This window comes from Orbicella faveolata, unplaced genomic scaffold (assembly GCF_042242905.1).
Source record: "Orbicella faveolata isolate gen_17 unplaced genomic scaffold, um_ofav_v1 contig_47, whole genome shotgun sequence".
Taxonomy (NCBI): Eukaryota; Metazoa; Cnidaria; class Anthozoa; order Scleractinia; family Merulinidae; genus Orbicella; species Orbicella faveolata.
The window spans coordinates 3455335-3527079 of NW_028301577.1; the positions used below are offsets into that span (position 1 = coordinate 3455335).

At 38.7% G+C, this 71745-nt stretch overlaps 3 protein-coding genes and 1 long non-coding RNA gene across 6 annotated transcripts; 2 read left to right on the plus strand and 2 right to left on the minus strand.

The window, feature by feature from the left end:
* Positions 1–3047: 3047 nt before the first annotated feature.
* LOC110059924 (uncharacterized) lies at positions 3048–9463 on the plus strand. The gene is made up of 6 exons (XM_020766639.2): positions 3048–3117; positions 5504–5919; positions 6457–6673; positions 7504–7573; positions 8471–8605; positions 8924–9463. The coding sequence occupies exons 2-6, from the start codon at positions 5520–5522 to the stop codon at positions 8927–8929; spliced, it is 828 nt and encodes a 275-aa protein (XP_020622298.2). The 5' UTR covers positions 3048–3117; positions 5504–5519; the 3' UTR covers positions 8930–9463.
* Positions 9464–22981: 13518 nt separating this feature from the next.
* Positions 22982–23808, minus strand: LOC149096789 (uncharacterized). The gene is made up of 2 exons (XR_016204130.1): positions 23616–23808; positions 22982–23146 (listed from the first exon to the last, which is right to left on the minus strand). It is a non-coding gene; the product is annotated as an uncharacterized LOC149096789 (long non-coding RNA).
* A 9176-nt stretch (positions 23809–32984) lies between these two features.
* On the minus strand, positions 32985–56166 carry LOC110060051 (ectin-like). 3 transcript variants are annotated; one of them, XM_020766798.2, is made up of 8 exons: positions 56080–56166; positions 42409–42558; positions 41058–41186; positions 40088–40111; positions 35738–35972; positions 34906–34975; positions 33468–33618; positions 32985–33132 (listed from the first exon to the last, which is right to left on the minus strand). In XM_020766798.2, the coding sequence occupies exons 2-7, from the start codon at positions 42542–42544 to the stop codon at positions 33469–33471; spliced, it is 744 nt and encodes a 247-aa protein (XP_020622457.2). In that variant the 5' UTR covers positions 42545–42558; positions 56080–56166; the 3' UTR covers positions 32985–33132; position 33468. The 3 variants fall into 3 exon arrangements, with proteins under 3 accessions (XP_020622457.2, XP_020622456.2, XP_020622458.2); XM_020766797.2 differs by lacking the exon at positions 56080–56166 and adding an exon at positions 51617–51714; XM_020766799.2 differs by lacking the exon at positions 56080–56166 and adding an exon at positions 47934–47985.
* Positions 56167–64891: 8725 nt separating this feature from the next.
* On the plus strand, positions 64892–71715 carry LOC110059891 (uncharacterized). The gene is made up of 9 exons (XM_020766608.2): positions 64892–65103; positions 65611–65733; positions 66778–66924; positions 67654–67776; positions 68596–69369; positions 70303–70519; positions 70698–70770; positions 70951–71099; positions 71498–71715. The coding sequence occupies exons 1-8, from the start codon at positions 65004–65006 to the stop codon at positions 71095–71097; spliced, it is 1704 nt and encodes a 567-aa protein (XP_020622267.2). The 5' UTR covers positions 64892–65003; the 3' UTR covers positions 71098–71099; positions 71498–71715.
* Positions 71716–71745: the final 30 nt, after the last annotated feature.

The window sequence follows — 71745 nt, forward strand, 5'->3', positions numbered from 1 at the left end:
GTGGGCGGAAGATGACGAACAAGTCATGCCAACATAACGCACTTCGGAAGAGTGTGTTTTCAAGTATGGTGATTTTCGGCATTGCATCGCTTTAGTTTTCTTTTCCGGACTTGCCTTTCCCCATCTTCTGTTGAATTATTGTACCACTGGAGAACTATCTAGCTTATTTCTTAAACTTTTCGGGAGCAGCTCTGGACAGTATAATTCATTCTGAATTTCCCAGGAGCCCGAAGGAGAAAAAGCCAATTTCAGAAGTTGTTATGGTTAACGTCAGAATATCTCCCACCAAGAGACTATTTATAAATTTATCCCACGCTTTTTCTCGTTTCTTAAGTGACGGATTACCTTGCGATATAAAGAAACAAACGCAAAGAGTGAAAGTATCAACTAGTTAGAACAAATAATGACTAACAGATTCCAAAGTTTCTCCACCTTAGTGATTTTGATTTCTTGCTACTGCAATATAACACCGTGATCCCGGAGAATATAGGAGAAAGATCGGTGGCTGAAAATTCTAAAATTCGACTGAACATGACAGAATAACCCAAACCGTTCTTTAAGTTTAGTCACTGAAAAAAGAATGTGACAAAACAATTCCGAGGACCTCGCTACGCCCCCAATACACCACCTTCCTCAATATACAGTGAACTGATTCAACTCTATCGTATACGGGGGATAGAAAGCCAGGTCTAGTCTTCAGTAAACGACTTTGTAGGGCGAAATTATTTCAAACAAGAACTCTGAACGGCATATTGACTGTGATATCAGATTGGATATTATCCCTGTTTCTGCTGTCAGCAGGGTGGACAACTTTAAAGGTTGGATTCAATTAGAATTAAATTAAAAGCAATCATTAACATCTTCATAGCCCTTTGTCGACCATAGATTGTATATTTTGTCTTTTAGCGGCGGTTGTGAATCGAGTTGTATTATACAAGTATTCCTTTTGTAGTCTCGTAATCAAAACGATGTGATCCATTGTAACGGGGCTTAGCAAAACCTCTGATTTTACAGTCCGTTTTCCACGAAGGAGTTTACACCCTACTCCCACGTTACACTGAATTTACTTCGTCAACTATGACAAAATGAAGAAATACTCTGCAAGATGGCTCCTCCACCTGTTCTCTAGAGTTACGGAAGGAAAGTTCTCGAAAACGAATGTAATGCCTAATAGATCACATTGTGGACCTAAATTTGTCATGTATGGGAGCAAGAGGATATAATCTCTTGATGGGAGACATTCTTGGGTTAACCATAACAATTTCTGAAATTAGCATTTTGTCCTTCGGGCTACTGCGAAATCCAGAATGAATTATGCCGACAAGAACTGCTCATGAGAAGTTTGAATAATTAGCCGGAGGGCGCTCCAGCGGTACAATAAGTAAACAGAAGATGGGGAAAGGCAAGCTCGGAAAAGAAAACTAAAGCCATGCAATGCATAAAATCATCATACTTGAAAACACACTCCTCAGAAGTGTGTTATGTTAGCATGACTTGTTCGTCATCTTCCGCCCACAGCGTTAAATAAGAGAACTCGCTTTTGAGGGTCCCAGCTTGCTGCCGTCACGTTTGAATGATCATGCTATTGTCACTGTAGTTGAAAATATATGGGCTCAGGCGCTCCTGATATGGCTGACTGCTGACGGCCCGCGACAATGCAAAACGTCCGAACTGGAAGATTTTCTTTCTTCAGCACCTTACTGACATTAAAAATTTTGAATGAAGGGAATCAAACGAATAGAACCATATTTCATGATTTGTAAGGTTTGAAGAGAAGCTCAATTAAATAAGTCGCGGCTTTTTAAGTTTACTTTTTATTTCATATCTTTTCAGCCGTGACTTTCTTATAAGATTCTCGTTCGTTTCTCTAGATTTCTATGATTATCATTATTTTGAACAGCAATAAACTTGTCATTTACAACAGAAGGCGACTTATAGGGCTAGATTATTAAAAAAAAACCTTATTATCAACGACGCCCGACCATATCTTAACAGTCCGTTTGATTCTATGCGCCGTAAAAGATATTTCAGCATGGGAAATTGACCAAACTTTGCGCGCCAGAAATTGAACATCACTAGTAAAAAACACAGCCAACAAGAAGAAATTCAAAAGAAACAACACATTTCTTTCACTTAAGCGGGCAGTCATCATTGAGTTGTACTGTTCTCTTAGAGTTTTAGTTTGTTCTCAGAGCAATGGGGCAGTGGTGACCGCACCCTCTGTTTCGAATTGACAGCTAACACGCTTATTACATAAGAATTTCACTTTCGTCAAGCGCAGCAAAATAGGAAAACAGTCAGTAGTTTTAATTAAACCGTCACCCTACCAGTTTGAGCGAATTTCTATATTTGTGTTTACCCGAGTAACAAAAGGAATGTTGTCAATTTGAATTGGCGGCAAAAGTTTCTATTATATATCCAAGATACATTCTGGCGTTAACCAAAATAATTTCTGAAAATAGCGGTATTTGTTTTTTGGATCTTTACAAAACTAAGAATGAATCACGTCATCAATCGGGAACTGTTCACTCAAAGTCTTAGAAATTAGCTGGATGATTCTCCAATGTCCTAATATATTAGTACAACTTGGAGAATAGCAAGCCAAGAAGAGAAAATAAAAAGCGATGCCATGCCAAAAATAATCATACTCAGGAGCACACTCTTTAATTTGTACTAACGCTCGTCATCTTCCGCCCACACCCTCAGTAAGGGAGCTTGATCTTCGCACCATCGCGAAATCCAGAACGAACTATGCCATCACAACTGCTCACTACAAATTTGTGAAAATAGCTGGATTGTTCTCCACTGGCCCAATATTTTAGCAAAACGTGTGGAATAGCAAGCTAAGAAAAGAAAACCAAAAGCGATGGAAAGCCAAAAATCATTAGAGTTGGGAACAGAGACCCTTTTAAATCAATGCCTACGTTAACATAATAACACTAGTAGGGGGTATAGAAAATAGTCCATTATATGAACTGGTTCAGTGATTTTGTAAAAAATGCATAAATACCAGTGTAGAGTACAGCAATTAACCGAAACTACACAGGCCGATTGAAAGTGTGGTGAAGTTTACGAGCACTGACTGCGGACATAAATCTAGTTAACCGCTTTCAAAAGGTAAGTCACTTCTGTTGGGTCTTATTTAATAAGTGAGCCAAACAGAAAGCTTGCAGCCTCTAACTAATATTCCAATTAATATTCCAAATCTTAGTTACCGATTCACTTTCACTTGTTTGATTAGTCTTAGCTACATATGAATGGTGCGGACCTCTCAGAAATTTTTTTACTACATCAGCTGCTACGCGGCCAAACTTTTAATGAACAGCCTAGACGTTCATCTTACCCAGCCTATGTAATTTTTTTGCTTTTTTAAAAGCTTCAAAATCACCTCGAGTACTCGTTATTGCCGTACACTAATCTTGTTTCGCGGTTCCCTCATGTATGTATCCATCTACTGTCCACTGAATGGGAGTCTCAATTGTGAAACGATAAAATAAATTGACTTCCAAGCCGTAACAAAATAATTACGCGCTCGCGGGATATGCTTTTTTGCCATTTCAAGGTGCTTTTCTGAATTGAAGTACGTATGAGTATTAAGCGCGCGCCCTTTATCGTTTGAAAGCCTCACCTCACTGCAAACACTCTAGAGTAGCGTCATCATTCATAAAACGGCATAATGTTTATATGTTAGTAATATTAAGTCTGTACATCACATATATTCTTCACTAATAGTCTTGCTTAGAACGGCCGTTGACGATGTAGAACCTCGATGCTAGAGACTTGTATGTTCTTTTCTAGGATTTCGCGAGCGTAAAGGCTAAGCTTTGATTGAAATAAGTCGGACAATTCAGAACCAAAACTTTAATGATGTTTTTTAATTTATGTCTACAGTCGAGCGCAATCCTGAATACGTCATGCTATTTAAGTTTACTTATTCTTATTGTGTGTTTTTTATATAAATCTTTTTAGTCATGAAATTATTGATCTTTCCCATTAGTTTCGCTCTACCACTCAAAGCTAAACCTAAACCTTGCGAAACGATGTTTTTAACAGTGTCTTCCTTCTCAGTCGTGCGGAGTTCATTAAAATCTTCAAGTTAAGTGGATCATCCTCTGTTTCTCTTGGTTTACAAATATCACTTGAACAAGTCGCCATTTACAACAGATGATGACTTCGTAGACCGTCCGTCACAATTTCAAAGGGTCCCGCGCGCACACACTGTGATATGCATATTACATTGGATAAACCAACCATTTTCTATGCAGGCCGTTTCATTTATTTTCCTAACAAGGATGATTGATGTTGTCCGATCTTTCAAATAGAAATGGTGGTTCATTATAGTAGAGAATACAACCATTTTGGATCAGGTTGTAATCAGTTACTTTGTAGATTCACAATCGGAGCTGTAGGAAACAATTTGTGGGATTACGTAGCTCCACAGCTCGATTAGCACACTAGAATTTGCACCTTTAATGCACTTTATATCTAAATTTTAAGGCTTGGGAAGGGGACAAAAAGATTTCTTTGGAAAGGTTTCTTTTCTTGCACCCAGCTGGCTAGTGCGATCAAGACCCTACCATTCTTCTTTACCGGAAAAAGGAATGCCTCCTCGAGAGCCGGATTGTAATGCTCCAGTGATCACTTTGTAGGGGAAGCGTCCCTCAGTGTTCACTAACAGTACATGAAAATTTCAGTACTGCGTGGTTCATCAATGAACCAGCAAGCCAACAGAACAGGAGAAATATCACATCAAGAAAAGAACGCCGGACACGGATTTTCTCGTGTAGGCTTTTTGGATTTACTGTTGTTTGTGCAAACGGTCAGTGCGTCAAAAAATAAAATTAAAAAAAAAAACAGCAACAACAATATTTACTCACTCGCCGCACTCGTTCGTAATATCATTAGTATTGTTTTTACCTCTAAAATTAAAATTCATATCCTTGTGCTCCTGTGTAAATTTTCTCTCTATATATTCGATTTATTTTGCCTTCGGTTACTTCATTTCTCTTCGGTCTTTATTTGTCGTTGATCCGAAAAGATGTGAATGAATTACAATTCACAAATTTCTTTAGTGACTGTCTTTATATCAAGTTTTGATATGCAACGTTGCACGCAACTCACTGTTACAAACACAGCTTTGCAGCGAGGTCTTTTTATTCGCCTTCTCCAGCCAACATGTACTTTTGTTCTTTAAATGGAACTCGCTCTAAGGGATAATCTTTATTGTCCTGTCCTGATTATGTTTCGTGCATTTCTCTTATACGCATTTAACTGACGAGAATCTCCATCCGGGGGAAGCACAGTGCACGCTGAAACATTGAGCCACTTTTTGTCATTCTGGTACCGATTGATGTCAAAACAACTTCACATACAAGTGCGCCTAAAAAGGCCATAGGCACGATGCTTGCCTATTTCAGTGCTGTTGCTGTTATACCGAAGTGTTTATGCAAAACGTGGTCAGTCATGTATCACCTAAGTTCTAAGTTTTTTTCTCTCAAATTAGGGATATACCAAGAACGATGTACGCCTTCGCTATTGGTTTACTCCTGGCTGCATTTCAAGTCAGCTGTGATGGCGCCCCAGGACGCTTAATTCTAGAGCCAATACCTCATGCGGATGTCTCTGCGGAAGTCTCTCAAGAGATACCTGTGGATGTCTCTCAAGAGAAACCTCCGGAAGTCTCTCAACAGAAACCTGCGGATATCTCTCAAGAGAAACCTGCGGATGTCCCTCAAGAGAAATCTGTGGATGTCTCTCAAGAGAAACCTCCGGATGACTCTCAAGATATCACAGATACTACAGCTACTGCAGCTACTACAGCTACTACAGCTACTACAGATGCTACAGATATTACAATTACTACAGATACTACGGGTGCTTCAGATACTACAGATACTACAGATACTACAGATACTACAGGTACTATACAACTACAACAGCCACGATTTAGGGCAGAGTAGAGAAATCGGAGATGCTTAATCTACGGTAGGGTATTGAGAATTAACACTTGCAAATTAAACTGTGACAGAGTTTCCTGAAAGTAACAAGTCTGATCTGGAACTGATAAGGAAGGGATTCTTGGTTTCTAGTCTAAGTGTTGTAGTGTAAGGATTTCAGAGACCCAGCGGCAAACACCCACCCGAAATAAATTAATTCATGCAATCCCTCCCCCCGCTAAAAAAAACAAAAACAAAAACATATTCCGCACCCTGGATAGGCAGAAAGGCAGAGTGTCTTGTTTGATAAATGTATCATACTATTCGCTGATGTTGCGAAATTGCTTTGTTTTCCATTTCCTTCGTGACTATATCAACTAAACTCAAGTTTGACGATATTGAGCGCTAGAATTAATTTTTCATGCCATTCATCTACGACTGACTCCTGTGCCTTCCTATTGGCTGATCCTTAACATTTAGTTGCGAAATCTGATAATGATATGTATTTATTTCTAAACAGATGTGGAAAACGCCTGCTTAGAAGCCCACAATTACTGGCGTGCTCAGCATGGGGCGCCAGCGCTGGTCTGGGATGCCACATTGGCTCAACATGCTCAGTCCTGGGCTGATCATCTGGCAGCCACAAACACGTTTGAACATGCAAAGAACACTGGTGAAGGAGAAAACCTTTTCAAATCCGGTGGAGACGCGTCATACAAAGAAGCAGTGGACGCTTGGTAAGTACCTTGCATAATCTAACTAATCTTAGGCCGTTCACATTTAATTTAGTACCCCAGCACTGGTGCCTAGGCGCTTTTACAAAATAGTTTTGTGTTTAGACACTAGGTACTTCAAGTACCCAGGTACCATTTAGTGCCCGAGCACAAGGTCGAGACATTGCACCAGGCAACGGAATTTTCCCCATTCTCTGGTGTGAGTAGTTGGAAAAAAGTCTGTTCACATTTGTGCTCAGCAGAGAGAATCGTACTCAGGCACCATGCTCGGACATCAAGTGTGAACATAGCCCTATATGATTTGCTAACATAGAGCCGAACCATTCGTTTGGCTCGCCAAAAGTAACTATGCAGTTACTGTGCTTTTGCAACGTTCTTTGTTCCGTAATTGGTTACAAAAATTACTTATAAACTACTTATAACCCATTATAACGCGTCAGTTGGAAACACTTAGTACATTAACGGAGCTCAGTCATGGTATTATGAATTATTTTAGCCACGCACAAAATTACCTTTCAATTGAACGAAACCTGAAAATAGTACTTTACTAAGATAGAAGAACACCAGAGGTAATAATAAACCATAAAGGAACAAGGATGGTTAAGGATGGAGAAGATTGACGCAGATTAGAAAAAACGAACTTGAAAAACTTAGGCCAAACTTTTCAAGATGTACAAACCGTGACGTAGCTCCTTTAACATCTTAGATCAAAGTGAACAAACATGTTGAGCCTGAAAAGGGATCAGAGGGTCGCAGTTGAAATCTCAGGAATGTCGGGATATATACACCTGAAATAATACATAAACTGGTTTTCTGTTCTCCACTTAATTAAGGTACTCTGAAGAAAAACTGTACAATTACAACAATCCTGGATTTAGTATGGCCACTGGCCATTTTACGCAGGTAAGCTTGTGTATTTCTCGCTCATTTCAAAATTAATTATTGACCATATCGTATTGGAAACAGCTTGCAAAATAGCTACTGATAATTTATGCTAACACAAAAATGAATATAAATAAAGGATGTCTGGTTGGTGAAGTGCATTATAAATAACTGCGTGGATGAATGCGTAATTCGCTGCATGTATAGCCGAAAATGCGCTAAAATTATCAGTTCAATATGAAATGCGAGCAATATATATATTTTTTAAAAAGCAACACACATTCAGCAAATCCTCAACCCTCAAGCATTGAGTTATTTAATTTATGATACCAAATGTGAAGTCAAAAGCTGATCAATGTTACCGGCATAACTTTCAAAAAGCCTTGAGTTGTTTCAAGACTACACATACAGCTTTATATTAGCAAAGATATTAAACTGCGTAAATAAGGTGAAATTAACAACAATTACATCTAAACCACAGGCATGAAACAAAGCAGTCGATTATGGTCTCACGTAAACTGTACTTGTGCTAAAATATCAGAAACCGTATTATATTGTAAGTAATGTAAGTAGAATAAGAAATCGTATTGCATGGTAGAGTAGGTTATGCAAGTTGTAGTATTGTAAGTAGCATCTGTAATCGTATTGTATTGTAAGCTTTGTACGTAAAGGTATTGTATAATAAGTTTTGTTTTGTTTTGTTTTGTAATGTTAAGCCTGGTTTTCACTAGCGATGGAAGCACAAGCGCAACCACAAGTGCTTGCTTGCGCTTGTGCTTGCGTCGCTAGTGAAAACCAGGCTTAAGGGACCTTACACGTATCCGTTAAGTAGTTGTTAGTATTACTGTTGTAAATTGTTTAAGTAACCGTACCAGTGTTGTAAGAAATGCTAAATAAATTAAACGTTTTTATTGGCAGGTGGTTTGGAAAGGCACCACTAATTTGGGATGTGCTATTCAGAAAAGAGGACCGGAAACCTACATAGTGGCACGCTATTCCCCACCAGGAAACGTTGTAGGCACTGGCACGTTCGCAAAAAACGTGGGACGAAAGGTACATGTATGTTGTTATAACAGTGATTAACTCGCTCATCTCAGCTGAGGTTTAGTTAGGGCGATGATATCAAATCGGGAAGGCAAAAAACTACATTGAAATGAGCTACAGAGGAAACCTTTGGTAGTAGATTAAAGTCAAGCTTAAGAACTCTTAAATGAGCTGAAAGCTGAGAGCTAGAAAGAGTTGTTTTGCAGTATTTGCCTATCCAAAATAATTTAGCAATAATCATGGCTTGATACAGCCTAGATTTTTAACAATAAACTAAATACTAAACATGATGTTTATAGTAAAATTATGTTGTTCTTACTCTCAAAGTTTTAGACCCGAGGTTGACCTGAGAGGAGACGATAAAGGAGGTGCGCCAGATTTACTGTGATCATTGGACACAGAAGGGCGGAAGATTTTTACTTGTAACAAATTGTTCAGTGTAGTTCTAGACAGAAAGCGCAATAAAAGTAACCCGAGGGATAAAATTGACCAGCCATTTCTTCTTTAATATTCTTTAAAAAAACGTTATGACTGTAAAAGGCATATGAAAGGCATACGAAAAGAAATGCGAATAAGAAAATTGAGGCAAAACTGTTGATATAATAGGGGAGGGGGTGGGGAGGAAAAACTGTTGAGACTACCATCCCACTAGTATCAGAATCTGCTGATATCACCCTGATTGGCAAGATCATATCACTGAATGCTGACAAGTTTAATTTAATGATAATGATAAGAATCAGTTATTACTTGTTCGTCGTGTCAATAAAGCAAGTCTCCTCTAAATACCTTGTGAACACGCTAGGCGCAGGGAGACAAAAAGCTAATTCTGCATGAGCAAACCAAGGAAGTGAGGACGTGAAAAAAGAATTTTCAAATCATTAATTGAATTGAATGGTGCCTTTTTGCCGCCTTGGAAAGTTACAATGACGTCTCCGGCGGTACACTTAATATAATATCTTAATTAGTAAAATCACTGAATCACCCTTCTTGACATGTGGATTCTTTGAATAAGAACGTGTAAGGAAAGTTAATGGAAACAAATACCACGAGCAAAAATTAACTTGTCCAAGCCTGCACAGCACTCAAAATGAATCGGGCAAACGGTATGCACGTGAACTGTGATATTCTGTGAGGGGTTTTTCGTCTCCCTCTGCTACTTCCTCTTCCTCTTCCTCCATTTCCACCCCCAGTACGTCTTCGTCGTCTGCCAAGCCAACTCCCTTTTCTTCTTCGTCTGCACCTACCATTCCCCATACTGCTTCTTCGTCTTGCACTTTCACTGCCTGCTCGTCTTCGTCCGCACAGCTGGTCCCACTCTTGAATTTTTTATTTACTACTTCATACTGATCGTATTCCCTCACACCGTCATCTTCGTTCTCCATTGCGTTACTTTGCGTTTTCACCGAGAGGCCTTCAGCTTCGTTTTCTTGTTCTTCTTCGGAGCCTCGCACTTCCTCAATGCTTCCTCCCTTTCTCGCCCGAGGATCGTTATCCTCGGTTTCGGCGTTGTTCGTTTCTGCCACGACCACGAGCAGATAACAAAAAAGCAAAAATGATGACACTATTTTCGCGCCACATCTTGCTGGTACCAAGTTGAGCCAAACTTGTCTAAAAAAACGAGACATACAAAGTTTATCAAATATTTTTCCCAGTACAGTACAGCTGCAGCCAATTAGAAGTAATTTTTAAAATCATGAATGTCTTTTTATATAAACAGGGTGCTTTCCAAGAATGCGATCACTTATAGCAATAAGGTTTTAAATCTCAACCTGCATATAATCTCATTTTCTGCAATTAAATCAGTTAACTGGGCTCGATTTATTTCCCTTTTTTAGGATTTCGATTTCTCGAATGTGTAAAAACGCACGTTTACCATCTATAAAATTGAAGAACATTTTTCTGTCTAACATCGATATCTGTGACCAATCCAGTTCCACCTTGGCCGTGTTCTAACTTATTTTGCTACCCTAGCCTACTGCGAACCCAACGTTTTTCTTGCTATAAAAGAATTTTAACCAAACTCAAAAGCACAATCTACTAATGATTATATAGCTCTAAATAACATTTGATTACGTATTAAATACCTTTGTCTGATTATTAAGATAAGTTCGATGCTTATCTGTAGTAACACTGCAGGCTAAGATGTCTTTTCACTGCATGCCCGTCAGATTCGAAGAAATGCAGTTTTCATATCCGATTTCAATTCCCTGCCCATATTTCACTTAAATGGAAAAAGCTAATGAATAAGTGCCAAATGGCTTTTAGCTGTTTGGCCAATTAAGGTCTCTATGCAAAGATTTCAGGAAAGGACAGACAGGAATACAAAAGAAAGAACTGGTCTTCAAACAATAAGAGCTAAAAGGTGCTAATTAAACTGAGTGGAGTATCTTTCGGTTATTTAAGGATCATTTGATTAGATTCAAGTAAGATACATGCATGCCCAAGCTAGATTCGGTTCACAGGGGCTGTATACGTGGTCCATGGTCCTATATTGCAGTTTCCTTAATTACCATCACCGTGATATAATTGTAAGGCTTAGACCAAACAGATTTGTTGTGCAAGAGAGAGTTGTTTAGTAACACAAAACCTTAAGAAAGAATCTTCACAGGAAATTCAATAGTTCTTTTATCCCTTGTTGAAGGTTCTTTGAGTGAATGCATTTTCATTTTATCCTACTAGTTCCTTTGTTCAGGTAAAGGTTAACTTTATGCACATGAAGGGACGCACGGGGCTTCTACCGTAAGTACCGCAGAGAAATGGTTGGAAATTTTCCTAGCATTTCTTACATACTCTCACTAGGGTTCTTCGTTTTGCGGCCAGGGAAGACGTCATAATCTGTTTCAGTGACATGTGGATGATATTGAATAAAAAATAAACCAGAAAAGGCCGATGGAGTATGAGACAAGCTTTAAAATGAAGTCACGATACTAATAGTGCTTTAAAAGTAAATAGTGCGTTCGAGTCATTCCCGTTGTTTTCAAATGATGGCGGACTCCACCGACGCCAATAATCTGGAACAAAACAGGGTCATTATATATAGGATCACATCTAAACACACGTGAAGAAAGACTTGGGCAGGAAAAAATCGTGAGTGGACAAAACCGGGGAATGCCGATAAATCAAGTAATCCCGCAATGATGAACGAATTACACAACGTGAACCTTCCTCTGCTTCTCCCCCTGAACCAAGTTCAGATATACGAACTGAACTTAAAGATTCTAAAGTGCATACGAATGGATGTTTGAGCGCGGCGAGCAGACGTAAATGTCTTGTTTACCCAATGAAAGCCATCACAATAATTTCTGAGCTTGCATCGAGATGCTTGTCCGGGCGTAAAGGAGCGTTTGATTAATCCATCTAGAACAGATCTTAAGGAATAAAAACCCAGATGATCTGGAATACTTGTATGAGTATGTCGTTGGCAGTGGGAGCCAGGTGCAGTATTACCATGCTCGGCAATTGACGTTATTGCGTAGAAAATATCGCACAATTACACGGCCGAGGGCAAAAAAAAAAAGCGCGAGGAGAAAGTTAGTACATGGAGCTAAGATGGATTGTCAGTGCTTTAGGTGACCACGCATTGCTACCAATGGCTTGGCCAATCGCTTGGCCACTGGTTCGTACACGCAACGAATCGTAAAAGTCCGTAAGTAACGACCTCCGAAAGAAGTGAACGCACCCTCCATCCCCTGAAAATAGAGCAACTAAGGTTTTAAAGTGTAATTACTTTTCCAATCAACAACCAAAATAACATACGATAAACTGACGACGATTCAACTAGGGAAGGTATAGCTTATTCCAGGAGGCGTCATGAAGCGCCCTGGTAAAACAAACCCCGCAAAATTTTCATCAAGTAACAAGAAGGTACTAACAGGACCTTTTCTTCAAATTGAAATTTCTAAAATTGACAACTTTGCATCATTTTTAACAGGAACGCATAAAAAGGACGTTTAATCATATTGAAATTAAAAACTCGATCAGAGCAGTATTTATAAAGCAGACTAACGTAGCAGTGCATCATGAACGGTAAAAATAGTTTAAGGTATCTTACATCACGGTCTACATATAAAGTGCCCACCCATGTGCCAGCAACATAAATTTGAACTGGAACGAAGAATATCTAAAACGATTTATAAGAACTCAATGTTTTTACGAATTACACCCACAGCCTTAGAGGAATACAGCCCTGTTCTCATAGAATTAAAAAAAAACACCGCGACGAGATACTTACAGAAGTCATTTGCGTCCCCTCATGGGGTGAGAGATTCTCGCCCCTATCAACTTTCTTTTCTCTCGTAAGTACGCGCGCGTTTAGAGATGCGCCACAGTCGCGTTTTAAGTGCAAGAATCCCACCCAATGCTCGCCTAACTTTTTAAAGATACTACTTTTAACCCTCCCCCAAATCTACACACGTGTATTTCACTTGTGGAAGTCTATCGATTTGCACAGTACTTGGATAAGAGATTCTCGCCCATATCAGCTTTCTTTTCCCTAGTAAGTCCTCGCGCGTTTAGAGATGCACCACACTCGCGGTTTTGGTGTCGGGATCTCAAACTATAATTACTGGACTTTTTTAAGATGCTAGATTTCGCCCTTTCTTAAATCTACACACGTGTATTTCACTTGTGAAAGTCTGTCGCTTTAGACAATGCTTGGGTTGGAGATTCTCGCCTATTTATATCTTTTTCCTTCTCGCGAGTTTTCGCGCGTTTAGAGATGCGCCACACTCGCGATTTCGGTGTCGGCATCTCAAACTATGCTTACTGGACTTTTTGAAGATGCTAGATTTGGTCCTTTCTCAAATCTTCTCACGTGTATTTCACTTATGGAAGTCTATCGATTTGGACAGTGTTTCGGTTGGAGATTCTCGGCCATTTCAACTTTCTCTTCTCTCGTAAGCCCTCGCGCGTTTAGAAATGCGCCACACTCGCGTTTAGGTTCCGGGATCCCAACCAATGCTTACCTAAATTTTCAAAACTGCTACTTTTAGCCTTCCCTTAAATCTACACGCCTGAATTTCCCTTGTAAAAGTCTATCGATTTGGACAGTACTAGGGTGAGAGATTCTCGCCCATTTATATTTTTTCTTGCTCGCGAGTTTTGGCGCGTTGAAGATTCTCGCCCATTTTAATTTTTTTCTCTCACGTGTTCTCGCGCGTTTAGAGATGCGCCACACTCGCGATTTCCGTGTCGGCATCCCAAACTATGCTTACTGGACTTTTTGAGGATGCTAGGTTTGGCCCTTTCTCAAATCTACACACGTGTATTTCACTTGTGGAAGTCTATCGATTTGAACAGTGTTTGGGTTGAACATTCTCGCCCATTTTTTTTTCTCACGTGTTTTCGCGCGTTTAGAGATGCGCCACACTCGCGTTATAGGTTCAGGGATCCCAACCAATGCTTACCTAACTTTTTAAAGATGCCACTTTTAGCCCTCCCCTAGATCTACACACGTGTATTTCACTTGTGGAAGTCTATCGATTTGGAAAGTGCTTGAGTAAGAGATTCTCGCCCATATCAACTTTTTTTCTCTGGTAAGTTCTTTCGTGTTTAGAGATATGCCACACTAACCTTTTTAGGTGCAAGAATCCCAGCCAATGCTTACTTAACTTCTTAAAGACGCTACTTTTAGCCCTCCCCAAAATCTACACACGTGTATTTCACTTGTGGACGTCTATAGATTTGGACAGCACTTGGGTAAGAGATTCTCGCTCATATCAACTTTCTTTTCTCTCGTAAGTTTTCGCGCGTGTAGAGATGCGCCACACTCGCGTTTAAGTGCAGGGATACCCAACCAATGCTTGCCTAACTTTTTAAAGATGCTACTTTTAGCTCTGCCTTAAATCTACACACATGTATTTCCCTTGTAAATGTATATCGATTTGGACAGTACTTGTGTGAGAGATTCTCGCCCATATCAACTTTCTTTTCTCTAGTAAGTTCTCGCGCGTTTAGAGATGCGCCACTCCCGCGGTTTTGGTGTCGGGATCTCAAAAAATGCTAGACTTTTTGAAGATGCTAGATTTGGCTCTTTCTCAAATCTACACAGGTGTATTTTACTTGTGGAAGTCTATCGATTTAAACAGTGTTTGGGTTGAAGATTCTCGCCCATTTTAATTTTTTTCTCTCACGTGTTTTCGCGCGTTTAGAGATGCGCCACACTCGCGATTTCGATGTCGGCATCCCAAACTATGCTTACTGGACTTTTTCAGGATGCTAGGTTTGGCCCTTTGTTAAATCTACACATGTGTATTTCACTTGTGGAAGTGTATCGATTTGAACAGTGTTTGGGTTGGAGATTCTCGCCGATATAAACTTTCTTCTCTCTCGTAAGTTCGCGCGCGTTTAGAGATGCGCCACAATCCCCTTTCAGGTGCAGGGAACCCAACCAATGCTTATATAACTTTTTAAAGATGCTACTCTTAGCCCTCCCCTTGATCTACACACGTGTATTTCACTTGTGGAAGTCTATCGATTTAGAAAGTGCTTGGGTCAGAGATTCTCGCCCATATCAACTTTCTTTTCTCTAGTAAGTTTACGCGTGTTTAGAGATGTGCCACACTAACGTTTTAGGCGCGAGAATCCCAGCCAATGCTAACTTAACTTCTTAAAGACGCTACTTTTAGCCCTGCCCCAAATCTAGACACGTGTATTTCACTTGAGGAAGTCTATCGATTTGGACAGTACTTGGGTAAGAGATTCTCGGCCATATTAACTTTCTTTTCTCTAGTAAGTTCTCGCGCGTTTAGAGATGCGCCACACTAACGATTTCGGTGTCGGTATCCCAAACTATGCTGACTGGACTTTTTGAGGATTCTAGGTTTGGCCCTTTCTCAAATCTACACACGTGTATTTCACTTATTAAAGTCTATCGATTTGGACAGCGTTTGGGTTGAAGATTTTCCAACATATCAACTTTTTTTTTCTCTACTGAGTTTTTGCGCGTTTAGAGATGCGCCACACTCTCGTTTTAGGTGCAGGGACCCCAACAAATGCTTACCTAACATATCGAAGATGGCACTTTTAGCGCTACCTCAAATCTACACACTTGTATTTCACTTGTGGAAGTCTATGAATTTGGACAGTGTTTAGGTTGAAGATACTGGCCCATTTCAACTTTTTTTTCTCTTGTAAGTTTTCGCGCGTTTAGAGATGCTCCACAATCGCGTTTTAGGTTCAGGGATCCCAACCAATTCTTACCTAACGTTTTAAAGATGCTACTTTTTGCCATGCACTAGATCTACACACGTGTATTTCACTTGCGGAAGTCTATCGATTTGGACAGTACTTGGGTAAGAGATTCTCGCCCATATCAACGTTCTTTTCTCTCACGTGTTGGGTCGCAGATTCTCGCCCATTTTAACTTTTTTTTTTTCTCGTAAGTTCTCGCGCGTTTAGAGATGCGCCACACTCGCGTTTTAGGTTCAGGGATCCCAACCAATGCTTACATAACTTTTTAAAGATGCTACTTTTTGCCATCCACTAGATCTACACACATATATTTCACTTGCGGAAGTCTATGGATTTGGAAAGTGGTTGAGTAAGAGATTCTCGTCCATATCAACTTTTTTTTTTCTAGTAAGTTCTTTCGTGTTTAGAGATGTGCCACACTAACGTTTTAGGTGCAAGAATCCCAGCCAATGCTTACTTAAATTCTTAAACACGCTACTTTTAGCCCTCCCCAAAATCTAAACACGTGTACTTCAATTGTGGAAGTCTATCGATTTGGACAGCACTTGGGTGAGAAATTCTCGCTCATATCAACTTTCTTTTCTCTCGTAAGTTCTCGCGCGTTTAGAGATGCGCCACACTCGCGTTTAAGTGCAGGGATACCCAACCAATGCTTGCCTAACTTTTTAAAGATGCTACTTTTAGCTCTGCCTTAAATCTAGACACATGTATTTCCCTCGTTAAAGTATATCGATTTGGACAGTACTTGTGTGAGAGATTCTCGCCCATATCAACTTTCTTTTCTCTAGTAAGTTCTCGCGCGTTTAGAGATGCGTCACTCCCGCGGTTTTGGTGTCGGGATCTCAAAAAATGCTCACTGGACTTTTTGAAGATGCTAGATTTGGATCTTTCTCAAATCTACACAGGTGTATTTTACTTGTGGAAGTCTATCGATTTAAACAGTGTTTGGGTTGAAGATTCTCGCCCATTTATATTTTTTCTCTGTCACGTGTTTTCGCGCGTTCAGAGATGCGCCACACCCGCGATTTCGGTGTCGGCATCCCAAACTATGCTTACTGGACTTTTTCAGGATGCTAGGTTTGGCCCTTTGTTAAATCTACACACGTGTATTTCACTTGTGGAAGTGTATCGATTTGAACAGTGTTTGGGTTGGAGATTCTCGCCCAAATCAACCTTCTTCTCTCTCGTAAGTTCGCGCGCGTTTAGAGATGCGCCACACTCGCGTTTTCGGTTCAGGGATCCCAACCAATGCTTATATAACTTTTTAAAGATGCTACTCTTAGCCCTCCCCTTGATCTACACACGTGTATTTCACTTGTGGAAGTCTATCGATTTAGAAAGTGCTTGGGTCAGAGATTCTTGCCCATATCAACTTTCTTTTCTCTAGTCAGTTCACGCGCGTTTAGAGATGTGCCACACTAACGTTTTAGGTGCGAGAATCCCAGCCAATGCTAACTTAACTTCTTAAAGACGCTACTTTTAGCCCTTTCCCAAATCTAAACACGTGTATTTCACTTGAGGAAGTCTATCGATTTGGACAGTACTTGGGTAAGAGATTCTCGGCCATATTAACTTTCTTTTCTCTAGTAAGTTCTCGCGCGTTTAGAGATGCGCCACACTGGCGATTTCGGTGTCGGTATCCCAAACTATGCTGACTGGACTTTTTGAGGATTCTAGGTTTGGCCCTTTCTCAAATCTACACACGTGTATTTCACTTATTAAAGTCTATCGATTTGGACAGCGTTTGGGTTGAAGATTTTCCAACATATCAACTTTTTTTTTCTCTACTGAGTTTTTCTCGTTTAGAGATGCGCCACACTCTCGTTTTAGGTGCAGGGACCCCAACAAATGCTTACCTAACTTATCAAAGATGGCACTTTTAGCGCTACCTCAAATCTACACACTTGTATTTCACTTGTGGAAGTCTATGAATTTGGACAGTGTTTAGGTTGGAGATACTCGCCCATTTCAACTTTTTTTTCTCTTGTAAGTTTTCGCGCGTTTAGAGATGCTCCATAATCGCGTTTTAGGTTCAGGGATCCCAACCAATTCTTACCTAACGTTTTAAAGATGCTACTTTTTGCCATGCACTAGATCTACACACGTGTATTTCACTTGTGGAAGTCTATCGATTTGGACAGTACTTGGGTAAGAGATTCTCGCCCCTATCAACTTTCTTTTCTGTGGTAAGTTCTCGCGCGTTTATGCTAGGTTTGGCCCTTTGTTAAATCTACACGTGTATTTCACTTGTGGAAGTCTATCGATTTAAACAGTGTTTGGGTTGAACATTCTCGCCCATTTTTTTTTTCTCACGTGTTTTCGCGCGTTTAGAGATGCGCCACACTCGCGTTATAGGTTCAGGGATCCCAACCAATGCTTACCTAACTTTTTAAAGATGCCACTTTTAGCCCTCCCCTAGATCTACACACGTGTATTTCACTTGTGGAAGTCTATCGATTTGGAAAGTGCTTGAGTAAGAGATTCTCGCCCATATCAACTTTTTTTCTCTGGTAAGTTCTTTCGTGTTTAGAGATATGCCACACTAACCTTTTTAGGTGCAAGAATCCCAGCCAATGCTTACTTAACTTCTTAAAGACGCTACTTTTAGCCCTCCCCAAAATCTACACACGTGTATTTCACTTGTGGACGTCTATAGATTTGGACAGCACTTGGGTAAGAGATTCTCGCCCCTATCAACTTTCTTTTCTGTGGTAAGTTCTCGCGCGTTTAGAGATGCGCCACACTCCTGTTCAAGTGGCGGGATCCCAATAAATGCTTACCTAACTTTTTAAAGATGCTTCTCTTAGCCCTCCCCTAGATCTGCACACGTGTATTTCACATGTGGAAGTCTATCGATTTGGAAAGTGCTTGAGTAAGAGATTCTTGCCCTAATAAGCTTTTTTCTCTAGTAAGTTCTCGCGCGTTTAGAGATGTACCACACTCGCGTTTTAGGCGCAAGAATCCCAGCCAATGCTTACCTAACTTTTTAAAGATGCTACTTCTAGCCCTCCTCCAAATCTAAAGACGTGTATTTCATTTGTGGAAGTCTATCGATTTGGACAGTACTTGGGTTAGAGATTCTCGCCCATATCAACTTTCTTTTCTCTAGTAAGTTCTCGCGCGTTTAGAGATGCGCCACGCTCGCGGTTTTGGTGTCAGGATCTCAAGAAATGCTCACTAGACTTTTTGAAGATGCTAGATTTGGCTATTTTTCAAATCTACACAGGTGTATTTCACTTGTGGAAGTCTATCGCTTTAAACAGTGTTTGGATTGGAGATTCTCGCCCATTTATATTTTTTTCTCTCTCACGTGTTTTCGCGCGTTCAGAGATGCGCCACACTCGCGATTTCGGTGTCGGCATCCCAAACTATGCTTACTGGACTTTTTCAGGATGCTAGGTTTGGCCCTTTCTCATATCTACACACGTGTATTTCGCTTGTGGAAGTGTATCGATTTGAACAGTGTTTGGGTCGGAGATTCTCGCCCATATCAACTGTCTTCTCTCTCGTAAGTTCTCGCGCCTTTAGAGATTCCCCACAATCCCCTTTCAGATGCAGGGGACCCAACCAATGCTTACCTAACGTTTTAAAGATGCTACTTTTAGCCCTCCCCTAGATCTTCGCACGTGTATTTCATTTGTGGAAGTCTATCGATTTAGAAAGTGCTTGGGTCAGAGATTCTCGCCCATATCAACTTTCTTTTCTCTCGTAAGTTCAGGCGCGTTTAGAGATGTGCCACACTAGCGTTTTAGGCGCAAGAATCCCAGCCAATGCTTACTTAACTTCTTAAAGACGCTACTTTTAGCCCTCCTCCAAATGCAAACAGGTGTATTTCACTAGTGGAAGTCTATCTATTTAAACAGTGTTTGGGTTGGAGATTCTCGCCCATTTATATTTTTTCTCTCTCGCGTGTTTTCGCGCGTTCAGAGATGCGCCACACTCGCGATTTCGGTGTCGGCATACCAAACTATGCTTACTAGATTTTTTCAGGATGCTAGGTTTGGCCCCTTGTTAAATCTACACACGTGTATTTCACTTGTTGAAGTCTATCGATTTGGACAGCGTTTGGGTTGAAGATTCTCCAATATATCAACTTTTTTTTCTCTGGTGAGTTTTTGCGCGTTTAGAGATGCGCCACACTCCCCTTTTAGGTTCAGGGATCCCAACCAATGCTTACCTAACTTTTTGAAGATGCTACTTTTAGCCCTTCCCCAACTCTACACACGTGTATTTCACTTGTGGAAGTCTATCGATTTGAAGAGCGTTTGGGTTGGAGATTCTCGCCCATATTAACCTTCTTCTGTCTCGTAAGTTTTCGCTTGTTTAGAGATGCGCCGCACTCGCGGTTTTGGTGTCGGGATGTCAAACAATGCTTACTGGACGTTTTAAAGATGCTAGGTTTGGCCCTTTTTAAAATCTACACACGTGTATTTCACTCGTGGAAGTCTGTTGATTTGGACATTCTTTGGGTTGCAGATTCTCGCCCATATCAACTTTTTTTTTCTCTTTTGAGTTGTCGCGCGTTAAGAGATGCGCCACACTCGCGTTTTAGGAGCAGGGATCCCAAGCAATGCTTACCTAACTTTTTAAAGATGTTACTTTTAGCCCTCCCCCAAATCTACACACGTGTATTTCACTTGTCAAAGTCTAACGATTTGGACAGTACTTGAGTAAGAGATTCTCGCGCATATTAACTTTCTTTTCTCTAGTAAGTTCTCGCGCGTTTAGAGATGCGCCACACTCGCGGTTTTAGTGGCGGGATCTCAAAAAATGCTTACTAGACATTTTGAAGATGCTAGATTTGGCTCTTTCTCAAATCTACACCCGTGTATTTCACTCGTGGAAGTCTATTGATTTGCACAGTGTTTGGGTTGGATATTCTCGCCCATACCAACTTTCTTTTTTTTCGTAAGTTCTCGCGCGTTTAGAGATGCGCCACACTCGCGTTTTAGGTGCAGTTATCCCAACCAATGTTTACCTAACTTATCAAAGATGGTACTTTTAGTACCCCCCTCCTCCCCCCCCCCCCCCCCCTCCAAACCTACACACGTGTATTTCACTTGTGGAAGTCTATTGATTTGGACAGTACTTGAGTAAGAGATTCTCGCCCATATTAACTTTCTTTTCTCTAGTAAGTTCTCGCGCGTTTAGAGATGCGGCACACTCGAGGTGTTGGTGTTGGGACCTCAGAAAATGCTCACTAGACTTTTTGAAGATGCTAGATTTGGCTCTTGTCAGTAATAGGCTAACATGGCCGCTATTTTGAAACCAAGTGTAAATTTTCTGGTCTAATAACGTTTTATGTAGTAGTTTGGTAGTTTTTTGGGGGATATCAAGATATAAAATTGTAAGGTAGAATTTCATGTCTCGATGGTAGAATCCCATGTCTTTAACGAGTGAAAAAGAGAACGATGTCAAACATGAGCAGTGTTAGTCTGATAAGGCTCCATTTTGAGACGAAGTCCAACATTTTAGGTCTAATAGCGTCTTTCCTAGTACCTTGCTAGTTTTTGTCCTTACATCAAGGCAGTCTACTATCGCCTGTAACATGATCTCTTGATAGTAGAATCCCATCTCTTTCACGGTTTGAAAAGAGGATGAAGTCCAATCAACGGCCATGAGAGGGTAATATGGCCGCCATCTTGAAACGATGGGTAAATATTCTGGTCTAATAACTTTTACGTAGCTGCTTGGTACTTTTTATTTTGTGGGAATAGCAAGATATAAAGTTTTAACTTAAAACTTCATCTCTCGATGGTAGAATCCCATCACTTCAATTCAACGGGTGCAAAACAGAATGATGTCAAACATCGGCACTGAGGTCGTCAAATACATTTCATCAAAATTTAAATTTTTTACAAGATGGTGAAAAAGTTAAATTACTACGCTGAGAAGATGTTTTAACCGTTTGGTTTCAGTCATCACTTTTCTCACTATTTCTTACTACTGCTTTTGGTATCTTTTCTTTGTATTGCAATATAATAGAGCAGTTTTATAGGGCAAATTCCTTACATTAGTTATTAAAACACACTATTAGATGTCAGCTTGGCCGCTGTCCAGACAAAGTTCTCTAAATCGTTCTCTGATTCAGTAGAAGAAGCTAGTTAACCTTATAATTAATTTACTTAATTGAATAAAATAGTTATTTAAGGAATAGCCGTGAACTGCTACCCAGACTGCTGTTTCCTTAAGAACAAGTTCGTAACCATTCGTTTAAACTGCGAAATAAATTAGTTGTAAATTAAAGTTATTAAAAAATTAGCATTGTAGTGATAAAGAACTTAACCTTTCAGCTCAGTTAAGTTAGGCCTCAAGAGAATTAGTGTTTTTCTGGAGTGCTCTCTATCTTATCAACTCATGGAATTATGTAGGATGTGTAGCTTGTTAATGACTTGAATGGTATTAAAAAAGAATTATGTTTATAGTGTCTGGCTTGCTAGCAAAACTATACAGCTAGAAGCTAAAACGCTTACTATTCACTAGCTTGCTTGTGCATTGTTCTTTCATTAAGCTAAATTATGCATCTTTCGGAGAACCTGATATAGTACCTTTTTTATTCTTTAAATTTAATTGTTAAACATTTTTGCATGGATTTCATAAGTAGCTTGAGAACGGTAAAAGGTGGGCAAAAATGAATTGTTTTAGTTCAACAAGTGAAGAATAAACTTTTTACGTTGTTCGGATAAGAGTGAGAGTCTGCGGAGGGACAAGCAACTATGGTGAATGAGACAAAAAAAAATTCTCGATAAAAAGTCTTACATCTTTAATTTCGTTTTGACGGTATCTAAATTTCTTCTTGTGCATGGATGTCTAAGAGATATTCCATTTCAAACTTTTAAGTTGTTTTAATGAATATTCCTGTTGTGAAGAAAAATTTAATTTTCGCAGTAAATTTCAATATAATCGCCAAATTTACCAGGTGCGTTTGAAGGTGTTTTGGCATCAAACGTTTTTGGGTGATTTCAAAACACCGGCTCCGTGAACTAACCGATCAAAGAAGATTCCACATTCTGGTATAAGTGATACAGTGTCTTAAAACGACTCTTCATAGGCTCTCCGTTCCCTTCCCGTCTTACTCCTTTTCCTCTGTTTGTTCTTCCGCCATTGCTTTGTCTGGAGAAACCGTGCAGTTCTCAGACTATTTAAGGGGCCCTTCTTTTGTAAAAAAAAAAGCGATACACAAGCAAGACTGGCCAGGTTACCTACATATTTACTTTTATTGACCTTTTTGTCTAAATCTACTAAAATTTGTTAAATTAAAGTGTCTTGGCCCGCTTCCGGGTCTCTGAATCGAAGGGTCACAGTCCTCACAAATGAGGCGGATTTCTTTATTGTCTCAGTACACTCAGCTAAGTTAGGCTGAAAGAAAAATTGACAAAATTGACACCATTATATGTACGTGTTCCATATCAATAATAAACTATATGGGAAAAAAGACAAAGTGCCAACGAATATTTTTTTCCTGAACAATTTAACTTTTTCAGTCTTTTGTTTCGAGGCAATAAGCCTACGACCCAGGCCTAAGTCATTGCTCGGTCAACTCATATGGGCGCGGTTAAAGACGGTACAGCTTTTAATTAACTTCCCTAACTAAAGATACAAAGAGACGGATTGTAAACTATTTGAGCAGTGCAGTGAAATTGTAGCCATTATACGGCCACTTGTGTTGTTCTTACTTCGTAGTTTTCCAGACGTAAGTGGAGCAATGTAGAGTATGTATATATAGCTGAGCAACTTTTGGCTTTGCATTTCGTCGTTTTATGTTCGTGTTGTCCGAGAGGCCTGGACAAAACGGAATGAATTTCTTTTTAATTCGTACATTTATTACCTTTAATTAATGGCGCAACGTTTTCTGAATAATTGCCACTGTTTCCTGGTGGAAAATAGCGTGCAGCTATGAAAGTTTCGATGTGTCCGTTGCTGTTCAATCTTATCGCGAGAGCCGCTCCCACGTGAGTAGTTCCTCTCCAAACAATCTGCAACAAGAAAAGTACGATTACAATTACCTTAAGTTGTACTCCAACTTGTAATTTGAATTAAATTAAATTAAATTATGTCGATTGTGGGCTATTAGAGAATTGTATGTTCAGGCTTGCACAGCTCGATAATTTACTAATTAATAATTAAATTATGAGCTCGAGATTTCTATGAAGTGATAGTTGATTTGGCCATCGGTCTCATAGAAATCGAGAGCGAATAACGTAATTGTTTTAGTAGACTTCTAACTGAAATAAACGCAAAAAATGGTTTCCAATGATTTCTCTACGTGTTACTAAGCTTCGCGCTTTAACAAAATTGCACGGACTGAGTTTTGTCATTAGAAATTTGCAGTTGTTTATGGGCACGCACCCTTGCTTTCAATAATTTGGAATTTTTGGAAACCGCCAATGCCAGTATATCAGAATTTCATTATCCATTCCTCCAAAATTTCTGGAAAACGTAAAAATGTCGCCCGTTCGTTGACGACCGCAGCTACTGTATTGCATTTAAGAAACGGAAAAGATGTACCGTGTTTCTATCGAGTTATAGAGACACGAGTGGAGGTTTGGGAGAACGAGGAATGCTGTGCAAACACGAGCCGCAGGCGAGTGTTTTCACAGCTTTTTTGAGTTCTCCCAAACTTTCATAAGTGTTTCTATAACTCGATAGAAACACGGAGAACATGTTTCCTATTTCTTTTAGAAACCACCGCGACGAGAAAAAGAAAAACAGCTTGTTTACTTTGATCATCAATATGTAATTTCTCTTTGCTCGCGCCATCAATACGTCAACAGTTCGTGTTTCCATCGAGTTACAGAAACACGATTTTTAACCAATCAACGCGCGTATTTTCTTAGGGCTGTTTTCTAAAATGGCTGATAGTATACGAGTAGCTCAGCCAATCAGTTTGCACATTTGCATTAGTATACCAGTAGAATTCTACTACTTTGAATTAGTCGTCAACAGAGGATGACCTAAATTCCGTTTTGAATTTCCGAAAATTTCCACTGGTCAATGGAATAGCATTATCTCAATTTCCTGAAAAGAGGACAATCTCGCGAGGTATGAACAAATGCCCGAAAATTTCGAATCTCGTAACGAGAATTTTAATTTCATTTTAGTTTGCTCTTGGAATCTCCGGAATTCTTTATCGAAAGAAAAGGGTTTAATGTCTGCACATATTGTTGATGGCTGATGGAAGTCATTTATATGGATTAACGAGGAAATAAATGTATAGTTGCATATCATTTTTAGGAATTCAAATTTAATCGATCATTTTACATTGAATCGTAGCTGTTGTAAATGTACCAAATTATGTATTTATCCAGTTGTTGCAACGTCCAGATTTTACCTGAACATTAAGCTTATCAATGAGCTTACTTCTAAGTTACTAACATCTTTGTAGCCAGATAGTAAAAGCAGTTGTCAAGGGCATTTCACGTAACATAATTTTGACAAAAATGTAATTTCAGACAGGAACATGCACATAAGAGATTTTAAACAACCTTCATTGCCACAGTACTGGTTTTGACTAAATTTATATTCAAGATTCTTGAAAATTATGTTAGCTTTTTTAGAAGTTGTAGCTTGTTAATTTGCGCGTAAGGTAACATTGTGTGGAATTGGTTAGCAAAGTTCTCTGACTTAAACAAGAGGGACCAATGAATCTGGATTCTCTAACGACGACCAATAGGTTTGTCAAAGATTTATACAGCTGTAGCACGAACGTCTTGCTCGAAAGCATATGGCTACATATCCAAATACTGCAGCCGGTTTCAGCTTTCTTATTGTGTAACCTTGGAAGATTTACGATGTTACTAAGAACATTAATCCAAATTTACTCACCAGACTACCGCCAGTAAAATATTTGGAAGTACGATCAAAATTTAGAGAATAAAAATTAAAGAAAATAAAAGATCGGTAAATATTCCCAAACATCTGAAACATGGCTAACGTTAGGACTGTTGTTTGAAAGCTAAGTGCACTCAAAAAAACCTCAAACAACTAGAAACGCTACAAGGTCTCTGTTTGACGTTAAGGTAGACGTTAAATAGCAAGAAGCTAAGCGATATTCAACTCTCGGGTTTGTAATAGCTGTTTTTGGCGGTTTGACAGACTTTGTATTGACCCGTTCGCCTCATTCATATACCTTTTTAAACGAACCGAATATTTGCTCAATTGTATTAACAGCTATTAGCAAGAGAAAAATTACAAGTATAGCTAAGGAAGGTTTATGTACTCTTTTCTATTCTATTCCATTCCATTCTATTCTATTTTGTTCTATTTTATTCTGTTCCATTCTATTCCATTCCATTCCATTTTATTCTATTCTGTTCTGTTCTGATCTATTCCGTTCCATTCCATTCCATTGCATTCTATTCTATTCTATTCTATTCTGTTCTATTCTATTATATTCCTTTTCATTCCATTCCATTCTATCCTATTCTATTGTATTCTGCTCTGTTCTGTTCTGTTCCGTTCCGTTCCATTCCATTCAATTGTATTGTATTGTATTGTATTCTGTTTTGTCCTGTTCTGCTCCATTCCATTCCATTCCATTCTATTCTATTTCATCCTTTTCTTTTCATTTGTTATCTATTCTATTCGTTTCGTCTCGATACGATTCTTTTCTACTCTACTCTATCCAAACAACCTTTCTGTAACCCCCTCTGCCCGCCACTGCCTTTTCTGAATAAATGAGCTCACCTGAGTGGAATGACCAATGACGTCATTAAATCCATATCCGGGGTTATCATAATTGTACTCTGTAATTACACCATACCTTTATTGTAGAAAAGGATTTAAGGCCAGATACAGAGGTTTCACTTGAGTAGCGAAAGTCGTATGTGATTAGATTTGTATCTCTACGATATACGATTGGCTCTAAAAAGCTCACGCCACTTTTTCAACCAATCAGAAGTAAAACCAGACGACGCGAACCTGGAGTTTTGATTGGTTCACTGTTTCGTATAAGTCCTTTGTGATTGGCCAGAGTGATTACTTTGGTTTGGTTTTACGACACTGAGTTATAAGTGGCGATCGAGAGCTATAAGTCGCGATCGCGAGTTATAAGTCACGATAGCGAGTTATAAGTGGCAATCGAGAGTTATAAATGGCGATCGAGAGTTATAAGTCGCGATCGAGAGTTATAAGTCGCGATCGAGAGTTATAAGTGGCGATCGAGAGTTATAACTCGCGATCGAGAGTTATAAGTCGCGATCGAGAGTTATAAGTCGCGATGGCAAGTTAATTATAAGTCGCTATCGCGAGTTATAAGTTGCGATCGAGAGTTATAAGTCGCGATCGCGAGTTAAAAGTCCCGATACCGAGTTATAAGTGGCGATCGAGAGTTATAAGTGGCGATCGAGAGTTATAAGTCGCGATAGCAAGTTACAAGTCGCTATCGCGAGTTATAAGTCGCGATCGAGAGTTATAAGTCGCGATAGAGAGTTATAAGTAAAGATCGAGGGTTATAAGTCGCGTTAGCGAGTTATAAGTCGCGATCGAGAGTTATAAGTCGCAATCGAGAGTTATAAGTGGCGATCGAGAGTTATAAGTCGCAATCGAGAGTTAAAAGTCGCGATCGAGAGTTGTAAGACGAGATCGAGAGTTATAAGTCGCCATAGAGAGTTACAAGTCGCGATCCAGAGTTATAAGTCGCGATCCAGAGTTATAAGTCGCGATCGCGAGTTATAAGTCGCGATCGAGAGTTATAAGGCGCGATCGCGAGCTATAAAGCGCGATCTAGAGTTATAACGCGCGATCGAGAGTTAGAAGTGCGATCGAGAGTTATATGTCGCGATCGAGAGTTATAAGTCGCGATCGAGAGTTATAAGTCACTATCGAAAGTTATAAGTCGCGATAGAGAGTTGTAAGTTGCGATCGCAAGTTATAAGTCGCGATCGAGAGTTATAAGTCGCGATAGAGAGTTATAAGTCGCGACCGAGAGTTATAAGTAGCGATCGAGAGTTATAAGTCGCGATCGAGAGTTTTAAGTCGCGATGGCAAGTTATAAGTCTCCATCGCGAGTTACAAGTGGCGATCGAGAGTTATAAGTCACTATCGAAAGTTATAAGTCGCGATAGAGAGTTGTAAGTTGCGATCGCAAGTTATTAGTCGCGATCTAGAGTTATAAGTCGCGATAGAGAGTTATAAGTCGCGACCGAGAGTTATAAGTAGCGATCGAGAGTTATAAGTCGCGATCGAGAGTTTTAAGTCGCGATGGCAAGTTATAAGTCTCTATCGCGAGTTACAAGTGGCGATCGAGAGTTATAAGTCGCGATCGCGAGTTAAAAATCGCGATAGCGAGTTATAAGTGGCCATCGAGAGTTATAAGTGGCGATCTAGAGTTATAAGTCACGATGGCAAGTTATAAGTCGCTATCGCGAGTTATAAGTCGCGATCGAGAGTTATAAGTCGCGATCGAGAGTTGTAAGTAACGATCGAGGGTTATAAGTCGCGATCGCGAGTTATAAGTCGCGATCGAGAGTTATAAGTTGCGACATTAAGTTATAAGTCGCGATCGAGAGTTATAAGTCGCGATCGAGAGTTATAAGTCGCGATCGAGAGTTGTAAGTAACGATCGAGGGTTATAAGTCGCGATCGAGAGTTATAAGTCGCGATCGAGAGTTATAAGTCGCGATCGAGAGTTATAAGTCGCGATCGAGAGTTATAAGTCGCGATCGAGAGTTATAAGTCGCGATCGAGAGTTATAAGTCGCGATCGAGAGTTATAAGTCGCCATCGAGAGTTATAAGGCGCGATCGCGAGCTATAAAGCGCGATCTAGAGTTATAACGCGCGATCGAGAGTTAGAAGTGCGATCGAGAGTTATATGTCGCGATCGAGAGTTATAAGTCGCGATAGAGAGTTGTAAGTAACGATCGAGGGTTATAAGTCGCGATCGAGAGTTATAAGTCGCGATCGAGAGTTATAAGTCGCGATCGAGGGTTATAAGTCGCCATCGAGAGTTATAAGGCGCGATCGCGAGCTATAAAGCGCGATCTAGAGTTATAACGCGCGATCGAGAGTTAGAAGTGCGATCGAGAGTTATATGTCGCGATCGAGAGTTATAAGTCGCGATCGAGAGTTATAAGTCGCGATCGAGAGTTATATGTCGCGATCGAGAGTTATAAGGCGCGATCGCGAGCTATAAAGCGCGATCTAGAGTTATAACGCGCGATCGAGAGTTAGAAGTGCGATCGAGAGTTATATGTCGCGATCGAGAGTTATAAGTCGCGATCGAGAGTTATAAGTCGCGATCGAGAGTTATAAGGCGCGATCGCGAGCTATAAAGCGCGATCTAGAGTTATAACGCGCGATCCAGAGTTAGAAGTGCGATCGAGAGTTATATGTCGCGATCGAGAGTTATAAGTCGCTATCGAGAGTTATAAGTCGCTATCGAGAGTTATATGTCGCGATCGAGAGTTATAAGGCGCGATCGCGAGCTATAAGTCGCGATCTAGAGTTATAAGGCGCCATAGAGAGTTATAAGTCGCGATCGAGAGTTATAAGTCGCGATCGAGTGTTATAAGTCGCGATCGCGAGTTATAAGTCGCCATCGAGAGTTATAAGTCGCGATCGAGAGTTGTAAGTTGCGATCGATAGTTATAAGTCGCGATCGCGATCATAAGTCGCGATCGTGAGTTATAAGTCGCAATCGCGAGTGATAAGTTGCGATCGAGAGTTATAAGTCGCGATCGCGAGTTATTAGTCGCGATCGAGAGTTAGATGTTGCTATGGCGAGTTATAAGTGGTGATCGCGAGATATAAGTGGCGATCGCGAGTTAAAAGTCGCGATCGAAAGTTATTAGTCGCGATCGAGAGTTATTAGTAGCGATCGCCAGTTATAAATCGCGATCGCGAGTTCTAAGTCATAATCGAGAGTTATAAGTCGCGATCGCGAGTTATAAGTTGCGATCGAGAGTTAAAAGTCCCGATCGAGAGTTATAAGTCGCGATCGAGAGTTATAAGTCGCGATCGAAAGTTATAAATCGCCATCGAGAGCTATAAGTCGCGATCGCAAGTTTTAAGTTGCGATCGAGAGTTATAGGTCTGGATCGCTAGTTATAAGTCGCGATCGAGAGTTAGAAGTCGCTATGGCGAATTATAAGTGGCGATCGCGAGTTATAAATCGCGTTCGCGAGTTATACGTCGCGATCGAGAGTGATAAGTCGCGATCGAGAGTTGTAAGTCGCGATCGAAAGTTATAAATCGCGATGGAGAGTGGTAAGTCGCGATGGAGAGTTATTAGTCGCGATTGCGAGTTATAAGTCGCGATTGAGAGTTAGAAGACGCTATGGCGAGTTATAAGTGGCGATCGCGAGTTATAAATCGCGATCGCGAGTTATAAGTCGCGATCGAGAGTTATAAGTCGCGTTCGCGATTTATAAGTCGCGATCGCGAGTTATAGGTCGCGATCGCAAGTTATAGGTCGCGATTGAGAGTTATAATTCGCGATCGAGAGTTATAAGTCACGATCGAGAGTTATAAGTCGCGATCGCCAGTTATAAGTCGCGATCGAGAGTTATAAGTCGCGATCGCGAGTTATAAGTTGCAATCGCGAGTTATAAGTCGCGATCGAGAGTTATAGGTCGCGATCGCAAGTTATAGGTCGCGATTGAGAGTTATAAGTCGCGATCGCGAGTTATAAGTCGCGATCGAGAGTTGTAAGTCACGATCGAGAGTTATAAGTCGCGATCGAGAGTTATAAGTCGCGATCAAGAGTTATAAGTGGCGATCGCGAGTTATAAGTTGCAATCGAGAGTTATAAGTCGCGATCGAGAGTTATTAGTCGCTATCGAGAGTTAGATGTCGCCATGGCGAGTTATAAGTGGCGATCGCGAGTTATAAATCGCGATCGCGAGTCTTAAGTCGCGATCGAGAGTGATAAGTCTCGATCGAGAGTTATAAGTCGCGATCAAGAGTTATAAGTGGCGATCGCGAGTTATAAGTTGCAATCGAGAGTTATAAGTCGCGATCGAGAGTTATTAGTCGCTATCGAGAGTTAGATGTCGCCATGGCGAGTTATAAGTGGCGATCGCGAGTTATAAATCGCGATCGCGAGTCTTAAGTCGCGATCGAGAGTGATAAGTCTCGATCGAGAGTTATAAGTCGCGATCGCGAGTTAGAAATCGCGATCTTGAGTTACAAGTCGCGATCGAGAGCTATAAGTCGCGATCGAGAGTTATAAGTCGCGATCGAGAGTTATAAGTCGCGATCGAGAGTTATAAGTCGCGATCGAGAGTTATAAGTCGCGATCGAGAGTTATAAGTCGCGATCGAGAGTTATAAGTCGCGATCGAGAGTTATAGCTCGCGATCGAAAGTTATAAGTCGCGATTTCGAGTTAAAAGTCGCGATCGTGAGTTAGATGTCGCCATGGCGAGTTATAAGTGGCGATCGCGAGTTATAAATCGCGATCGCGAGTCTTAAGTCGCGATCGAGAATGATAAGTCTCGATCGAGAGTTATAAGTCGCGATCGAGAGTTATAAATCGCAATCTTGAGTTATAAGTCGCGATCGAGAGTTATTAGTCGCGATCGAGAGTTAGATGTCGCCATGGCGAGTTATAAGTGGCGATCGCGAGTTATAAATCGCGATCGCGAGTCTTAAGTCGCGATCGAGAGTGATAAGTCTCGATCGCGAGTTATAAATCGTGATCTTGAGTTATAAGTCGCGATCGAGAGCTATAAGTCGCGATCGAGAGTTATAAGTCGCGATCGAAAGTTATAAGTCGCGATTTCAGGTTAAAAGTCGCGATCATGAGTTATAAGTTGCTATCGAGAGTTAAAAGTGGCGATCGCGGGTTATAAGGCGTGATCGAGAGTTATAAGTCGCGTTCGAGAGTTGTAAGTCGCGATCGCGAGTTATAGGTCGCGATCGCGAGTTATAGGTCGCGATCGCGAGTTATAAGTCGCGATCGGGAGTTATAAGTCGCGATCGCGAGTTATAAGTCGCGATCGAGAGTTATAAGTATATAAATTATATAAATATAAAGTATATAAATTTTTTTGTCGGGATGAAAAATATCGGAAAGAAAAATCACAAAACAAAAACAAAAACCGAGAAAAAAAAGATAATAATAAGGTGGCAGCGTGTTTTGGTGATAAACAATTCCCTTCTTTCAACTCATTTCGGCTTTGAATAGATTAATCTCGATATTTTAAAATTCAGCCCAAAACAATAGATCTTAGCATGAGGCTCCGGGGAATAACTACAGAGTTTGTGGGGTTTATTCCCCAGAGCCTCGTGCTGAGCTCTATTGTTTTAGGCTGAATTTTAGCATATCGAAATTGGGCTATTGGGCTACAACATGACTCACCAGTTTTGCTTCCATTCGGATTGTTCGCGGCCATAGTGTAAGATACTAATTTAAGTCTCAACATTTCATATCGTACCTTCCTTCGTTGAACAAAAACTCTCTTTACCCCGCCACCTTATATACGTCTTCAAATATCGTTTCTGCTGTCTTGCAACTGTTATAACAATGTCGGTGTGTCTTTCTCGTTATTTATGTTTGCCAGCCCCAGGGGGGGGGGGGGGTGACTCCCTTATATGGGCTACATAGGTATGTGCGGCTTCAAAGGGTAGGGTTTTTCAGTCGTTTTGGTCATAAATAGGGTATCGATTTTGGCCATTTTGGTCTTAAATAGGGCATGGTTTTAGCACTCTAGTCCTCAATTGGGTATGTTTGTCAGAAGAAGCTACTTTTTCATTATTATCAATACGAAAGTCAACAAAAGCCCTTCATAACTTAAGTATAGGGCAACTGCGCCAGTCGCAACGGTCATAAATAGGGTATCGAATTTTTGGCCAGGTCATAAATAGGGTAGGGAAAATCGCAGATTTTGTTCATAAATAGGGTAAGGGTTTTGGAAGTGGGCTGCACACCCCCACGCAACCTTTCTGGGAGTACACCCTTCCCCCTCCCCCCCACCATTCGGGTTGCCAGCCAACCAAGCGATTTTTCAAATTTTAGATAGTAGAGTTTTATCTCGCTCTACGATCTTCGCCATGGCGTCATTTCGTTAGAACAATATCTCGTGATGATATTAAGAGTCAGGTCTTTATTTCTGACGGTAGCTAAAGTTCTTCAAGTGCATGGATGTCTACGAGATATTCCATTTCAAATGTTCCTTTATTTCAGACTATTTAAGGGGAACCCCACTTTTGTAAAAAAAAAATTATGATAAATAAATAAACAAGCGAGACTGGCCAGGTTACCCACATGTTTACTTTTATTGACCTTTTTGTCTAAATCTACTACAATGTGTTAAATGCCTCAGCGTCTCTGAATCAAGGATCACAGTCCTCACAAATGTGGCGGAACTCTTTAATGTCTACACTCAGGCTAGACTGTACTGCCGGCTGAAACAAAAGTTCACGATAAAATCAACACTTTTATGTAAGTTTTCCTTATCAATAATATATTATCTGGAGAAAAGAGACCTGATACAATTTCCCTTTTTCAATTCTGAACTTTATTAGTTTCTGAATCGAATCGTTTGTTTCGAGCTAATGAGCCTACGACACAGGCCTAAGTCATTGCTCGGGCACTCAGATGCGTGAGATAATTAAAGTAGGTACAACTTTGGGCTTGCTCTATATGTTTACATTCGTATCCTCCAAGAAGCCTGGACAAATTAGGATGCCTTCAGAATTTAGGTCCTTTGCATTCTTACTAATGTCTTTACTTTAATTACCTCATTTTGTTGGCATAACGTTGTTTGCAAACTGTCCACGAAAGTTTCCAGGTGGGGAGTAGCGTGCGACTATGTAAGTTTCGGTGTATCCCTTGCTGTTCACTTTTTTGACGAGCGCCGCTCCCACGTGAGTAGTGCCTTTCCAAACCACCTGCAGTGAAAACGCACAATTACAAATACTTTGACCCGAACTTGTACTTTCAACTGAATTAAATTGAATTTAATTTGTCGAAACATGTCTTTCAAACTTGAACGTTTTCTTTAAATTGAATTAAGTTATGTCGATTATGGGCTAATGGAAAATTGAATCTTTAAGAGACCTTTACACGGCAAACTAAAGTTGCAAACTCGTGTTGGCAAACTCAAGTTGGTGTGTGTGTCACGGCACAAAAACAGTCGGCAAACACGTTGGCAAACTGTTGGCGAGAAACAGAAATTGTCTCTATTCGCGCCAACTTTTTCATCAACTTTTTCGTGTTGGTAAACTCGTATCTGACGTGTAAAAGATTGGCAAACATGTGTTGGTGTCTGTCAAACAATCAAAACACGCGCTCTATTCACGTGATTCATTTGCGTGACACTTCACAAAATGGCGGACGCAAGTCAAAATGAACGCGAAGCCACTTTTAAATTTATCGAAGAAGTTCACAATTGTCCGGCTGTGTAGGACGTTTCATTTGTAGTCTACAAAGATAATAAAAACAAACAAGAGAAAATAGAGAAGCTCGCAGACAAACTGAGTTTCGTCCAAACCTTTCTCGCTTTCTGTTTCTTCTCTTCTCTTCCTCTGTTCCATTTTTCTACGTGAGCGGCACTGCACCAAGTCGGCCATGTTGAAACTTACCGTGTGTTGTGACTTGACGCGAGTTTGACGTGTGAAGGAACGAGTTTGCCAACTTTTTGAAGTTTCCCAACACGGGTTTGCCAACTTAAGTTTGCCGTGTGAAGGCCGCTTTAGCCTTGCACAGCTCAATAAGTTACCAATTTAAATACCAATTTAAATGAATCACTAATCGGTGATTCAAAGCAAGCTAAAAAATATCGAACCCCTGAGTTTGTAATTGAATAACCCAGGCATTGCAAGCATGGCTAACGCAAGTATTTTGCAACATAATTATATGAGGTAGCCATTTCTATTATCTATTCTTTTATATTCTATTCCTTTCTATTCCTTTCCATTCCATTCCATATTTCAGTGTTTAATTTTTGATACTTTTTTTCTCTGATATTGTAAAGCGCCTTTGAACATTAGGATACTGGCGCTATGCAAATCTTTTATTATTATATTCCGTTCTTTTCTTTTCTTTTCCTTTCATTTCTTTAATATCAATTCTACTCGTTTCGATTAATATCTAGTATGCTCTATTTTATTCAAAACTGTCCAACACCCATCCCTCCTCCCGCCACCGCGTTTTTTTCGCGAAATAAATCAGCTCACCTGCGTGAAATGACCAGTCTTGGAGCCAAATTTAGGGTCGTTATAATCGTAATCTTTAATTTCACTGTACCTTTAATGTAGAAAAAGAAAAAAAAAACAGATCACATATATCAGGGTTATGATAATTTTGTTTGTAATTTCATTATGCCTTTATTGTAGAAAAAAAAGATTACATGCAGTGTTCTATATACAAGTCAACGCATTTTAAAATTAGTTGAGTATGCAAGACAGCTTATAACATACTCTAATTACTTTAACAGTGTTATTATTTCAATGTTTAAAGCCAGGATACAGTAGGTTTCACTAAAGTGTTGAAAGTCGCATTTGATTTGATGTGTCTTGAATCTTTACGCTTCGCGATTGGCTCAAAAAAAAAATCGCGACACTTTGTCAACCAGTCAGAAGTAAAACCAAAACCAAACGCACTCACTTTTCCCCGCTTCGCCTCAGGTAGTTGTATTTGCTTGGAGTTTTGATTTGTTCACTGTAATGTCTCTGTCCTTTGTAACTGGCCAGAGTGGTTAATTTGGTTTTGGTTTTGCGATGCTCATGCAATTGAAAACGTCTCTAATGACTATAGATCTTCCTGGTGTCCTTGTCCACGATCACGTGATCAGTTTTAACACGCGACTGATTAAAACGTTGCAACCACATCGAAACATTTCATTTCTAAGAAATTGTTCCTTTGTGTCCACATGTTTTTATCATTTATTATGTTTCTGGAGTAGGAAGTTGATATTTTTAATAAATGGGTACTTAAGCTTTAGGAACCTTCAGTAACTTAGCGAACCGAAATAATGATAACGATTATTTAGACTTTGAAAGCACTCACCAAGAATCCACCGCCTTTGCGCATGACATGACAGTTCCACCTGAGGATGAGTACCAGGAAAGATTTTCTCCTTCACCTTTGAGGTTTGGGTCGTGTTCAAACTTATTGTCCCTTGCCAATTCATCAGCCCAGCGCTTTGCATTTTTAGCCAGTGTATCACTCCAGGTTAGCGGGTTCGTGTCCTGATGAAGGGCACGCTTGGCATTGTGGGCTGCAAGGCAGGCGTCCTCATCCACTTCGTGTTCAGAAAAAAAAAGAAAACAAATGCTCATCACAATCAGACTTCACGACTTAATTCAAATCAAATTACACCTTGTTTACCCACTTTTGACAGGACGACTCAATCTTAGGTCTCACTGTAATGCGAATGTTTGAAGAGAAGAGGGTCTGGATGGGGTTAACTGCAGACAAATGGCAAAAACTAAATAACTGACAACTGGCAAATAGTCGAGAATTTTGCTAGCATTTCTGGTCAGATTTACGAACAACTGACAAAAAGCTTTAACTATTGTTATTCGTTCGAAATTCATTGAAAATAATTTTGGCAATCTTTGTTTAAATCTTAGTCTTGGACCGAACAACGAATCAGTTGCAGGCAAAAATGTGGTTATTTCACTAACACAAATCAATTCAAAACGAGGTCAAATGAACTCGGTAACTGCGGCAAAGGAACTTTGAAGGGGAGGTTGGGGCGTTATGTTCGCGTTTCAAGTTTCAAGTACGAATTTTTAACAAAATTCACCCGTCAACTATGCTTTTAGCTGCTTTTAACCAAACCTTTTTCGCATAAATTCACGAATCCCGTACGTCTTTTAGTTTACGTGTCTTACACTAAATGTTGCCTTCGTCACGTGTCACACATAAACTCTTTGCATCCTCTTTGGACTATTTAAACAAAAGAGTGTTTCTGTCAAGGAACTATCGGGTGATAGTTGCCCGGTGGAAGTTTGATGTTCATCAAAACAAATATGCTAGTTTTAAGAGCATCAAATTTCCAAGGGGCAACTATCCGACCGATAGTTCCGAGACACTGAAATACTCTGTTAACCGTTTGAATACCAAACTTTCGCCAAAAAATACCGTTTTTAAGCGTTTAGTCAGGTTTTTTAGCTGCCATGACGCTAAATAAGCCTAAGTTTTGCTAAAAAAAGCTTTTTTTTACTAAAAGGAGAGATTTTTCGAGGATTAGGTACAAGATTGAGCAAAACTTCAAGTCCGGGCATGCGCATAAGCCAAAATTTGGATTTTTTTTTTTTTTCGCCATTAACCGTTCTCAATTTCGTTTGTTGGCCCTTTCCTTTCTGTTTTTCTCAGCCCTTTTACACTGGCTACCTTTTGCATTGTATGTTCTTTCTGGCTGCAGTGAAAAGTTGGATGTTAATTACGGGCAAAGCCTAGAAATGGACCTTGATCAATCATAGGCGTTGTGGACCATTTTACCACCGTTTTTGCACCAAAACTGATAACGTTGTTTTTCGATTTGCGACGTCGGAATGTCGTCGATATCTAGACCTGACCATTGTGCGGAAAGGGCTAGCCTAGCACTACTATCTGCTTACCAGGAATATCTGATGACATTTAAATTGATGACGTCACAATTGGTTCAAAGAACACGACCATTAATTACGCACATAATATTTGAATACCAACTACGCATATATGCGTAGTTGGTATTCAAAGGGTTAACTAAAAATGTATGAAATCCTTCATCGAGCCAAATTTTGCTCGTTAGAGAATAAGAATGGTCAATTGGACCGATCTATGGCGAAAAAGTTCACCACCAAATTTTCTTCCGTGCGCCAGTTCAAAATTCATATTGAATTATTTTCAACTTTTTTAGATCAAAGCCGTGAAAGCCAAATGTAAAATTTGAAAAAGAAAACAGACAAAAACCCACCTACAATTTCAATTGTTTATTTCCTACAAACCCGCTTGTTTACTGAAAATTTTTCACGGACGAGTACTATTCAACCGGGTATTTTCCGCGGACGAGCACTATGGTCTGATAGTAGGGACCTTTAGATTTGACTACGTGTACGAGATTGAGTACGACTACGACTTTCGAATTTCACACCAGTGACATTTACTGAGCCCTAGCTCTTCCTGTTGGTTTTAGGTAGAGAGGGTAGCTCATGGGATGAGATGGGTATGTGAAGTGATAATATGAAGCCTGCAAAGTAGAATTGAAAAGTCATTCTCGTACTCGATCTCGAACTCGTACTCAAATCTAAAGTCCCCTAGTGTCTCTCTGCGGACGAGCACTATCTTACCACGTGATCAATTTAAACCAATAAGAATCGGAGAAAATTTAGTGGTGAACTATAAGAGCTAATAGGTCCTTTACTGTGTCGAAACTGAGAGATTAGGGTTTGATTTCGATCAAAAAAAATATTCACTTTTATTTCCATGATTGGCGAAGCCGAGAGTTTTAGCAAAAACAACCTTCAACAGATATTCATTTTAATATTACTTCTTCTCCAGAAGTTACACCCTTAAAGTTACTCGTACTCAGGAAGCCCGCGACCCAGGTAACGCGGTGTCATATAAATAAATATATATATATATATATATATATATATATATATATATATATATATATATATATATATGCTATTTGGCAGCTGGAAGGTCCGTATAGTGAAAAACTGTGACCTCGGTCTTGAAAATGCTGCTCGAGGCCGTGGCCCGAGGGCAGCATTTTCAAGACCGAGGTCACAGTTTTTCACTATACGGACCGACTCTAAACCGCAAAATAACATGTTTATCTTTTTTTCTAGCTGTAAATTGGCTTACAAGTGGGTTTGTTTACGCAACTTTGTCATTGAATTGGGCCGGCGGAGCTTACGCGCCCTCTTCAAACCATTCGTAAGAAAATCTAACAAGCAAACGAGCGAGTAACTCGATATTAGACAACAAAAGATGAATTAAAGAACAAATTTATTGCGAACTACTTTATGTTAGTTGCATTTAGTTCACCAGTTAAGTTCTCCAAAAGTGTTTAACCGGTGTGAAATTTCGTGCAAAGTTTGAAGTTATGCTACAAAAACAATTTCTGTCAGTCGTTGCGAATCACTCGAAAAGCTCAAAATCGACTTTTCTACCGTAAATTGAGTAGCAGATAGCGAGGAAATTAGTTAGGTGTATTCCACAGAAATTCTCTCAAATACAGCAATGATCAGAGAGGTAAACTCGACTGAAATTGACTCATTTTAAACTTAAAATTGTACAGAGAGAGACGCACAGGATTACGCGCCATTACAGCGCCGAGCACGTTTCTGTCTTAGAGACGGATCATTAGAAAAGTGCTGAGAGGGGGGAGGGGGTGGGACTTTTTCAGCTTGCGGGAATTTTTTTTTACGTCCGCTGCCTCTGCAGGATTTTTTTTGGGTGGGATCAGGTCCCCTGCACGATTTTGTTTTTTTTTTGGGGGGGGGGGGGGAGGGCTGGGGTTGATATTCTATTGCTGCAATCTTAATCTTCACTCGCCACAATCTGATTGCCTGGAGCAGGCCTCAAACAAATACTTTTTTATCTTTCACAGTCGTTTTGCTTTACTGTCAAAAGTATACTCGGGAGGAGACAACCAAGTATCAGATACATTTATAAGCGGCTATTGCCAGGAGCCCATCACTATCGCCCAACTGATGGGGTTGCGTTGCATTTTTTGTTTGATGTCTAAGGAAATAACAATTTTATTTATTCCTTCCCCTGTTAATAAAATTCATTTTTGGCATGCAGTGAATCAAGGTTTTTAGCTAGGATTCTGTGAGTATAATATATAATGTATATAATAATAATATATTAATATAATGCCTTTGAGGAATACTCTAGGATCTTAGTGCTTGCAAGCTGGGCACGCCGAGAACAATCACAACGTAACCGCGAAGAACTGTGAAAAAGTCTACGTGTTTAAAGCGTGCGCCGTAGCGTTGCCACTACTTATTATCCAACTGCAGCGAATACTGTCCAAATAACAGTACAAATATACAGCGATATTGTACAGTTAGTTGCACATGTTTTGGTGTGTAGCTAGTATCGCTGTATATTTTTACTCGTTGTTTGTATTTTGACTCGCCCGTCAAAATACGGCACAACTCGTAAAAACATACAGCGACTCGGCTACACACCAAAACATCTAATAAGATATATGTAGTCAAAGCTAGAGTAGTCCAGGATATTCTTGCGTTGGCGCAGTGGACACGTACTGCACAACGGGGCTGTATTTCATTGAATACTGGATGGTTTCGTATGTATTGTGACCCCTAGTCTCCAAGTTTCCCGAGTTTCTTTTGCAGTTTCTTATTTTCATGATTGGTACTAAGTTGCTTGTCATTTTCTTTTTTAACTCACCTTTTGGGACTGGAGTGGTTGGAACTGAAAAGAAATTATAAAAAATGAAAACATTAAAATGCATAGCATAGCACCAATAAAGAGGAAAGCGCACGCTTGTCTTTGGAGGGTGTGAAGCGTCTGCTCGCGCTTAATTAATAGAGCTGTAGCCAGTATGAGGTAAACCGAGGTACTTGCTTCAGTCATTTTTTCCGCTTATCTTGTTTTGAAGGGGGTAATTAAAACATAGACATATGCATTGGACATTGGACATTGGAGTTTGGTTTGTGGTTTTTTTGCAGAGGATGTTCGACGACCAAGAAATCTTCCAAGAATTACAACGCATGTGCAAAGCCATTGTTCTGCTCATTAAACCTTTTGTTCAGCGAAGTTTCCGTTGCCATTGCAATGTTTCTTAAACTCCCTAATTTTCTTTCTCGCTACGGCCCTGACCGTGACTGTTGAACAGCAATGGATGAGCGCTAAACCAACATACGAAAAACTCTCAACATATTTATTAGCTCCAGAGAGGATGAAGGATAAGAGAGTTAACTGAATAATAATAATAATAATAATAATAATAATAATAATAAATTAACATTTTTAGATGAGGTCTCCAATCACCTCGAGGTGGTTTTCAGGAGGGTCCTCTGAAAAATAAAAGTCTAAAATATACATCAAATGTCTAAAATACAGAAGTTCATCCTCCATGTAGGCCTTACTCCTAAGGTCATCCCTATCAAGTTATTTTAAGACCTGATATCCAGGTCTTCCGCAGATAATCTTATCACGTGACATGCGTTGCGTGGATATTTTCTTTGGAGGATCAAAATACGTGCAAAGCAGTATGGGTTGTCCTCGCGAACAAAATTCGCATCATAGGATTGGCCGCTATCTCTAGGCCCGAAACCGTGAGTAGTGATCTAAAAATGACTAAAAAGGATAACTTTGGGAATAAGTCTCTTATGGGTCTCTTTATGTATTTTCTTACCTTCGCAGTTGCCACAGCTTGCGTAGCAGTTGGTCTGCATAAATTTCACGTATGTGACGCTGCAGTAACCTTTCGCCGCCCATCCTGGACAATGAAGGGGATATTTGTCTAGCTGGTCGTCAGTGCACACTGCAAATTGAAGAATATCTCGAATGGGAACGTTTCAAAAGACACAGAAAAAGCTTAACAAAAGTGATAATTCTTTATATAAACCCAGGGTATAAACTACTAGTTTTCTTTCAAGAAATAATGAAGTTTCCCCTTTTGAAGTGATGCAAAGTCTTGTTTATCACCTTGCTTTTAGCATACCAACTACGTGTCGTAAAACCGAATCTAACGTAGCCAATCACAATCACAGACACAATGGTCGTTCAAAACTTGAGGAAAATATATGTAGCTGAAGCGAAATGCGGGAAAACATGTTCGAGCAAGTTACAAGGAGTGTTATTTTTGATCGACCCTCATTTTTCGAAGTGTTACCGTGTTAGCTGTAATGGGGGTGCGTGCTCGTAAAAACTGGCGAGCTGCCGGCAAAGGTCCATGTCACGGACATATACTTTTGTAAATATTAAAGTGTGCTCAATTGTTGTACGAATCACGTGGGTATCCAATTACAGGTACCACTTACAATAAAATGTAATTGGATACCTGTAATTGGATCCGCACGCGATCACGTGCCAATTATGTGACAAATAGGCGCGCAGAGAGCCAATCACGATCGAGAATTTCGTTATAGATACGATTTGACACACATAACATCTTGCAGACATCCTATTGGCATCGAACATGTGCTGTTTTTGTTGTTTTTTTGGCTAGTTTTTTCGTTATGGCCGAAAAGCATGTAATTGTATTGAATTCACAAATTTTCAACCTACAAAATTATCTTCTTTATTTTGAAAACCTTAGCCTCGGATTTATTCTTAAAATATTCTTACAATTTCGCAAATTTCAGCCTCTATATTTTTATAAAATATATTCTTTTATAATATAGATAGGACCCTACGCGCGTTCTGATTGGTCAAAAACTTATGTTTTATCACAGTATAAAACATAGAGAAAGCGTGTTTTATTGTTTTGCGCGTATAAAATCTATATCATAGCAAATGAAGAAGCCTAAACCGTGTATTACACTGTGATAAAACACTCCGGACATTTGAGAGCACTCGAGAAATGTAGAAAACGCTCGCCAGCGGCTCGTGTTTTCTACATTTCACTCGTTTTCTCAAATGCCCGTCGCGTTTTACCACAGTGTAATACACGGGTTAGGCTTCTTTATTTGTTAAATAAAAAAGAATGTATTTGGAATGTTCATGAAAACAGAAAGAAAACTGTAACCGTGGACGCTACTTACTAGCTCTTTTTTCAACAAGTTTCTCCTCTTGAGAGACATCCGCAGGAAGCTTTGGTGCTGGGAATAAGCGTTCTGGGGCGCCATCACTGGTGGCTTGAAATACGGCGAGGAACAAACCAATCAAACAGATGTTCATCGTTCTTGGAATATCTTTCAAATAAAAAAAGGGAAGTTATGTTAACATTGCAAACAGGTGACGCAAGCAGTAAGAAAAGGCAAACCAATATAGCTTACTATTGGAAGCTCTTGGCTTGGGGCTAATAATCATATATTAATTATATTTAGTCACAGGTCGTTCGCGAGGAAAATTGGAAATCAGGCTTACAATTTAAAACTGAATAATATTGTATTTAATCGGCGCAAATTGAAGAATTAGAAGATTATGCTGTTGAAACGTAACATTTGTGGATATCGTACTGTTCTTCCCTCAGTGATATTCATCTCCCCAAAAGGTAATATTAGTTTAAAACGCCGTTCTTTGACGGAGCTGGTGAAAGCTTAATGTTTGCCAGGGTGTTGCTCGACCCCTTTAATGGGGTCCAAGATTTTTTTCTTTGCCTCGCCTGCATGGTGCCCCTTTTCCTTTCTTGGGGTTAGCACGCTTTAAACTAACTCAGAAATGATTCTCCACCATTTCATGCTCGACCGCACAACGGAACTCTAATAAAGAACCCAAAGGATTGACATGCGATAACAAAATAATAAAGTACACAATTTGTTTTAGACTCGATTCTTCCATTCCGTAATATGAATTTAAATTGACTGAGGTGGGCGACGACACTTCTAAACAGAACTTACCTACCCGGAGATGTGCCAACTAAATCTCAAACAAGTGAAATATATTGCTTGTTATACATGTATTTATACATTCATCACCAGTTATATCCGCCAGTGCCTGCATTCGATTTTAAAATATTGTTCGGTTGTATGTGTTGTCATCACTTAAAGTGTACTGCATTTCAGTTACACAGATGTCTCGAATGGCTACCCTCTCGTAAACGACAAACAGTGGCTTTGTAAACTTCTCAGAGAGAGACTTTTGTCAGCTGTGTAGCAAACGACAAAAAATTTTACCGAGGTAAAGCATTATATAATACGGTGGGCCGTGATAAATTTGACAAAACTCTTAGGCCCTTTCCTGTTTCGAGGTTTCGGGCTTTCCTTACAGTCAGAATACTGACCCTATAGTGGGCATGCGGCAAAAATTGCGTATGAGCTAAATTTGGCACTTTCAGATGTTTGTTTGAATGTGTTTTGACTTTACAGATGTATCATGCTTAATTTTCCCGATAAATAGATATCTCGAATGGCTACCTTTTCGTAAAAGGACCAGCATTGAAGATGTAAATTCACCAGGTGCGCTTTGTCCGTTTGTAAGGGAGTATGAGTGTATCATCTGGGTTTCCAAACTGGAAATTACAACTGATGTTGAAGGAGATAACTTGAGATGACTGATCACTGATAGCTCGAAGACCATATAGAGGCCGAGTTCTTTTTATAGTTTTCAAGTGTTTGGAAACCCTGACGCCGTGAAGTAAATGTTTTTCAAATAGCTTCTCAATCGCGCTAATCTGTTGTTTCAATTCGGTGAGTAAGCCTTGAAGATAATAATCGGCACCGTTTTAAAGGACAAAAGACAACAGAATCTGGCCAGCCTAGAAGCTGGTCATTTAGAATCAACCAAGCAAAGGACCATACGTTGCCGGAAGGGCATAGGGCGCCCTGGCCAATACTCTCCACCGCACACTTGGGGCAAAGATTAGGCAATCCTTATCTTCTGTGTATGTATATTCACTGCTAGGACTAGTCCACAGCTTTGATTCCTGAAAACAGTATTCTTACCTGTCAGCGAGGCGGATAAGATTGTGGAAAGCATTCAAGATTGTGGTGCACTAAAGTTCGTTCATTACAAAAATAAGTGAGAACGCGGTATATTTCAGAAACTGTGCGGCAAAAGGCGGCAAAACGAAAAATGGGAGTTAGAGGTTTGTTTAAAATAGGACTTCCGCGAAGTACACGTTGATCCAAAAAATTTTTGAAAGGAATGTTTCCAATGTTTGATCATTTTTAACCTTGCCATTTTATGCAAATGCCTTATAGCTTTTATCAGCCTTAATACTTCAAATAAATTGCATATTGTTGTAAATTTAGTCCTGGAAAACCCACTTGGGAGAAACTGATAAATAGTATTGCATCGGATACACTCTTGATACAGATGTGGGAATTATTGGTTAACGAGTTGACGGCAAAGAAAGCGGAAAGCGTTCGAAGCGAAAGCGCTTAAGAGAGTTTAATTACATATCAGGGTGCATACTTTAACAACTTTAAAATGAATATTAAAGTAAACAAGTGAAGGAACGTCGCAAAAGTATTTCTTTGGAATGTCGAATGTTCATTATGAATGTGCAAATTAATAAACTTCATAAATCCCACGAGTTTGATAAATAAATAGCATCAAACTCCTACGCCGGCAAGACCCTCATCCAGTAGGTCTTTTCCATTACACCAAAAATTCTGGTTTGATTTTCCGGAAATTTCCAGCGGTAAATGGAGTAGACTTTCTGGAATTTCCGAAAATGAAGACGACCTCATGAAGCATGCATTCTCAAATTTTTGAAAACTTTGAACAGGAATTTCCGTTCCATTTGTTAATGCACCTGGAATTTCTGGAGCAATATCGATCAAATGATAGTTCGAATGTCAGAAATTAAAAAATTCTTGAATTTTGGGAACCTTTTTCTTGGGATGTAACATATTATTAGCCCCTGTTTCGAAGTTTTGATCGTCGTGCCCAGTTTCAATGGTTTTTAAAAACACATACCAGTGAATTACAGTGTTTCGTGTTTCGACTGGTTTGTCAACTGTCGAATTATGACTGAGTTTGATAAAAGTGAGCCTTGTAAGACTCAATGTACCGATAAATACATGCCCATGTAACATGGAAAGCAATATTCTCTTAACAGCCAAATTGATTAGACGGTTTGCTTTATCTGATGGTGTATTTGGTAATATGACTGTCTGCAAGAATCCTCGAAAACCCTACCTCCTAGCTTAGTGTCGCTCCCATATCATCAGTGTAAATGGTAAACTTCTTTAAGTACGGGGGATTTCTTAAATTTCTAACTCAGTAATCAACAACACCTACATTTTTTGCGAAACTTTTTGTCAAATCTTGAGTTTAAAACTGCTATAAATAATTCTTGAAACAAAGTTTAAAGGAAAACTGTTCCACATCAGACCCTCACACAAACGATCTCAGTTCTCGGTTTGCACAATATGTATTAAAAGTTATAGCCGAGGTTTAAAGAAACATTTTTCAACATCAGGCTCTCATAAGCGATGCCAGCTTACGTTGTTTGTTAACTAACGCGGGCTTTCTATCAATCGCAAAGTACATCGTGTTGTGAGTCCATCTCGGCTTGCCGTTCTCTGAAGATAAATACTGCCATTAAAATATAACACTCAACGAAACAACGTAGTCATAATTAAACTGAAGTTTTTCACTCGCCCTAACTTTCAAACACGCTTCCGCCGTCTTCGTCTTTTTTGTGTATTCAGTCTTTGTGAACTCATGAAGCTGAAGCAAGGGAATATGATCATAGTCTCGTGGCTGAACCTAACAATAACAAGTCCAAAATCAAACGGCAGTGCATGCCCATTTGTCGTTCAATTCAAAGACAGAAGAAACGATGGATTGAAGACTGGTGGAGGGTTTGACAACACGCGTAATAAAGTGATCTTTACTGAATAAGTTGACAGTCATCATTCTTGTACTGTTGGGTACCCTGAAAATGAGATACCAGTCAGAATGATATATTGACTATTCTGGGAAATTTGATTCACCGATGTCAGGAGTCTGTTTGAATAACGAGAAGAAGACTTGAAGACATGATGTCTTCTTGTTTTTCTCACTGTAGCTACGAGTAGCATCATGGGCTTTCTTTCCTTCGTCTACCAGCTTTTTCTCCTCTCAAAAGAAATAACATTTGTCACTTTTCTTCTTCTTCTTTACGTAAGAAAAGTTCCCTCAGAATGTCATTGAGTAGAAATATAATTTTCCAAAGTATCATTTGAATTTCTTATCTCTTTATTACTTCTTAAAGCTAACTTAAGGTTTATTTACTGTTACCTTTAGTTTATTTATAGCTAACTTTAGGTTTATTAACATATAGAGGCAAATTTCCATCACAAAGATGAGAATTTTATCTTAGTAACCAGGTGAGCGCGTTTTTTTTTTTATAAACTTAAGACGCTATGAAACAATTGCCATTGGGAAACAATTAAATTTTCTCGCGTTAAATAAATGGTGGCTTCAATATTTGTGTCTCTACTTTGTTGAAGAAACGACCTTTATTGCTTATGAAATCTCTCAAAGTATAAGTGTTTTCTCTCACTGAGAGCTTTCATTAATTTTTCTGTCTTCTGATCTGGAAAAAGTTTAATAGTCTAATTACTAACTGAGACAGGTAGAAAATAAAAATCGTGATTTAGACTACCAAGAGGGGATGTGAACTCCAGTTATGTTTTTACATTCAACGTTTTTCTATTGACGACTGATGAAGACGGATTAAAGCGCTGTAAGAGTAAAAATTAATTCTCCTTAGTGTTAAAGTGTTAAGTGTTTTCGTACCACTAGCCAGACAACACTTTTAAGGAGTTCTTAAAAACGCCGAAAATATATTTCACTATTAAGTGCTCTCAAAAAGCAAGGCATAATAACAAGAATAGTATGTTTTTCTCGCCAAATAGAACTTACACTGTTATTTGTCCTCAACTTAGCTGATTAAGTGTTTTTATATAAAACTTAACATTCTCGGGGTTTTACAATCTAGTTGACTTTTATGAATTTTTTAAATAAGTCTTAAGAAGTCTCCTTCATAATTAAGCAATTCCCCTTAGAACTTGTCTTGAAAAAGCAATGAGCCACTAAGTCTTATTTTTTCGTTAAGTTTATGCATGTTGATGTTTTTTTTTCGATAGAGCTATTTTAAACACTTGCGACGTTTATCTCGTTGTTTTTATCTGATGTTTTCATGAAAGGTATCGAAACATGGTGCGAAAAATATCAGGAGTATTCTCATTTCACAGCTTCTCTATGTTGTAAGTATCGTGTGCATATCAATATTGAAAACATTTGCCGGTAGTTCAAAACGTCTGCAGCCGTGTTAACAACATATCAAGTCATTTTCTTTCGAAATGCTACTGAATAATCTTGAAATCATAGAAAATTCAAAATAATAGTAATCATAGTTCACAAAATTTAAAATTAAAATGAAACAGTTAAAATTAACCGAAAAAGAAACATTAATTTTCGGAACATGAAAATTAAAACCATTAAAACGCATTACGAACGAGTATAAAAAAATAATAAGACAAGAATTTCCAATATTTTTAGGCTAAAAAATAGTGCAAAACGCATTTCTTTCCTTTGCCGTTGACCTATTAAGTATAGTATTTAAGTATGATAAAAAAAAGTAACTTCAATAAAATAAAATTTCATATTCCGACTATAAATATAACATTACCGATTTTCGTTGTTCAAGGCTGGGTGTTTCTCTGTCGCTTGACTTGTTGAACTGAAGGCAATATTCGCAGCTGTATTCGTGATATAGCCGTTAGATTAATCCAAACTGTCTACTTTGATTGGTAGATATATACAGTTGCATTGATATGGAAATGTTTGTTATTCCATTGCTATCAAGGGAAACAATAACTATGTCTTTTATTATCCTATTGATAATATTTCTGTTCATTATATCTTCATTTGTATACGTATATTGCAGTAGTACCTTTTCGAATGTGTACTTTGTTCTCCCTACTGCTGCTTTTTGTTTCTTTAAGATAACACACGCAGTCTTAGTATTCAAAATACAGAACCTACCAATAAAAACGTAACCTGGTACATTTTTTTCATGTTAGCCAAAAAAGGTCCTTATATATGTGGCATTAAGGAAGAATTTAGACTATTTAAGTTCTTAAACAGCTTCTTATTTTCTCAAGTGGAAAAGGTTTTCACTGTTGACCCAAATGGGCATGGTCCTTTCATGATCAATGCATGCGAAAGATATAATTATGTCTGACAGTAAGAATGCATTCTATAGAAAATGCAGTATACACCATGTTCTAGACCGTCTGATTTATTTCAGGTTCGTTCTATTAAGTACACTGCAACAGATGAGATCCTGTTTCAATTTTGGGCTCAACCGGTTGTCGTGAAATGGAGGTTACTGCCCTGAAGGTGATAATTATAACAATAAAAATTAACCAGCTGTTCACCATAGCCATAGAAACCCACTGTTAATTACTTTGATCGCCGTTGATATCGGTCTCGTTTGCGTGTACGGTTTTATATCATTTTCTTAGTAGATTTCAAGTTGTTGTTTTTTTGTTTTCGAAGTGTATTATTGCCAATAATGAACTCTTTATTGATCGTAGTCACCGTAATTGAAGAACGCAAAAAAAAAAAAATAATAATAATAATTAAAAAAGAGAAAGAATTAAATAGGTTGAAGTGTGTGTAAAGCAATTCCGAAGAGTGTCTGTTTTCTTCAGTCTCTTCTCTGATCACGGTGCTTCTTGTATTTCTAGATCTGTTATTTTAACACGTTATTTTCAACGTTTAAAGTAGCTTGAAATGTGATGTCAAAATCATCGAAGTCCTAGATTAAACGCCAATATAAAACAACTGTTTTGTGTACTTCGGCGGTGAATTTACCTTGAGTTTATTTGTCAACGAGTAGTTTTGTATAGTTTTTCAAGGTTTCTTCCATGAGAATTTCAAGATAACGAGCATGAATGAGCTATATAAAAAGGAACGAAAGCAAAGTTTCTGAAAAGGTTGTAAAAGTCTGATGAAATTATAAAACAAAAAGTACTTATGCAGCTTTTTATTCCCACGCGCGATAACATTTTCAAACAAACCAGTTATTATGCTAAATTTGTTGTCTAATCACTCTACAGTGAAACGAGAACAAAATAATTTCTAACTTAGTATAAGTAAGAAAACATCAGTCATATAGGAGGGGACATCTCGTTTATTGATCAGACATAAATTGCCTTACAATAACAACGTGAAAAATTATATTTATCAGGGGATATTTTTATATTGCTTCAGCGGTGCGACGTTTCGGTGTCATCTCTTAACATATTTTCAAGAACTTGAAGTCAACAAAATTGTGAAAATCAGAATAAGTTCAGGATTTCTTTCTGCGGAAAGCTAACGTCAAGTGACTTTTAGTTCTTGATAGACTTGATAATGACGTTCAGAGATGACCGCTTGATTATTTCTATTTCTTGTCAAATGCTTTCAGCTGAAAAATCAATACTCATTGAATTATTCAAAGACCTCATTTAAATCACACAAATAAAGGAGGTTTTGTTTATTTAGATCTACTTAAAGTTAATGTGGCATATATTTGGTGACGTATAAAAAAGTTTGTATACCTGTGGAGTTAATGTACATTGGAGCCATGCATGAGAAATATGGACTGTGACTGATTTTCGACTCCATATAAACGTAAACAGGACAACTCGTAAACACCCGAACAAGACATCTGCAATGTTTTCACTTGCACTAGAAATCTCTTGATCAAATTCCACGTTGCTAGATAAAGATACACGTTACCATAACCATCAAAAGGAAAGATTTCATTGTTTCGACTGAACTATGGCTCGACAAATTGGTGTGTGAAAGAACAAGAAAAGCTGCGCAAACAAGGAGGGAAATTTAATTTCAAGGTTTCAGTTCGTTTTTAAAATAATTTCCTCGTATTTCGCTCGTATTCGCCTAGAATTGCTGTTTATTTAATTATCACCAAGAGAAAACCACCAAAACCTCTGTGATGTTTTCTATCCCTTAGAAAACTGTTATCTTCTGATTTCCCGTTCAAAACAATTTCCTATTTCGCAAATATAGAAAGGTACGTAATAGAAGGTTTGTAACGAAATCGTCGGTATCTTGGTTATTTTAGTCTGAAATCACTATTTCGCTAACGAAGTGTTTCAGTCGTGTGCTAACTTAGGTGTCGGCTTCAATTCTGTCTTAATCACCCAGTGTTGCTGTTTGTTCAATTATCACCAAAGCCTCTGTGGCGTTTTCTATTCCTTAGTAAACTACAAACTAATTATTTTCGGATTTCGTTTCATTTCAAGAAATTGCCAAAAATGACTTTCTGAAAGCAGAGATCACACTGATTAACACTGATTTTGCTTCAAAGAAGGGCAAATCATGTCACGTCTACGTTGTTAGGTTATAAGTTCCTATCTGGCTCGTTTGTTTAACCGTGCCGAGCATTTACACACGAAACGCTTATTTACAAAGAAAGAAAATTAATGACGAAGTAGCAAACGATAGAAAAGATCAGTATTGTCTCTATCTTCAAGCAGTTCTCGCAAAATTTGGTCGACGTGTGTTTTGTTTTGGTCAACGTGTGTTTTGTTTTGGTCAACGTGTGTTGGAGACATTGATGACTACGTATTTTAACAGGCCTAACAAGTTTGTGAATTAAACGCGGGGTTGCAGTAGTGTAGACGGTTATCACTGTCACGCAACGAAAAAATAAATCGAAAACTATTCAGTGGATAAAGACAAGAAATTTTTATATTATAGGAGGTAGGTAAAGAAGACACTTCTCCAAGTTTTGGGACTCTGCGTTTTCTCAAACTTGAGATATTCGTCGTAATGTTTTGGGCAAATTTACAGAGCCCGGTATGGAGACGCCATGTTGGTGGAGCTCTGTACTCAACCAACTTGGCGGCCGGAAAATAGTGCAACCATCTGGAACTTACTTTGACTATCTAGGCGACTGATTATCTAAGCTGAACCAACAAACATTTACAAAAGCACTGTTCCTAACACTTCAACCCTTAAAAAGGCTAAAAATCACTAGACAAGTGTATATTTTTCCACAAACGCGATCGGAGCGGTATGTCACGCACCGCCTTAACTCTGAACTTCAAACGGCGCTGGTTCCAAACAAAGCACGCTATTGAGCTGAAATGTTGTAAATAGATATATGTTTAGATCCCCTTACGCCTTATGAGAATAAAAATTTTCTTGGCTCTTTAGTTTTGGATTTTGGAATTTGATGACGTCACGTGAAAACGATCCTATAAAAGGGAATGTATTTCCCTGATTGGCAGAATTTTTCTTGACAGTAATCAATATTCATATTATATTGTTTTGAGTGAAAGTTGCATGTAACCTTACCTGCGAAACGATACAATTTCTTAAAGGAATCTGCTTTCGTGAGGTGCTTAGCGCTCTGCTATTCAAAAACACACCCCAGTTCACTATTATTTACATTTTGACTTAGCTAGTTAAAGAAAGACGTCACAATACATTTATTATTCTACAGCTGAAGTGGTCTTTTTCTAAAAGACAATTGCAGAGTATAACAAGTATTGTTAAATAGCTGGCGTTTCTCCAGCTACAGAGCACCCATTCATTGGCTAGTTTACGGTCACATAACATCTAACAATGAAAACTGTTTACCGCCATGGCCAAATGCCATGAGCGGGCAACATTGCGAAAACTATGACGTCAAACGGGAAACAGTTCACTGTTACCCACGAAATGTTGACCGCTGCTGCATGTGATCAGAGCGTGCAGTTGAAGATGTTGTCGCTGGAAACTCAGCGCGTTTTTGCTTCTGTTTTGTTTTGCTATATAACAAATCACTTAATGACTGGTCGCTTGGGGAACAGTGAATTTTGTTTCCCTCGAATCTCGATTCTCGGGAAACAAAATTCACTGCTCCCATCGGGACCAGTCTTTCAGTGTTAATTGTTTCTTTAATAGATTTTTTTGTAATTTTGGTTTTTTTATATAATTTTGCAAGTTCTTATAATTACCTTGTACTCGAATAAAAATTGTGACTTTCTAGTTGATATGAATGTTTAAAACGAAGACTGTTGAAACTTTGAGAACAAGGTACTATTTAGCCTCGTTGTTTTGTTTCATTCCAAACGCGTGACCGTCCCTTTAAAGAAAGGCGGCGATGCGTTAATTTTAAGGTCATTCCTTACATTTGTATCGCGCATCCTTACTGCGCGTAATTTATGGCGTCATTAGCGCGCGCTCGTGCACGCGCATATGGAAAACATGACGGATTTGCCTTGATATTGAGTGCTGTCAGTTGAAAAATGGCTCTAGCTCACCAACTAACACGGGCATCCCAATTTTTTTCCAGTCATTGTAATCAACTGATCGTAAGCTTTGCGTGAGAAAAGACTGATCTAATTTCTATTGCTGAAAATTGAGTAAATAAGAAAAATAGCAGATACACTGTGGTCTTTTCTATTTTGTAGTTTGGTGACCACGTCAAGAAATTTGGTTCAAATTTTTAATCAAGGAGTTAGCTTTCTGTCATAATCAAACTTAAAATGTTTATTTGTGTCCGACAGAATGTATTGACTGTAGTTTAATGCGTGTTCTGATGAGTCTGGGCTCACAAAGATTTTACAATTACTCGGAACGCATTCTTATAATAAGCATTAAATAATGCCAAAATGGGGCATTTTCAATGCTTCACTGCTCCTTAATGAGCATGGGCACCCCCCTTTTTTGTTTCAAAATTGAAGTTATCATATGACAAATATTCAGTGGACAAAGTTTGAACAAAATCTATTGCCACTTTTATTTCAGAGGAATTACCTTAAGTGAACTCCGAAGTGCCACCGTCAAGTGATTTAAACAGCTGTTTATTCATTCAGCATAACTTTCTCTTCGTTGGTTTAATTGTATTTAGCCTTGGCAGACTATGTTTATGTTGCTTTTGAAATTATTTTACTCTACGGCGTCGCCATCAAATCGTTTTTAAATTGCAAATGAATAGCCAAGAAAATACAGGATTCACTGACGTTTTCAGCGTCCGTACGGGTCGTGTTTACAGGAACAGAAAAATCGGGAATAGCAACCTTAAATGACCAAGGTGTTACCTTGAAATAAAATAGTTTAAATTTCATGTAAATTTATTAATCGTAAATTTATCTCCTTTTGGTGTTTAATCATTTTACTGTTCCGCGTTTTATCTAAATAAACAGTAGTCAGCAAATGCAGGACTTGCACTTTTATCCGCACGGTCGTGCACACAGTGAGTAGCAGAAAAGATCAGTAAAAAATATGGTAGCTATCATAGAAAATGCACATCTAATAAGAAAAAAAAAAACAAAATAAAGAGAAGCAAAAAAAGAGCTGCATGGGAAAGATTTGCAGTTTATGACCATTTGACATAGCCCATATAGGTCTGATTTAGTTTAAACCATTGTAAATCCATGTTATTTTTGTTAACACTAGTTATGTATACTCTATGCGGAAGATAAAAAAAAAAAAAAAAAGCCGAGTCACCCTATTATCTAAAGTAGTGCATACAGCCACTTCAAGAGTATAACTTACTTCATTAACTGAAATGCAAATGATGATTTTAAAACAACATATTAAGCAAACAAGAGCCTAAATATCTTCAAGACCCCTTGATTCAAAACATGATCCCCATCATTTTTCACTAGTGATACGATGCTTATTTATGTGGTATTCACGGAGATCTTTGCCTAGTCAGTTTGGTTCTAGCTGGATTTTTATTTTCTGAAATGAACAAGAAACGATGTATTTCTCTGATTCGTAGTATTTTTCTCGACAATAATCAGTACATGTATGATCCTGCTATGAGTCAAACTTACGTTCTGGACGATACTATTTCTCAAAAGAATTTGCTTTCGTGAGGTCCTTTCTTTGCTAAGAGCTCTGCTCTTCTAAACAACACTCCAGTCTTCTAAATCCCATTTATATGTTGACTTACACATGTCATACATAAATTATTTCATAGCTAAGCGGTTTTTCTAAAAGATGATCAAAGCTGCATGAAAATACATTGTCATTATAATAGGTTATTTCGTGTTTGTTTTGTTTTTTGTTTGACTTTTTTAAAATTATTTTTGGCAGGCTCTTAAAATACTAATTACCTTAACTTATTGCAACTTTCAAGTTATTGCGAGTTTTAAAACGAAGACTGTTGAAACTTTTGAGAACAAGGTACTATTTAGTTTCATTGTTCTGCATTCATTCCAAACGCGTGGCTTTCCCTTTAAAGAAAGGCGGAGATGCGTCGATTTAAAGTGAACGTCGAGGTGCCGTCGTCAAGTGACTTAAACAGTACATGTTTATTCATCCGGCAAAAGTTTTTCTTCGTTTGTTTAATTTTACTTAGCCTTGGCAGACCATGGCTATGTCTACAGCGTCGGCTTGGCTATCAAATCGTTTTAAATACAAAATAAAGCGAATCAGGAAAATACAGAATTAACTTTCTAACACTCTAAGGGTCCGAACGGGTCGTATTCACCAGGAACGTAAGGAATATAGGGGACGTCATCTTGAAAAGAAAAGTTAAATTCAGTGAGCTTAAATTTATCTCCCTTTGTCTGATTCTACTTAGTCTTAGGCAGACTATCTTGTGTTTAATCATTGTACTATTCCGCGTTATATAAAAATTATAAAAAAAATGAATACGCAGAACTTGCAATTTTATCCGTACGGTCATGTACGCGAAGAATATGGTAACTATCATCTTAAATGAAGATCTCAGAAATGAAAGAAGGTGAAGAGAAAAAGGGTAATCTGAAAACAAATTATCTAGGAGAGAATAGCTTAAATTGTTGTAGGACCAATTGATTGTAACATAATTTCCATTCTTTATGCTTGTATATGTGGTATTTACGGAGATTTTGGCCTAGTTTAGGTTCTAAAATAAGATTCTTATTTTCCGAAGTCGAAAAGGTACTAGTTGCGGGTCCAAACGGGTGCGACCCTGCCTTATGCATTAAAGAATTGTCCACCTAAGAGTAGTGAGACAGATTTTAAGTAAACACAGTATGCAACGTCCTCGCATTTATTTTATTTGAAGTTCTATTGCTAAAAACAGTGTGAATAAGTAAGAACCTGTTTCAGTTTTAGGCCCATAAGTCGGTTGATGCTATTTCTAAATTCAAAAGGTGGTTGAAATGCCAAAATGTTAGCCTGCATGTTAATTATTAGCCTCTGACAGGGGGTGCTTACTGCGTTGTTTTCAGTGTATCATTGAAAAGTTCCATTATCGCTCCGAAGGTGTGAATTTTATTTTATTTTTTTTCTTTCTGGGGTTATCCGTGTCGGCTTCAATTCTGTGTTATCATCCAGTGTTGAATTGCTACAAAACCTCTGTGGTGTTTTCTATCCCGCAGCAATCTAATTCCTAAACAAATGATTTCACAGAGAAAAAATATATCCAGGTGGGAATCCGTGAGAGGTCTTCGCTGTTATATGCATAAGTCCAAACCCTGGCTCATTAGCTGTTTACCTTGCCAAACCCTGCCGAACATTTCCCTTTCAAATTCTTAGGCCTATAAAACTAGAGTTGTGTAGTAATCACTGTTTCCAACCCGCTATTTTTTATAAACGAAATTTACGACAACTGACTGAAGAAAAATACTGATCTTTCCTACCATTTGCTTCTTGAATTATTATAAATGTCATTTGTTTGCAAGTAAGCGTTTCGTGTTTGTATATATGTGGAGCGAGAGGTTTAACGCACAAACAATGTTCAGTATATCACAGATACGTAATATTAGCTAATACTTTTTGGCATTAAACAATATTTATATGATTCAGTTCTTAGTGAGTGTTGTACATAACCATACCTGCGAAACGTTGCGATTTCTCAAACGTGTCTCCTTTCGTGAGATCGTTCAGTTTTCTGCTCTGCTCTTCAAAACCACCCCCACTTTATTAAATACCAACCACTGTGTTGATTTAGCTAAAGAAACACGTCACATACATTTATTATTGTTAATGGAATAGCTTAAATTGGTTTTTCTAAAGGACATTTTGCAGAGCAAAAAAGTCATTTTTTTAATGTTGCCTTGTTAATTATTTTCTCTAAACATCGGCTTAGCTGCCATCAAAGTGTTTAAAGTAAAAATAAATAATAAGAAAATACAGGATGTACCGCCACTTTCAGTGTCCGAAAGGCCGTACACACGGGAACTTCAGGAATGTAGAAAATAGCACTCTTAAGGCGGGACGTAACCTAAAATTCTGAAAGAAATTCGAAGTTTTGTTTTTTACGTACGGAACTCGAATCTTGAGGTATTGAAGTTTTATTTTGACAAGTACTGTTACCGTAAGTTTAAAGCTCGTTTTCTCAAACGAGTTATTTTCGCCTTCTAGAAAAGATATCTTGAGAAGGATTCATTCAATTGAGCTAAAATTTTCAGGATTTGTTGTTCTGAGTACGTTCTGTGAGATAAGCATAGAACTTTTCCATCCAGTGCATTCTGTCAAAGTTATGCCTGTATTGAAACGTATGCTAGATTTTCTGAATCAGATTTAGCTGGTCATCGTTTCACGTGTTTTTAGCTTTCCAAAAATCTCTATGCTTATCCCAGCAAGCTGTTTGTCTTCTTTTGTAAAATGTAAAAGTTATTCCTTTTGATCAGTTCTTGTAGGAGTTATCTTTTCTCAAGTAAGCCCTGGCATTTCCCAGAAGGTGGCAGATTTAATCAGCTGGTGTCAGGTTATAATACGGATATAGGATGCACAAATACTATTTTAATAATCTTTGCTCTTTGAGCTTTTTAAAAGTGTATACTTTGCCATGGTTTGGAGTTAACTTTTAGCCACGAGAAAATTTTTGAAACATGGTGTCCCACCTTAATGGCCAAGGTAAAATCGTAAAATGATTTAAAGCGTGGTCATTTTAATAGGTTATTTGTTTTTTTATTAGTGTTATTTCAAATATTTTTGCAAGTTCAGATAATTACCCTGTGCTCAAATAAAAATTGCGACTTTCAAGTTGATATGAATGTTAAAAACGAAGACTGTAGAAAAATTTTTGAGAACAAGGCACGATTTTAGTTTCGTTGTTCTGCATTCATTCCAAATGCGTGACTGTCCCTTTGAAGAAAGGCGGAGCTGCCTTAATTTTAAGTGAACTCCGAAGTGCCATCGTCAAGTAATTTAAACAGCTGTTTATTCCTTCAGCATAACTTTCTCTTCGTTTGTTTAATTGTACTTAGCCTTGGCGGACTATGTTTATGCTACTTTTGTAATTATTTTACTCTACGGCTTAGCCATGAAATTGTTTTTAAATTGCAAATGAATGAAAATAGAGCTGTAACCAGGATAAGACATATTAAAGTGAAAAAGCCTTCTCTGGTTAAAAAAGATTAAAAACATATGCTTTCGGCTTTCAGTGTATGAAAAAATGCGCGCGAACGGAATATATACGAAACGGGTTGTATATTCCGTATATTCCGTTTATATTCCGTTCGCGGAATTAGGGGTGTTTAAAAATTTCTCACACCCCTTTTCGCATACATTCCGTTCGCGCGCCTACATTTTTTCACACGTTAAAGGCTATAGACTGATAGCCGAAAGTTTATGTTTTTAATCTTTTTTAACCAGAAAACGTTTTTTCCCTTTAATATGCAAATGAATAGTCAAGAAAATACAGGATTCACTGACACTCAGTCAGGAACAGGAAAATCGGGGATATCAACCTTAAATGACCAAGGTGTAATCGTGAAATGAAATTTAAATTGCATGTAAATTAATTACATTTATCGTGTATTTATCTCCTTTTGTTTAATTCTACTTAGCCTTGGACTGTTTATGTTGTGTTTAATCATTCTACTCTTCCACGTACGTTATATATTACAATTAGAAATAAACCGATAGTTAGGACTTGCACTTTTATCAGCGCGGTCGTGCACACAGTGAGTAGCGGTAAAGAATATGGTAACTATCATAGTAAATGCAGATCTAAGAAAAGAAACAAAATAAAGAGAAAAGGAGTAAAAGAGAGAGTTGGGAAAGATAGCCCATATGGGGTTAATTTAGTTAACACCATTATAAACACATGTTACGTTTAGTACTAGTTATGTATACTCTATACGGAAGATAAAAACAATGGCCGATTCGCCCTATTATCTAAAGCAGTGCATACGGCCAAATGATAATTTTAAAACAACATATTTAGGAGAGAAGAGCCTAAATAGTTGCAAGACCCCTCAATTCTCGATTCCTCCCCTCGATTCATTTTTCACTCGTCGTGCTTATTTAACATGTGGTATTCACATAGAACTTTACCTATTTTAGGTTCTAACTGGATTTTTATTTTCTGAAATGGACAATGAACAATGTATCTCACAGATTCGTAGTACTCTTGTTGACTGCAGTAGTCAATATAAGAATGATTCTACTTTAAGCGAAAGTTGCACATAACCTGGCTTCTATGATTTCTCAAAGGAATTTGCTTTGGTGAGGTCCTTACTCTAGATCTGCTTAAAGCGCTCTGCTCCTCAAAACACACCCCAGTTTATTAAATCCCATTTATATGTTGAGTTACACAAGTCATACGTGTATTATTTCATAGCTAAAGTGGTTTTTCTAAAAAGGCGATCGCAGCTGCATGAAAATACATTGTCATTATAATAAGTTATTTCGGTTTTTTTTTTTGTTGTTTTGCTTTTTTTAAAATCCTTTGGCAATACTAATTACCTTGTATTTAAATGAAAATTGCAACTTTCAAGTTATTGTGAATGTCAAAATGAAGATTGTTGAATCGTTTTGAGAACAAGGTACTATTTAGTTCGTTGTTCTGCATTCATTCCAAACGCGTGACTGTCCCTTTAAAGAAAGGCGGAGATGCGTTAACTTGTGAACGCCCAGCTGACATCGTCAAGTGATTTAAACAGTACATGTTTATTCATCTGGCAAAACTTTCTCTTCGTTTGTTTAATTTTACTTAGCCTTGGCAGATCATGGTTTTGTCTACGGCGTCGGCTTGGCTATCAAATTGTTTTAAATAGAAAATAAAGCGAGTCAGGAAAATAAAGAATTAACTAACACTCTAAGGGTCCGAACGGGTCGTATTCACAAGGAACGTGAGGAATATAGGGGATAGCACCTTTAATAGCAATATTAAATTCATTTAGCCTAATTTTATCTCCTTTTGTTTGATTCTACTTAGCCTTAGGTATACTATCTTGTGTTTAATCATTGTACTATTCCATGTTATATAAAAAAGGAAAAAAAAAGAAAACGCAGGACTTGCACTTTTATTCAACGTTCGTGTACGCAGTGGGTCAGCGGAAAAGAATATGGTAACTATCGTCTTAAATGGAGATCTAAGAAATGAAAGAAGGTGAAGAGAAAACGAGTAATCTGAGAACAAATTATCAAGGAGAGAAGAGCTTAAGTTGTTGTAAGACCATTTGATTATAATTTCCATTCGTTATGCTTGTATATGTGGTATTTACACTTGGCTCTTATGCAGACTTTACCTTTACCCAGTGTAAACGTATGATTCAACGATCTCAATTAATAAAACTTAAAACAAAGCTGATTTGCGCTACATGTATTATTTAAAAGTAGGGCGTGCAACAGCCTTCAAGAGTAACAATTGCTGGTGAAATGCAAATAGCAATTTTAAATAAACATATTTTGGAGAGGATTTCGATACCACTTGATTGTAATCTGACCCTCATCATTAGACATTCTTAACGATTTCAAATTTTTCCTACCTTCTGTTTATTTTGTGGTAAAATATTTGTTTCAACGTACATTGTTTTTATTAGCGAGTCCTTTGAAAGGCTTGCAAAGTGCATTAAATTGCACTTTAAAAAAGAAATGAACACATATCATCAACCTAATTCCAGGGCTTCTCCTTTGAAATTCCAAACCCTTCTAAATTTCAAGGGGAAGCTATGGGCGCAAGGTTGAAGACATACCCGACTACATATCCCGCTCCCACCCATGAGATCTACACTAAGAAATAATAAAACTACTTTGAAAGCCGTGCGAAGATCGTAAGAACACTAAAAAAAAAACACGCGACAGTGATTTTAATCACTGCGACTGCAAGGATATCATTCCTGTTAGTTTAATTAGGCTAGGCTGGGCATTCCTCATCTGCGTGTTGTGTAGTTTTTACATACATTGGGCAAACTGAAAATACTTGCAATTGTCAGGCATCAGCCATCCTTGAAAGATATACACTAAGAGACGAGACAGATCGACACTCGAAAGCTCGTGAAGATAAGTAAAGGATATAAAACTGTTGCGGGGTTTATGCTCATACAGTGATTATTGCAGAACATAAACTATGAAAAGTGTAACGGGTCACTTTTTGATATATATTTCCATGGCGAGTCTGACACGAATGTTTTGTTTCTACAGCTTAGGCCATAGTTAATAGAAGGGAATGGATATTATTGTGGCTTAGCTAACTAATTCTGAGTCTGTCTCCATATGCCATTTGGATTTCCAATTTAAATTAAACAAAACTTTGGTTCGAGTTGGTTCACTGTAGCATTTTGCAATTAGATCAACTACAAAGTGGCTTCGACGTTATTTAACAAGCAAAACACAAAAAGAACATCACGACACCCTGAACAGAATGAAACGCTTCCATGATTGGTTGATTTTAAAATCATATAGCTCTTATTAAAAAGCTTCTTTCTATCAAGATAAATATTGAAAAATCGGCTGGTTTTGAAACGCCGTGCCTGTGATCGGCTTGTTACCTCAAGATGGTCTTGCTTTTTCGTAGGTAAAGTCTTTGTTCGAGCCTAGTGGTGCACTAGGCTGCGCTTACAAGTCTCAGGTTTCTACAATTTCACGCTCATCAGAAGTATTTCTACTCCCCTCGGATGGGATGCTAGTCCATTCTCTACCGTTTAATTTGCTGGTACTCATATATGCGCTTGGTGGGGACAGGTACTGTGAGAGTTAAGTGCCTTGTCCAAGATCACATCATACAATGACCCCGGAAGACATTTCTTTACAGGGAAATTTTTAGTTCAGTAAGGCATTTTAAGCAGTTTGAAATTTTTGTCTGCCCCCATATCTGGAGTGGGTGGAGCAAAGTTTTTTTGCCGTTTAAAAAATGGTGATCATCTTCTGTGCAAGACTAATCTACTTTCGACTTTAAAGTGCACCTAACCCCAAAAATTTTTTTTCGCTAAAACGAATCTACTTGTTATTTGAAATAGTTCTGCGAAAAAATTTTTGGATTCCGTTAAATCCTCGATTTTCTGTGCCCCGACGAAATCCCGAAAATAGCTCCAAAACACCGCCATTTTGTTTCACGACCGAGTTTGAGGAGAATGGGTCCAGCGGCTCTTGTGACGTCTACCCAGGAAGGTTGGATATCTCAAGTCCTCTCATTTCCTTCCGGATGGTGCAATATAACATTCGAAAAGTGCGCAGAAACGCCTTCCAGAGGTGCTATCGGTTGTTGCAGCAATATTCCAGATTTAAAGAAAGATATACTGTACAATTTACTGACGATGATCGGCTAATGGTGCAATAAAGACGCAAACGATGGTTGATTTTGTCGACTGAACCGAAACAAGCGAACTGAATCTGAGAGAACCATTGAAGAACTCTCTCTGGAATTTGTTCCGCAGACTTTCGAACGCTATTTTCATAAATTTTCTGCTTAAAGCTAACCAGCAATTTGTAGAAATACTACCGAAAACCTATATCTTCCAATCCCGCAGTATTTATAACATAACCGGCAAAGTTGTGTGATCCGATCATGATCAAGAAACGTTATACTGATATGTAAATAGATCGCAACTGTACGCCGCTAACCAACACTTATTTCTCTTTCGATTTAGATGAAAGTTGAAGATTAATCCTTAAGAATTACATGATAACAAAATTGTTAGTCTCACAGAGTTTTTCAAAGGTTTGGAAACCAGCAGTGCGACAAAGATTCTGTGCAATGGCGTCGAAAATATGACCGCGTAACATTATCTGCGGACCGCTTAGGGAACACATCCTTTTCGCTTATCCAACGAATTTCACTGCAAACTTTGAGAACAATTTACATTGGTTATTTGGAGTTACGACTTAAAACGTGTGACAATGTGATTATTGATTGATTGATGAAATGTTTCCTTTCGCCTTGCTTCCCGCAGCTTCAAAAATACAGGTCCAAACAATACGATTTTCAATCGATCGAAGCCAATGTTTTGGAGGTCATCAAGTCTCGAAAACTGCAACACGTACGTCGCTCTTATAAACATGAAGCATTCAACTGAAAGTAAAACACAAACTGGATTTAACAGAACAATCACACCTTGACATTCTCGCTAAGGACAAATGTAAACGGGCTATAAACACGCGTGGGAATCTAATGTTTAGTTGAGGAAATTTCCATCCAAAGCAGTCCTTGTGTTTTCTTTCCTGCTTTTCGTTTGCCTGCTCTTCCACTTCCTCTCTAGCTTTCCATTCCTAATATACAAGCAGCTCGTCCGCAGAGAAGTCTTCCCCTTCGTCGCTTGGAATGTTGTAAATTGCTCTCAAAGCTCTAAGCAGTGAGTTCACAGTTGTCGAACGTGCTCGATCGAAGTTTATTTTGGAGTCTTCCGAATCGAAACTTAACTCTGACTCCAGTGACGAAAAAGAAATGATTCTGAGACAAAACTTGGACGTTTTAGTCGCAAAATACATCGGAACGATTAGTTTTGTGTTCCATTTTCTCAAGCAAATACAGAGAGTTGACTGAGGCGCTATTGTGTTTGGTTCCTGGGTAGACGTCATCAGGTACCGCCGCCCCAGACTCCCTAAAACGCGGTCGTGAAACACTTCAAGTGCGACTTTGAAAGGGCATAGAAAATCGAGGATTCAACCAAATTCAAAAATTTCTTCGCCCAAATGCTTTAAATAAAGTCTAGATTCGTTTTAGCGAAAAAAAAATTTTGGGGGTTAGGTGCACTTTAATTTGAACAGTAACAATGAAGAAAACAAGCAACATACCTTCTCTTTGCTTAGCTGAGTTGGGAAGTAAATGGAAACTAAAAGCAATTCACTTCTATCAACGGCTAATGGAAAGCAAATGTCTCGTGCACAGTTCTTTCAAACCTCTCATATTAAGAATATTGTTTATTTTTCCGTACTGAGTAAGGAGCTCCTCTGGAGTCCCTATATTTTGTAAGGCAGAATGATAAATACCTACTCCAGCGCCAATTAAAGTATTTTTCAGAACTAGTTGACTGGGGCGAAGCAAATTGTAATCATTAACTGTAATTTATTTCTCTAACTCATTAATAAGTTAAAAGTTAAAACAAAGAATACACGGTCTTAATTCGCATAGATTTTGACGATTATACTTCTCCCTTTACTCCTTAGTTTTTGTTTCGATTGAGAAAATACATCAAACACTCGAGACAGGGTTTCATCGGCTATCCAAACACCTCGAATTTTGTCAAAAATATACTCCGCTGCGCGTCGTATTGTCAACTCTCTTCTCGGTGGTTGGTTATCCCGATGAAACACTGTCTCCCGTTTGATATATTACTTCTAGAACAGCCTCTTCCGTTTCGTTTACATTCTGCTTAAATCATGACAGCACTTTTGCTCTTTTCTATTGCCGCTTGCATTACACTTTTAGCAGCTATGTTAATGAATTTGTTTTGTAAAAATAATCCATTGCCAACTCAGTACTATATTTTTAAGGACAAGTAAACATTTTTAATTCCGACAATTCTTAGTGAATGCTCTGTGCAATAAATCAATATGGCGCTAACGATGCAATATTGCTTGCCTTCGCAAAGTGATCTGTGTTTACCAATTGAGTTTACATTTAACAGATCTACAAAAATTAGCCAAGGAAGTTAAGTAAACATTTTAAATTAAAATTGTTAATGATGCTTTTACCAAGTGACGCACCAGAAAATCGTTTGCATTTGAAATAAAATTCTCAAAACAAAGCTCAAAACGAATCGAGAGAGGGTTCTGTTTAGTCCTACTGGTTATTTTATATCTTCCTTCATTCTAGGCAAATTTTTCATTTAATGGTTTATTTGCACTTCCATTAAGGTATTTCTATATTACAGTATTGCTATTAATGTAGGTGGCTCAGCTAAGCTAATAAATTATTTTAAACTCAAGGACGTCCAAATGAGCAGGCCGGTAAAAAATATATATTGCAAGGAATAATGTAATTTATTGTTGAGGGCTGTAGATTCTCACATTTCAGGTTGGTGTTTGTATTGGAAGTTTCTAAGTAAAGCGGCTTTACATTTTGTCTCAATATATACTCCGCCAAAACGTTTGTCACAGTGTTTATATAACCACGGCTCAATGGCAATCAAATGTTCTCCATAAACGTTTCTTGCGACAAATGAGTTTATTTACGGGAACAAAAAAGCTCTTATCTTAATTTTACAATGTCTCGTCCGTTGTTTACACAGAAAGAAAAACACTCATTATTTTTGTAAGCTAAATCAGTACGAGTTGTCCACATTGTATACTTTCTTGAGAAAGAAAGTATACAGTGAAGCATTTCGGAGAGACTTAAAATAAATAACTTATTGTGCTTTAACTTTTGCAAACTAAACATGTTAAAAACTTGAAACATTCTCTTTATTTAAGAAAAAATAAACAATTCTATCTGTTTCAACTTGTAAAACCTAAACAAACAAAAAAGAAACATTTCTCACAAAAAAATATAGAGGGCAACAGATTGCAGAACAGTGCACAATTTTACTGGTTCTTCAACGAAAGTAGAACTGCGTATCCGCGTTCCCTTTCGGCAAAACTGTGCTTCAAAATGCGTTCTTTACCTCTCTTGCTCATTCTTGCTGCTATATTTGTCCTTTGTTCAGCGAGGCCTCAACAGTCTAATTCTGCGCCACGAGCCAGGCGCTCATGTAAGTAAAGGTTTTTATTGGTCATCGAAGTCATCGAAGTATTTATTGCCGTCTGAAACAACTCCTTTTGATATATATATATATATATATATATATATATATATATATATATATATATATATATATATATATATATAAAACAGGTATTGCCGCGTTCTTAGATCGAGTTATCTACCACAAAGCACAAAAGTTTTTAGGAAAGTGTCTTGCTTTAATACGTTTCAAAAATCTTACTGACCTGTTTTCCCAAGGATAAAAATTAGCACAAGAAAGTTAATTAATGGTTGGGAAAAACGACGGAATAGCAGTAAAAACAGGACAACCCCAATGAGACCTACCTGCACACAAGTTCTAGAGTTTTGGGGGAATTGAAACTTTGCATCGTTCTATTTGACTAAAACTAGAATCTGAGTGTTAGAACTGAAGTATTTAACGTTGTTAACATAAGAGAACCAGAGATCACTTTTGACTGAATAAACTTTGGTGCCTTATCATTACCCTCGACAGCGTGCGTTGACTGGTATCAGAGCTACTGCGCTTATTGGCGAAACTTGGGATACTGCCAGCCTAACAGCTATTACTACAGTTCAATGAAGTACTACTGCAAGAACACATGTGGACTCTGTGGGGGTAAGCTAGTTGTTATACACATTACCTGCCCCTCGGGAACTGCCTATCGTTGATCCAAAATGTAACGCCTTCTTTAACCTAAAATATCTACCACTGATGCCACATATATAGCCACCCGAAATAAAAAAAAATCAAATATGAACGGAAAACATCGCAAACTTTGAGAGAAAAAAATTCTCCAGTCCTTGGTTAAGAATTTTAAAATAATAAAAAGTGCAAAAAATTGAAAGGTTTTTTCTAAACGTCCCGGTCCTTAGCTCAGTTTCTTCAGTAGAATGTGTCTCTGTTTAGACGATCAATATCCATAGCATATCCAGTAACAAAATCGCCAGCTTGTGACGACGGACTTATTCCCCTCCTGGAGAACATTGATGATTTCATTCCGAATCTGAAATTTCCTTCCCTCTTCATACTCCTCCATACAATGATTGATTCTTCTGCGCAACCCCTGGTTTTACAGAAAAAGTATTAAAATACTACACTCCGCCGGAGAAATTTGAAAACGCAGCTTTATCTCTACGGTTAGGCCTACCGTGCACACTGATGCGTCACGAAAACTGAGCTTTCCGAAAACGTTCTTCAAACCGGAGGAATTTAAAAACGCCGGCTTTGCGTTTTGGTGTAGACAGAAAACATTTAGAAAACGGAGCCTTTCGAAAACGATAACATCAAATATTCATGTGATTTCCCTGCCGATTTTTCCTCAAACACAAATCCAAAATTACTCCGGCGTAGTGTGGACGAAGAACATTTGATGCGTTTTCAGAGTGAAAACGCCGTTTTCAAATTTCTCCAGCGAAGTGTGGACAGAGCTTAACAATCCGAATCTAGCAATGAAGAAACAAAATCAATCATACGATAACCGTGGAAACAATTCAAAATTAATTAGCTAGGGGATAATTTGAGTATACTTTTAAAGTGTCAAATGGCGCCTAAAATCATGTATGTACAACATACCATAAAGAAAGAGCGACAATTTCTTCAGTTTTCCTAAATACCTCAATCAAAATTTGCGTTCTTATTTGTCTCCATTTTTGTTTTTAGATCCCAGTTCCAGTTGTACAGACCATTCCTATTATGCCGGCTATTATTGCAACTATTGGAAAAGCGTGGGTTACTGCCAAAAAGGAAACTATTACTATGCCTCTATGAAGGTGTACTGTCCGGCTACATGTGGCATGTGTGGGGATGGTACGTAATGCACATCTCAGTACATTCAGTTCTAAGAGTGAACTACTTTAAAACGATTAATCCGGTAAAAATGTTCGACTAAAAAGAAGCAGAACCCCGCCTCACGACCATCCCTTCTTTCGGCGCGAGCTAAGCCTCCGTGAATCATTTTCGTTTTTTGAGAACTACTTTGTTATGACGGACCTAACTTCCTGAGATACGACCACGGAAGTTTTCGCGTTCTTATGGTAGTCAGACTGTAAGGGTGTTCCTGAATTGTACAGCTAAACTCCATTCCGTCAGGTATTTTCTGCTAGGAGCTAAATGACCTCTCATGTAAACTGCAGGTAAAATCACCAACAGATCTTCATTGAACGTACGTACAAGAATATTCAAACAAGTGTTGTGGGATTTCATGAACCTTTACAGCTGCGCGTAGCACAGTTTGTTCACAGATTAAAACACTGTTATTGTCAGCTGCTAAATAGAATGATTTCGAACTAATGCGTATGATATCTCATTTCTTCAGAGCCATCTCTGTGAGCATACTTTGGTTCGTAACATAGTTATTTTACGCGAGATTTTTATTTCTTCTCCTTCTTTAGCAACGCGCATAGCCATAGTTTAATTTACAGTTTGATGGCCTGGTTATTTGCAAAAGTCATAAGCAATTGCCAGGAGAACAATGGATTAAAACAGTACGCGTCAACGTGTGATTATTTGTTTTGTTTTCGTCTCCTTTTTCATTAGCTTGCCCAGCGGATAAAGTGAGAGACTGTCCCTACTGGAAAGGCCTTGGTTATTGCAGCTCAAACAGTCAATACTACCAGTATATGTTAATGAACTGCCAGACAACATGCGACTTTTGTGTCCGTAAGTAAACTTTGAAGCAACAAAAAATACCATTACAGGACAACTACAGGAGCCCATGACAATGCCATGAGATTTGTGAACAATGTTTGAAATTAACAAAACAATATCTGAGACAGGCCATGTCGTATTATAGAGATGGTTTAATGCAAATTAAACAAAGATGGATGGCACAAAAAATTGCATTAATAGGAAATTAAATGACTATGTAGGAGTCATTTGAACAAATGTACAGACTATCACCAGTACAAATTAAATGTACAGACTATGAAATGTACAGACCATCACCAGCACTCTCGAATGAGCTACGTCAATTTTTAAAAACAGGACAATTTCAATAATAACTTATTATTTCCGAAGAAGAATACGGCATTACGATTGGTCGAGATGCTTATAACCCCCTATCAAGTTTCCCGCGCTGGCGCTGAATATATTTATACTAGTTATGCAACATTTTCTCGAGGTAAATAACGTATACCATGGAATATCCCACGAGTAATTTGTATTTTCTCGGTATAGAGTTCCAGTTTCAGTTTTTATTATTGCACACTGTTACACACGAGCCTTTAGGCGAGTTGTCACACGTCATTCCAAGAAAATATAAGTGACAAGGGGAATATGCTATAGTATACCACGAGAGGCCGTTTCATAACTATTTCACACCATGCTGTTAGTATCACTGGTGACAAGTTAGCGAAATGAGCCCAAATAATTCAAGCATTACCAGATTCTATTTCAATTAGGGTATATTAGCAATCAGACAATATGGATACTACACAGGTTGCCATAAGTATGGAAATGACATTTTACGCTTTTCTTTAGAACCAACAACGGCAAAACCTGTGACCACTAATCCAAGCACGACTTCCAAACCATCACCAACAACTACCAGCGCACCGGGAACAACATCTAACCCTTCAACCACAGCTGCACCAGGTACCACGTCTAACCCTTCAACCACAGCTGCACCAGGTACCACGTCTAACCCTTCAACCACAGCTGCACCAGGTACCACATCTAACCCTTCAACCACAGGTGTACCAGGTACCACATCCAACCCTTCAACTACAGCTGCACCAGGTACCACATCTAACCCTTCAACTACAGCTGCACCAGGTACCACATCTAACCCTTCGACTACTGGTGCACCCGTTACCACATCCAACGCTTCAACCACAGCGGTACCAGGTACCACGTCTAACCCTTCAACCACAGCTGCACCAGGTACCACATCTAATCCTTCAACCACAGGTGCACCAGGTACCACATCCAACCCTTCAACTACAGCTGCACCAGGTACCACATCTAACCCTTCAACTACAGGTGCCCCAGGTACCACATCTAACCCTTCAACTACAGCTGCACCAGGTACCACATCTAACCCTTCGACTACTGGTGCACCCGTTACCACATCCAACGCTTCAACCACAGCGGTACCAGGTACCACGTCTAACCCTTCAACCACAGCTGCACCAGGTACCACATCTAATCCTTCAACCACAGGTGCACCAGGTACCACATCGAACCCTTCAACCACCAATGCATCAGCTACAACTACAGAACCACCGACCGCCCCTCCAACTCTAACACCTTCAGGTACGCCAAGTGTTATTGAAAAATGTTGTTCTGGAAATATATATAGGCCTTTCCTGATTACTATGCTAGTAAAACTGGCATTTTATGCTCCTAGAAATTCCGTTTTGGGACAGAAAAATGCTCAAGTTATGCTCGATTCTCAAAATAATGTTACTTTGGTTCCATAAAATGCTTTGTTTTATTTCAAGAAAAACGTAGAAACTCAGGCATGATTTGTGTATCAGCAACTGAATAATGTGAAAAGTGTTTAATTGTTTGCTTATAAAACTTTTGATACAGCCAAAACTTGTCCAATGATAAACAGTTAATTAATGTTCGAAGTCCTTAGCCCTTGTTGTACTGTGACATGACGCTGGCCTGGAGGTAGTCAACAAGAGCACAATTCTGTTGCTCGTTGAAAGACGCCTTCAGTATTGAAAATGCTCTATCTGCCGTAGCAGACGATGGTTGGACAAGGAGAACTTGCTTCACTGCAGAAGTCCAACGAGGAAGTTGCTCCTCGTGTCCACATTACCGTTCGACTTTCTTCTCTTCAATCGGAACAACAACATCTTCAGCAGCGGCCAAATAGGCAGGAAGCTCGGCTTTGAAACCGTCGATGATAGCATCACTGTCCAGGAAAGGAAATGCTCTCAGAGACTCTACTAATGCATTTGTGGCTTAAGTCACTGGATGCAAATCATCACAATGCCTTTGAATTCTAAAATTTAGCATTTTAAATCTTTTGAATGCTGAAATCTAGGTCAAAGTTATGCAAAATGCTAAATAATGCTAGCAATTCTTTTTACAGAAAAAGTGTGAAAAAAATGCTTGTTTAATCAAATAATGCCAAAAACAAAAAAAAATGCTCGCATAATCGGGAAGGGCCTAAATACGTAGCTCGTACAATCATCCAGCATGGCTACTATAATTATTTCATTTTGAATTCGGTAGAGAGTGCCTGCTTGAAAGCACACAATGACAGGCGCATTTTACATGGAGCGAGTCCGCTGATCTGGGATGATACACTGGTGCAGCATGCTCAGGTCTGGGCGGATCACTTGGCTGCAACAGGTACATTTCAACATGACCCAAACCTGAATGGAGAAGGAGAAAACCTTGCTTTTTTTAGTGGTGTTGCTAGCGACTGTACGGACGCCTTAGTATTATGGTAAGCGTGATTCTAGTATTCTTATTCATTCCAAACATGCAGCCTAAGTTCCCTGTGACAATTCAAAAGTAATTAATGTCAAATGGACTTGCTTGATTCGTTACTAGTAAATCCACTGGCAATTTGCCTGCAATAATAGTATAATAGGATTGAAAGCTCTTGGGTTCCTCTCTCAAAGGTACGACAACGAAGAGCCAAAGTATGACTATAACAACCCTGGATTTTCTTCTGAAACTGGCCATTTTACACAGGTATACTGATCTAAAATTAATGCCAGATGTCACTTAAATATATTTCTCTTTTTTTTTTCTCATGCTACGAGACGTATTCGATGCAATATGTTATCAGTAAAGCATAAACACGGTTTGAGCGTCGAATAAAGTAAAATAAATACACTTATTAACAAGAGGAATATTTTAATATCTGTCTAGGTTGTCTGGAAAGGCACCAAAGCGGTTGGCGTGGCTCAAGCTTCTTCAATTTCGGGGGCGATCTACATTGTGGCTCGTTACAGTCCACGAGGAAACATTGCGGGATTGTTCGGCCAAAATGTGGGAAACAAGCAGTCGAGATGGTGAAGGTATTCAAGAACAATCGGCCGGTTGACCGACTGACTTACAGACAGACCGATCGACTGACTGACTGACGGACGCACCGACGGACGGACGGACTGACGGACTGACGGACTGATCATGACTGACTGATTGACTGACGGACGGACTGACTGACTGACTGAATGACTGACTGACTGAATGACTGACTGACTGACTGACTGACTGACTGACTGACTGACTGGCTGACTGGCTGACTGACTGACTGACTGGCTGGCTGGCTGGCCCACCCACTGTCTGACGGATTGACTGGTTGGTTGGTTGGTTTAGTCATTGATTGATTGATTAATTTCTTTAGTGACTAAATGTATATGTATTTCGTATAACCTAGAAGAGGGTAACTAAGAATTTTCATCTTCCCCTTCAGACCTCCACCAATCAAGCAATTAAGCGAAACCAATTCAGCGGAATTAGCCGATGAGCAAAGTGCAGTGACATTGGAATGGAGGGATGTTAAGGGATTAGAAAAAGTAGTTTAACTAAGGGAAACAAAGCAGTTCAATAGTTATCTGTTTCCATTTTTGTTTACATATTGACTTGTACAAGGGATTATAAAAATAAAGATAGAGCATTTAAAGCGCTGGATGGGCCTGTCTGTATTACACTTTTATGTTG

What these genes read in the sequence shown, in the direction of transcription:
- LOC110059924 (XM_020766639.2), top strand. Translation starts at nt 5,520, where the DNA reads ATGTACGCCTTCGCTATTGGTTTACTCCTGGCTGCATTTCAAGTCAGC. An exon ending in AGATACTACAGATACTACAG is followed by an intron (nt 5,920 to 6,456) that starts GTACTATACAAC and finishes ATTTCTAAACAG; the next exon opens with ATGTGGAAAACGCCTGCTTA. An exon ending in CCACTGGCCATTTTACGCAG is followed by an intron (nt 7,574 to 8,470) that starts GTAAGCTTGTGT and finishes TTTTATTGGCAG; the next exon opens with GTGGTTTGGAAAGGCACCAC.
- LOC110060051 (XM_020766798.2), bottom strand. Translation starts at nt 42,544, where the DNA reads ATGAACATCTGTTTGATTGGTTTGTTCCTCGCCGTATTTCAAGCCACC. An exon ending in ACTTGTTGAAAAAAGAGCTA is followed by an intron (nt 41,187 to 42,408) that starts GTAAGTAGCGTC and finishes TTCAATTTGCAG; the next exon opens with TGTGCACTGACGACCAGCTA. An exon ending in GCAAAGGCGGTGGATTCTTG is followed by an intron (nt 34,976 to 35,737) that starts GTGAGTGCTTTC and finishes TCTACATTAAAG; the next exon opens with GTACAGTGAAATTAAAGATT.
- LOC110059891 (XM_020766608.2), top strand. Translation starts at nt 65,004, where the DNA reads ATGCGTTCTTTACCTCTCTTGCTCATTCTTGCTGCTATATTTGTCCTT. An exon ending in ACGGACGCCTTAGTATTATG is followed by an intron (nt 70,520 to 70,697) that starts GTAAGCGTGATT and finishes CCTCTCTCAAAG; the next exon opens with GTACGACAACGAAGAGCCAA. An exon ending in AAACTGGCCATTTTACACAG is followed by an intron (nt 70,771 to 70,950) that starts GTATACTGATCT and finishes ATATCTGTCTAG; the next exon opens with GTTGTCTGGAAAGGCACCAA.